This window comes from Odocoileus virginianus, chromosome 2 (genome assembly GCF_023699985.2).
Source record: "Odocoileus virginianus isolate 20LAN1187 ecotype Illinois chromosome 2, Ovbor_1.2, whole genome shotgun sequence".
In the NCBI taxonomy this organism is placed as follows: domain Eukaryota; kingdom Metazoa; phylum Chordata; class Mammalia; order Artiodactyla; family Cervidae; genus Odocoileus; species Odocoileus virginianus.
The window spans coordinates 27964113-28035853 of NC_069675.1; the positions used below are offsets into that span (position 1 = coordinate 27964113).

At 46.9% G+C, this 71741-nt stretch overlaps 1 protein-coding gene and 1 long non-coding RNA gene across 4 annotated transcripts in view; both read right to left on the reverse strand.

Moving 5' to 3' along the window:
• Positions 1-16691: 16691 nt before the first annotated feature.
• Positions 16692-38896, reverse strand: LOC110126491 (uncharacterized). The gene is made up of 3 exons (XR_011489905.1): positions 38535-38896; positions 37302-37378; positions 16692-16810 (listed from the first exon to the last, which is right to left on the reverse strand). It is a non-coding gene; the product is annotated as an uncharacterized lncRNA (long non-coding RNA).
• A 24966-nt stretch (positions 38897-63862) lies between these two features.
• MCFD2 (multiple coagulation factor deficiency 2, ER cargo receptor complex subunit) overlaps positions 63863-71741 on the reverse strand; it is a 9641-nt gene continuing 1762 nt past the window's right edge. For 2 of the 3 annotated variants that reach the window (XM_070477895.1, XM_070477894.1), the window contains exons 2-4: positions 67805-67965; positions 66688-66847; positions 63863-65349 (exon numbers count right to left, since the gene is read on the reverse strand). In XM_070477895.1, the coding sequence (XP_070333996.1) occupies positions 65221-65349; positions 66688-66847; positions 67805-67965 (450 nt within the window). In that variant the 3' untranslated portion in view covers positions 63863-65220. The remainder of the gene's footprint in view (positions 65350-66687; positions 66848-67804; positions 67966-71741) is intronic. The other variant, XM_020876174.2, reaches the window with a different exon arrangement.

The window sequence follows — 71741 nt, forward strand, 5'->3', positions numbered from 1 at the left end:
TTATAAAAGTTCACAGAGGCTTATGGTAAAAAAAAGAAAAAAAAATGCCTACAACAAAATGTTTAGTTTAAAAAGCCTGCTATAGAATCATAGCATCCACAATGTATAATTCATAGTATGACTATTTCTATGTATGCATACTGATATGAGACAAATAGGTCTGCCCCCAACATATTTCAGGGCTTGGGGCATGGGGTACAAATGAAGCCCAGATGCCAAATACCTAAATATTAAATTAATATTTATTAAATATGTATGCAATTGATTTAATAATTTATTGTAATATTAAATTAAATGTGATAGTTTAATGTACTAAAGTAAGTTAATAATTAGGTATTTAAATTACTATAAATTAAATATTTAAAGTGTTACTTATTACATATAAAATTATTAAATAATTCATGCAGGCAAATTGTCAAATATTCTCCTATTTTGTGATAAGTTAAGATGCCTGTGGTAATCCCTAAAGCAACCCTTAAGAAAATAATTCAACAGATACAGTTTTGAAAACAAAGAAATTAAAATGGTATGCTATAAGAATATTTAACACGAAAGAAGGCAGTAAATGAGGAACAGAGGAACAAAACAGACATGAGACATATCAAAAACAAACAGCAAAATAGTAGATGTAAATCCAATCATATCAATAATAATTTTTTAATAATAATTATTATGGACTGAAAATTTGTCTCCCCAAAAATTCATATGTTGGAGACCTAATCCCAATGGGTAAGGTATTTGGAGGTGATTAGGCTTTAAAAAGATCATGAGTATGGGGCTCCCATGATGGGATTAATGTCCTTATAAAAAGAGAAAGAGAAACCAGTCACTTTGTCTGCCATATGAGGAGGCAGGAAGAAGGCAGATGCCTACATGTCAAGAAGAGGCCCTTTACTAGGAACTGAATGTGTCAGCACCTGGAGATTGGACTTCTAGGCTCCTGAGCTATGAGAAATACCTATGTGTTGTTTAAGCCACCCAGTCTATGGTATTTGGTTATAGAAGCCCAAAGTAGGACTTCTGGTGGTTGAGTGGTTGAGAACCCACCTTCCAATGCAGGGAACATAGGCTCAATCCCTGATGGGAAACTAAGATTCCCACATGCCTTGGAGCAACAAAGCCAGGCACTGCACTAGAGAAGCTCAAATGCCTCAATGAAGACCCAGAACAGCCCCCCCCCCCCCAAAAGAAGCTGGAGCTAAGACAGTTACATTGAATCATAGCAGTGTTATTCATAATAGCTCCAAACTAAAGACCCAGAACAGCCCCCCAAAAAAGAAACCAGAGAGAGCAAAGACAATTACATTGAATCATAGCAGTGTTATTCATAATAGTTCCAAACTAAAAATAACTCAAATGTCCATCAACTAATAAATAGATAACAATGGAATACTAGTCAGCAATGAAAAAGTAATGAGCTACTGACACAAGTTATAACAGGGTAAGCCTCAAAATTTTTACGCTAAGTGAAAGAAGCCATACACAAAAGAACACATATTGTATGATTCCATTTATACCAACATATCCAAACAGGCAAATCTTTTGGCTAGCTGGGACTGGTAGTTTAACAGCAATTAACTGGAAATGGTCCAATAGCTTTCTAGGGGGTAATAGACACGTTCTAACACTAAATTATGATGATGGTTATAATGATGCACAACTCTGTAAATTTACTAAAAATCATTGAATTATGAGCTTAAAATTGGTGCAATTTGTGGTATATAAATCATACCTCAATAAAATTATTTTTGTAATATGCTAAAAAATTTTAACCTGTGCTGCAAATGATACCATCAAGAAAATGAAAAGACTACCCACAGAATAAGATAAAATATGCAGAAAGCATATATCTGACAAAGGGCTTGTATCCAGAATACATAAAGAACTCTTGCAATTCAACAATAAAAAGATAAAAGGCCCAACATAAAAATGGGCAAAGGATCAAAACAGATATTTCTCCAGAGAAGATATGCAAATATTGAATACATGAAAAGATGCCCAGCATCATTAGGCATTGCTGCTGCTGCTGCTAAGTTGCTTCAGTCGTGTCTGACTCTGTGCGACCCCATAGACGGCAGCCCACAGACTCCGCCGTCCCTGGGATTCTTCAGGCAAGAACACTGGAGTGGGTTGCCATTTCCTTCTCCAATGCATAAAAGTGAAAAGTGAAAGTGAAGTCGCTCAGTCGTATCCGACTCTTAGCGACCCCATGGACTACAGCATACCAGGCTCCTCTGACCATGGGATTTTCCAGGCAAGAGTACTGGAGTGGGGTGCCATTGCCTTCTCCTAACCAGCTATACCCCAATACAAAATAAAAAGTTTAAAATAAAAAAAATAAAAGCACAAAACCAGATGAGATACCCACTAGGAAGGGTATAATCAAAAAAATGGATAAATAAGTGTTAGCAAGGGTGTAGAATCCTCAAGTACAGCCAGAGGGAATGTAAAATGGTGCAGTCACTCTAGAACGGGGGTCCTCAACCTCCTGACTGTGGACTGGTACAGCTGGAGGTGAGCGGCCGGCAGGCAAGCAAGTGAAGCTTCATCCGCTGCTCCCTATCACTCCCCATCGCTTGCATTACCGCCTGAACCATTGGTCGCATTGTCTTCCACGAAACCGGTTCTTGGTGCCAAAAAGCTTAGGGACCACTGCTTTAGAAAACAGCTTGTCGGTTCCTCAAATTGTTAACATGAAGTTTCCTTATGACCCAGAAATTCCATCCAGGATAATGCTCAAGAGAAATGAAAACATGTGTCTAATAAAAATATCATAACTGCAGTATTTGTTACAGCCCCAAAATGGAAACAACCCAAATGTCCTTCAATGGCTAAAGGAATAAATTAAATGTGATATACCCATATATTTTATTCATCAATAAAAAGCAAGGAAGTACTGATATATGCTGCATCATGGATGAATCTTGAAAATTATGCTAAGTGCAAAGAACTAGTCACTAAGGACCAAATATTGATCAGGCAAATCTTTAGAGAGAGAATGTAGCTCTAGTGGTTACATAGGACTGGGAGGAAGGGCGTGGTTTGGAGGAAAATGGGGAATGAATACTAATAGGAACAGTGTTTCTTTTGAGGGTGACAAAAATGTTCTAAAATTGACTGCAGGGATGGTTGCAGAACTTTGTGGACATACTGAAACTTACTGAATTGTACACTTTAAATGGGTGAATTATATGGTATATGAATTATATCTCAGTAAAGGTGTAAAAGCAAAACAACAGTATATGTTGCTGTTGCCAATATCACTGCTATATTCCCAGAATCCTCACATCATTGTTTTCTTGATGTCTTCTCAGTTCTTCCCAGAACGGCCCTTTGGCCCTTTTCACAACCCTCCCATCGTGTATTGGAAGGATCAGTGGGCAGAGGGTCAGGAGACAGGTGCAAGACCCAGTCCTAGTAGCCTGGCTTGGGTAGCTCGCAGATCCTCTTTGGGGTCCAGTTTCCACGACTTTCCTTTCTGATTTGTTTTCTCATTCATTCAACAGGTATGTTTCAGTCACGCATCAGAACAAACACTTACTGAGAGCTCACTGTGTCCTGGTACTACTCTAGGTGGCAGGGATACAGCTGTGAATAGGACAGCTGCCTTCCTGGAGCAGGGGGAGGAGGAAACACAAACAAGAACATTACTTCTGTAAGCACACTGCAGAAAGCATGTGTGTCTGACTCCTTGTGGCTTTCAGGTGGTAAAAAATCCGCCTGCCAATGCAGGAGACACCAGTTCGATTCCTGGATCAGGAAGAACCCCTGGAAGAGGAAATGGCAACCCACTCCAGTATTCTTGCCAGAAAACCCCATGGACAGAGGAGCCTGGTGGGCTACAGTCCATGGGGTCACAAAGAGTTGGACATAAGTGAGCAACTGAACACTCAGCACTGGATCCTTGAGGTCAGAAGCATGCCAGGCTTCTCCTCCGGCTAAGGCTCATACAGAGAGGCACCTGTAGATCATGAATTCACTTGGTACTTAAACTGGATAATTCCTTGATAAATCCTTACAAATAATGCTGTGAGATTTTGATTCCCAAAGGAGTATTCCTATAGTAGAAGGGAAGAGACCTTAAGTCACCTACTCATTCGTTCATTCATACATACATACAAGTGCTTTGAGCATCTTATAATAGTTAAATCATTTTGTCTGCCAGTAATAGAAACTTAATTTAAACTGTCTTAAGCATAAAAAGGAATTTGTCGGTTAAAATAACTAAAAAGGTACAAGGGCCACTTGATCCAGGTGTGCACACGACATCATCAAGAACACCTCTCAACCCAGTCTTCCTCTGACTGGCTCCATTCCTGAGTGAGTGGTCCTTTCGTGGAGGCAAAATGGCTGTAGACTGTCCCAGAACCTCATCTTCCAGTTCAATACTGCATGAATAGTGAGCTCTTCATCCCCTAATTTCCCTTTCTTAGGCTCCCTCTGCCCTTTCCCCCCAAAGTCCTCCCTGGGCTTCTATTGAATTGAGTTCAGTCTTGAACTAATCACTGCAGTCAGAGAATGAAATGAGCTAATTCCTAATTCACAGGGCCTGGGCATTTGCCATGGGTGGGAGCAGTCAGCCCAGTCTGAAGCACAATGGCTGAAAGCACAGGAGAGGGTGGCTCTCAAAGGAAGAGTGCTGTTTCCAGAAACAGCAGAAACTGGAGAACAAATGCTTCATAAGCAAACAAAAATAACCCGTGTCCCCACACACTGATACCAGGCCCATCAATTACTGTGTTACTTATATTTGTCTTACTTATATCACTGTCTTACTTGTATTTGTCATGCATACAGGACATGAGAGAAAGATGACAGGGATTTAGAGAATATGCAGCAGCAATTCAGAACGTGGAGGGTTATCTTCCCATATGGAGAACCAAGGATCACCTCATGGAAGAGGTAGCATGTGAACTTGACTTTGAAGGATGAGTGAAGTTTTTCATATGTATCCATGAGAGGGGGCACTCCAAGCTGGGAGAACTGTGTGACCTAAGGCTTGGGGAAAGTCAGTGATTCAGTGTAGCCAGAACACAGGCCCAGGAAGAAGTGATGTAGCCTATGAGGAAGGAGGTGGAAGCAGGGATCAGATCTCAGGGGCCTCGGGTGCCAGGGTAAAGAGCTTAGGTGACAGTCTAGGGAAAGCAGGAAACCACTGAAGCCTGTGACCATGGCAGGGATATCACCTGGGACATTAACCTGCTCAGATCCCTTAAAAAGGGGAAAACACAAAGAGCAACCAGTTAAGAGACTGCAGACATGGTTTAAGCAAAAAGTAAGAGAATCTGAAAGTCCCTGGCACCTCCAACCCAGCGTGTCCAAGACAGAAGCCAGCCAGCTTGGCTTCCCCATGCCCCTTCTCTACCCAGGTTTTCTGCCTTAATGAATGGCATCATCATCCCCATGTGTCATCCAGGACTCCCCCCCTCTCTCATTTCCCCCTCAATGAACTCATCCACGAAGCCAGTACATTTTCCCTCCTAAACGTTTCTTAAAAGTACTTGTCTTGTTCCTCTGCACCACCTCACCCCTCAGGCCATCATCATTTGTCCCTTGCATGGCTCCAACGGCCTCCTAACTGACCTCCCAGCCTCCAGCCTTATGCCTTTTCAACTCTTGGTTCAGCAGCCAGTCATTGGTTTAAATTTCAGCCATCTGGGGACTCCCTGAGGACCAACCCCCTTCAGGATGTGGTTTCTAGCCTCACATCTTCGGCACCCCCCAGCCATTCTGAGCTGTATTCGACTCACCCAGTGGAGCTGATCTCTTTCCCCTCTGGACATGCACAGGCTGCTTCCTCTCTCCCCACACTAACCTCCCACCTCCTTTGTTCCTGGCGTAGGAGCTGGAGGGCTGTTCCTGGTGGGAATGTGTTTGGGAGGCTGGGAGACAGGAGCCAAGAGTGGGTGGAGAGCCGTAAGTTCCCTGTGGTGGACGTGTTCCGTGTCTGCCTGGTACTTGCCTTCTCCCAGGAGAAGCAGCGCCCCCACCCCTGCGTTTTGGAAACTGCTCCCCACACTCACCTGTGTGGTCCAATGGGAGCTGCCGTTTTACATGGTCTCGCCTCCCTGTCACAGGGGTTCATTGTGAGGTGGATGACCTAACTGACCCAGTCGTGTCCCTCTCCAAAAGTTTTCTAACTGGAGCTATGGGGAAATGGCCTCTTTCCTTTTCAGCTATGAGACTGGAAAGCTAGACTGTGGAGCTCCAAGCTGCGAGGTGCCCTGCCTTGTGGCAAAAGGTAACATTCAGAGAGAAATGAAAAAGACAGGCTGAGGGAGAGGTCCTGACCAGGTTCTGGCCACTTTTAAGATCCAGGGTGGTCGTTAACTTGCCATCTCATTGAGCAGTGCTTCCCAGACTCTCTGTGGGGAAGAGTCAGATTTTTTTTGCCCAGTCTTACTATAAATCATAACTTTGGTTAAACACAATACAAAACTTAAAAAAAAAAAATCCTGCACACACTAGAAACACGGTTTCTAGTATTATATTCAACTAACAATTTGTCAATTTGTTATAAAAATCTGTCAACACTTGATCCCAATTTCTGTACTCACCTTGTCATGGACTGTATCAAGCAGCCAGTCTGTGGCCCACACTTTGACTAGCCCTGCCCCAGAGAACATCGTGCACCCTTGCTGGCCCGAGCTCTGCGTTCCAGCTGGTAGCAAGGGGGAAACGAAGGAAGTGTAAGGCAAAAAAATTGTTTTTAAAGAAGTAATGCAGTCCAAGGGGGAGGAGAGGTCAGGGAAGGAAGGACTAGGAGTTTGGAATTAGCAGATGTAAACTAGTATATATAGGATGGATAAACAACAAAGTCCTACTGTTTAGCACAGGAAACCATATTCTATATCCTGTGATAAGCCATAATGAAAAAGATACACAAAAGAGTTATGTATGTGAATATATACACACACATATATATCTTGTACAACAGAATCATTTTGTTGTACAGCAGAAATTAACACATTATAAATAAACTGTACTTCAATTAAGAAAATAAAAAAAGAAGTAATGCCAAAATTGCACACATCCTTTTCATTCCATTCTACTGGTGAAAAATGTGGTCACTCTTGGTTGCAAGGAAGACCAGGAAAGATAGTTGCTAGTTGGGTGGACTTGTGCCGTTACTAAAAAATTCCATTACTAGAAAGATAAAGGGTGAGACGGTTGTGGGAGACCACAGCTTCTGCCACACACTCCTAAGAGTCACCAGGAGCCTGCCCTCAGGGGCTGATGCTGTGCTTGGGGGTGCGGGAGGCTTGGCTACATAGGGGCTGTATTTCAGGTATCTGCCATTCTCTGCAGCGAGCTACGCCAGATTTAGTCGCTTAAAATGACAACCATTTTCCAGGCTTATGATTTTGCTGGTTAACAATGTGGCTGGCTTCATAGGTGGCCCTGCCGGTGGTATTGCCTGGGGTCTCTCACTCAGCTGCAGTCATCTGGTGGTCTGATTCGGGCTGGATAGGCTAAGATGTCTTCACACATGCATCTAGCAGTTGTCAATCTTCAGGCTGGGATGCTTCGGTTTTCCATGTGGGCTCTTCAGGAGATGAGCTCAGGCTCACTCACATCCTCGTTTCCACTCCAACCACAACCAGAGAGAGGGCAAACCTCACACAAAAGAGGGTTTCAAACCTCTGCTTGCATCACATTTGCGAAAGGCCCACTGGCCAAAACAAGGCACATCTCCGAGCTGAGATTCAAGGAGAGGAGAGAGGACATGACTTCTTGATGAGAAGAGCGGTGACGTCACATCACTAAGGAGCATGAGAGGGATGCTCCATAACATCTTCACAAAGAGCCTTCCATGGGAACTTCAGCTTCCACCTACAGAACCAGGAATGTCCACCGTTGTTCAGGCTTTTGTGGTCCCAAGGGAAAATAATCCCACCAGTGCCCCAGGGAAAGAGTTCTCTTTTTCAGGCTTCACCCTGCATCTGAAAGGCTGCCAGGAGCCAAAGCAGTCCCCAGAAGCAAGTCTTCCTCTGTCTCTCCGCTGAGCTGCAAGGTCTCCTTCATGGCACATCTTCCCCCTCTGTGTCTGCTCCATCCTCCTCTCTGCTAATTGCCTTATTTCTCTTTACTTCTGGCACCTACTCCCTCACAATTTCCGCTGGCCCCAGGCATCAACCTATGGCACCCTTTCACCTTCTGGCCCAGCTGTTAACCAGCTCAACCTCTCCATGTTTCCCCTGTTCCAACTCCAGAAAGCATCACCTTGATTAGCTGGCTCACATCCTCAAACTGGACCACGCTGAGGTGGGCAGGCCAGACTATGGATTGGCTGTCTGGAGCTCAGGTGCCCACATCTCATCCAATTACCTGGGGAAGAGGGGAAGCACTACTGTAGGTCAATCTGTGAATCTGAAGAAAGATACAGCTGTGTCCTAATCATCAAAACTTGTGAATGTGACTATTTGGGGGGAAAAGGTCTTTGTATTAACAGATATGGTTGAGATAAAATTATCCTGGATTATTCAAATGGGTCCTAAATTTAAAAACATGTCCTTCTAAGAGATGTGTAGAAAGAAGACAGACACAGAGGAGGCTGTGGGAAGATGGAGGTGGAGGCTGGTATTATGCAACCACAGCCAAAAAATACCTGGCACCACTAGGAACTAGAGGAACCAAGAATTCTCCCTTAGTGCACCTGGAGGGAGTGTGGCCCTGACGACACCTTCATTTCAGACCTTGAGCCTCCACAATTAAATAAATTTGTTATTTCAAGCCACCAAATTTGTGGTAATTTGTTACAGCAACTCCAAGAAACTAATACAAGCACATTGCTCAAAATATAGGACCCAGGCAGCAGGACCCCTTGGCAAAACACTTTTCCTGTGCTGACATATAGGCCACGTAAGCATATACCTCATTCCCTGACCAGGGAGCGAACCCTTGCACCTTTTTCTTCTAAGACTTGGCTTGAGACCTGCAAGCCAAGACAGCTTGCACCCCAGTGTCCTATTATTCAGCATCAACACATGATGCTTTCAAGAGGTCTCAAGACTGAAAAGATGTGATAAATAGCATCTCTTGAGTCTCTTGCATTGGCAGGCAGTTCTTCACCACTGCACCACCTGGGAAGCCCAACAGAAAACTATTTGGTCATAAAAAAATGAAAGTGAAAGCCGCTCAGGTGTGTCCAACTCTTTGCGACCCCATGGACTATACAGTCCATGAAATTCTCCAGGCCAGAATACTGGAGTGGGTAGCCATTCCCTTCTCCAGGGGATCTTCCCAACCAATGGATCAAACCCAGGTTTCCCACATTGCAGGCATATTCTTTACTGTCTGAGCCTCCAGGGAAGCCCAAGAATACTGGAGTGTGTAGCCTATCCCTTCTCCCTGGGATCTTTCTGACCCAGGAATCGAATTGGGGTCTCTTGAATTGCAGGCAGATTCTTTATCACCTACCATGGAAGCCCACTTAATCATAAGAAAGAATGAAATCTTGCCATTTGTGACAACATAGATTGATCTAGAGGGTATTATGCTAAGTGAAATGAATCAGAGAAAGACAAATATCATATGATTTCACTTATATGTGAAATCTAAAAAATAAACCAAATGAACAAATGGAATGAAACAGAAACAGATTCACAGATACAGAGAACAAACAGGTGGTTGCCAGAGGGGAGAAGGAGTAGGGGAATGAGTGAAGTAGAGAGGGAGATTAAGAGGCACAAACTTCCAATTACAAAATAAATGAGTCACAGGGATGAGATGAAACATACAGCAGGGGAATATGGTCAACGATATTGTAATATCTTTCTATGGTGACAGATGGTAACTAGATTTATCATCATGATCATTTTGTTCTGTATAGAAATACTGAATTACTACAATGTGCACCTTGGAACTAACATAGTGTTGTAAGTCACCTTTACTTGAATTAAAATTTTATTCCCATTCCCTCCAAAAAAAAAAGGTATAAGTTAAGATCAAGATGGAACAGTATTTTAAGAGAATTAATGATAAGGTCATGGCAAGAGTTTCCTTTGGTTGTCTGTCTCCGAAGGACACAGAGTCCTGAGCATCCTTTCAGAGGAGGAGGGAAGAATCCAGGGGAGCAGGAGAGGAGATGGGAAGAGTCATGTCCTAATGCCAAGCACACCATATCTCTGTTCACACAAATTAACAAATCACAGCATCACAGAAGGTCAGGGTTTTGCTTTTAGCCCTCTCACTTAACAGATGAAGAAGCAGAGGACACAGAAATGAGTGACTTCCCCAGGGTCCCCTACAGCTGTTTGCTCCAGACATCCAATCCCCTCCTCTTCCCATGTGTCCAAGACTTCATAATGTGCCCTTGGCAAAGACAACTATTTTTTAACTGCCTTTATTCATGTCTCTACATGTTGTAAAATGCCTCTAGGACTTTTCTATTCTTGTGCCCTCTCTCCGCTTCCCTGGACATAGTGGCTCATGAACGCCTTGTCCCTGCCAAGTGCAGCCAAGGAAATAGGAGCGGCCACTTGGCTGAGCGGACAGGAAAGCATGCACTGAAGGGGCTCTGGTCCGCTAGCCTGGCCAGGACTGCAGCACCCCCACACGACTGCACGTTCCTCAGCCGCCAGCCGAGAGCCCTGGGGTCTCCTTCCTTGCAAGCACAGTTCTAAGTAAGTTCCTGGCAATAGAGTCACCTACACATGATTTCCTAGACCAAAGATAGGAGAGTCCACCTTCTATGAATTGGCCTGGATGGGCACGAGGTTGACGGTGGCCTCCAGGCAACCTCCTGCAAGCTGTCCAACAGTACTGCTGCAGACCGGGCGATCTCTGCAGACCTGGCACTTCCCAATTTTGTGGGGTCTGATGGTGGCTTCCCTGACCTTCCCTCATCCAGCCCTCTCACCTAAATCCCCTAATACACAGCTTTTAAATCCTGTGTATTTGGGATATCTGGAGTGGTTTCCATTTCTCTGACAGAATCCTGACTGGCACAGGTTATGAAGCTATGTAAAATGATGTGTGTGTCGGGTTGGCGTGGGGGGAATCCCTCTGGAATGTAAAAGTTTCCTCCTAGACAGTGAAATTTGTTTTTTTAAAATATAAAGTGACAAATTGACCCTTAGGTTTGTTTTTGTTAGTTTGGTAGAAGCCTTCTCAGGTGTGTGACCTTGAAACCACTAGATTAACATCAAAACTCTCCTTTGAGACTTCTTCCAGGCAGGAGAGTCCCTCTCCCCCACCTTCATCCTTCCTGAGATCCAAGAGAATCATGGCCAAGAGGGCCAGCTCCAGGGAAGAGTCTTCCTTCCCTCCAGGACTGCTAACACACAGGGGAAAAAACAGAAGCCACAAGGAAGTCTAGTCTGAGTATGGCCATTCCATTTGATAAGAGCAAGGAGCAAAACAAGTTTACACTACCTGATTTGTATGAACAATCAGAACAGAAGTTAATCAAGCACAAATACTCTTTGAAGACACATTGCAGTTGATATTTTGGGGAAATCATAGTATTTGCTGCCTTTTTGGACACTTTCCTATGTACTGCCTGAAGCTGTTTTATAGATTATCCTATTTAATGTTCCCAACAATGCCAAAGTGAGGATAGCATTCCCCCAGGTTCATAGCCTGAGGCTCAACCAGGTCAAAGCCACATGACTATTGAGCCATCCTCTTTCCAAGGAGTCATTTGGCTTCTTTTACTAGAAAGGAGGAAGGAAGAAACAAGAAGAAAAGAAAAAGGCAATAGGAAGAAGAAATCAGAGAGAGAAAGACAAAGGGAGAAGTGAGGCGGGACATCTGTAAGCAGAAAGTGGGGAGAGGAGAAGGCCCAGGGATTGTGTGAAGGTAGAGAAACTCACCTCCTCACCACTTCTACTCAGACCAGGTGTTCAGAATGTTACCCTTGCTCTTGGCTATATCGATTAGCCAAGCTATTCAACTGCTCCTTATTCTCTGGCTTTCTGAACCTCCAGTGTGAATAGGAAAAGCCACAACAATCCACTCAGTATCTTACTCCAGAAGGTAGATTCAATCATGCCGGGCAGCAGCCCCAGCCCTTGGACTAATGGGGAAGGGGTATTAGGTTTGCCCTTTTGCCATGGGGTAGCTGGTGAAGACTGTCTTAGATACTCTCAGCCCCTCCTTCCAGACCCTTCTCTAAACACCCTCAATCCCACCCTGGCCAAGGTCCCCCTCTGTGTATGTGGAAGGCCAGGCCAAGGCTGGGAAGCCGAGAGCTGGTCCATATCCCCTGAGATCTTAGATTCTCAGAGGTCCCGTGAGCCAATCCTTCCATTTTATGAATGAGGAAATGGAGGGCCAGAGAGGTGAGGGCAGAGGCCCGAGGCCACACCGTCAATACACTGCTAAGGGCCCCAACTCTTCCCTCTGGCAGCTATGCATCTCCCAGGGCCCCAGCGCCCAGCAAAAGCCTCACATATGATCATAATTACTGTGGGCTTGGCCGGAGCCCAGCCACACCGTGAGCACATCCAGGCCTGGTAGCTGGCCAAGTTTCCATCTCAGTAGAAAAATGAATAGGGTCAAGGGATACATGTTAATCCCAAACACACGAGTGGGAAGGAGTGGGGTGAGGGGGAGAGGCCAGCCAGGATTTCTCGGGGAATGTCAGTCCACCAATATCTCCTGAGATTCCCCCTTCCCCCTCCGCCCCAGGAAGCAGAGCGCCCCTGGCCAACAGACAAAAAACAGGCTGTGTGCTTGCCTGTTGGGCATTGTGGTTCCAGAGCCATCTTGAGACTGTGGTTATAAACCCTGCTGGATCCAAAGCCCAAGATGGAACTCAGCTGGTGAGACTTGGCCGGGGGCCCCAGAGCAGTCACCCCTCCTCTGTAGTCTCCTTTCTTGCACTAAGCATTTTCCACAGCCTTTGTGTTTCTATCTTTTCTTCAGCATCACCATCTCCTGCCATGGATAAGGAAACTGAGGCAAGGAGGATGGGCTGAAGCCGGGTAGCCGGAAGAGCTGGGATGGGCTAGAACATTGGCCAGTCTGGCCCACAGCCTCCCTCCTGATGCTACCTGGGGTGGCCTGGGCTGTGTCTAGGACTCTCTTGCTTTTCCCTGCCACCCCCACACCATGCCCAGCATCTGAAGACTAACTTCATGAGATGTCAGCTTCATCTGCCCCACACCTGCTGCGTGGTCCTGCTGGGGCCCCAAATTCCACCTGAGCTACCAACTCTTGCACCTCTAACAGTGACATCTCACATCCCTGAGGCTTCTACACTGTTTCTGCAGCCCTTGAGACAAAAGTTCCTTCTTCCCGCCCAGACTTGAAGCAGTCATGAGCAGCACACCACTCCCAGCTTACCTCAACTCCCAGAATACCCATCTGCAAGCTGTGCTTGGTTCTGGCTGCAGAAAAGGCAGGGAGTTTGAATTTTTGATCTGTGGTATATGTGCATCTACCCTCTGGGGGGCTTATAACAGGTTCATTGGGTATTAGGAGAGCCACCATTCTCTGCCCTGGGCACAAAGGAGTTAATACTTTGCTGGAACTCAACTAGTCCTCAGCCATGTCTGACTCTTTGTGACCCCATGAACTCTAGCCCGCCAGCCTCCTCTCTCCATGGAATTTTCCAGGCAAGAATACTGGAGTGGATGGCCATTTCCTTCCCAGGGGATCTTTTCAACCCAAGGATCTGTATCTCTTGCATCTCCAACATTGGCAGCTGGATTCTCTACTCCTGCACCACCTGGGAAGCCCAGAACTCTACTAATACCCTGTGACATGTTAAAAAAAACCCTGTGACATGTTAAAAAAACCCTGTGGAGGACAGCAGCCATCAGTTAAATATCAACTGTCTGGTGGGGAAGAGCTGTGGCCCCAAAGGGGACATTGGACTTTTTTGATTATTGATGCCTCTCAGGGGGTACGCATCCTCAGAAAATGAGCTCTGCCCCAGAGAAATGTGCTTATTTACACTGACTTCTAGACTGGCTGAGGACAGCTCAGGGCCTGCAGCCAGGCATATGAGCAAAGGGGCGAGCAGGCTCCAGAGTGCAGCTTCTTGTCGACTGGGGGATTTATGGGCGTCCTGGACAGGCCACGTAGCCTGGTTTTGAGGCCAGCGGCTGGGCCAAGAGGCTGGCCAAGGTTTTCTGAGTCTTTGTAAGCAGCTGGGCCCTTGGGGAATATGCTTCTGATACTGTGGGGGAGGGGGCGGGGGTAGTTACTTGGTCTCCCATCTCCTCCAGAAGCAAGACCTCAGCAGGGGTATTTCTCTTGATGAAGCAGGGGCAGGAGCCACGAGGGTGGGATGGGGAGATGGAGCAGGGGAAATGAAGCATTATTCTCAGAAGGCCAGCTCTCTCTTTTTTCTACTTTCCAAAAGACCCAGTGATCACTTTGTGTTTAAGCCAATCTTGCTTTTTCAAAGAAATGAAGAAAGAAAAAGATGTTTTTTCCAGGTCTGATTATAAGAATCATAAGACTAGAAAGATATGGAGGAAACATCAGTCTCCCAGTTCTGCCTCCGCCAGGTACCAAGCGAAGCCCATAGGAAGTCGCTGAGCTGTGAATAACTTGCTGGGGTGCGGGGAGCTCCATCAGCAGCTCCTGGGCTCCCAATCTCAAGACACCCCATTCCATTCTATTCATATTCCCATTGCTGGAGTTAAAGTCCATTTGTTCCTTTCAATTGTCGAGAACTGGACAATGACCAGGAGACTAGGAGCTGGTGATTTGGGTCATTCAAGGCTCTGAGAGAAAGCAAGTGGGGGAGCGGGGTCTCTATCACCCCAGGGCACCTAGTTTTTAAAATCTGTGCTGTCAGTGAAACGGCAAACCCCAGATCCAGGGCTGCCCCAGTAGGACCGCTGTCCGAATAGCACAGCCAGCGGGTCAACGTCCTAAACAGATGGCGTCAGTCTTCTGGTCTTCTCTGCCCAAGAAAAACAGAGTGGGTGTCCCTTGATTTCCTGTTTGAAAATGTGCTGGCGGGGGGGTGGAGGTAGTCGAGGGACAAAGAAAACATCTCATCTCTCCCTAATCTATCCAAACTATGAATCTCAGCTTCCCCGAGGTGTGGTAGAGGTGGGTTGGCGGGGCCCAGGGAGCGGGAATCTGGCAGCAGGGGCCGAGCTTGGGAGGCCCCTCCAACGCTGACAAGCTTTGAGCTCTGAGAGCAGGCCCCAGGGGAACCCATCACCTCACAGCAAGCCTCTCCTTGCCCCCACAGCTGCTCACAGCCCAGCCACTCAAGATGACACTTTCTAAACACTGCAGAGAAAGATAAGAAGCAGGTGGGAGGAGAAGCCTGGGAGCCGGAGAAGGCCCCAGGAGGAAAGTAGGCTCCTTGCTAAGAAAAGCGGAGGCACCGGACCCCAGCACGGGGGCCTGGACGGCCGAATGCAGCTCTCACCCCGGCTCCGACGGCACGCTGAGTCGGTCCACACAATGGCGGGAGCAGAGCCCTGGGCCTGGCCAGTACTTCTCTGGTCATAACTTGATCTGGGCACAGGCACTGCCCCCACACCCACATGCCCCAGGAGCTCGTGCAGAGCTGCCCCAGAAGGGGAGATGGGAGAGTTAACTTCCCCCCAGCGTGGTTTAATGAAGCACAGCTCCCTCTGTGTCACATTCGGGACCAGGTCTGGCTCGTGGCCTCGTGGCACTCAGGACGCACCTGGAGACAGAATGACTTGCTGTGTTACTCCACCTGGAGGGAACTGGCATTTCAGCTGGGACACATTCCCCAGGGATGGCGATTCAGGGGCAGAAAAGGGATGCCCAGGTGTCCCTTACAGCAGGCACACAGGGGCTTGGTTAAGTGCAGGTGGTCTGTGGGGGGGAATCTGGGTGACCTGAGCTCTTGACCCACCTGGGGAGTTTTTAGGAAAGTCATCCAACGGTAACAGCAATAGGAATAATGATGGCTGCTGTGGTGCAGAGGTGAGGGGGCGCTTCTTCTGGTGGGCTCCAGAGAGGAGTTTCAAGGTCACTCTGGTCCCTCCTTGAAGCCTTCAGAATGACTGGAGCACTCCAGCCTGCTGCCCACAACCAAAGAAACCCTGGGAAATGGGCTGTTCGGGGCTGGGGGCTGGCAGCTCATTGAATCCTTACCCCCTTGAACTCTCACTTCCAAAGACAGTCGCATAGCACACACTTTAAGGGAGACCTGCACACCTCACACATCCCATGGGTGATCTCTGGTTCCCCTCCAGTCCAGACAGGGCAAAATAGAGCCTTGGGCCGCTACCCAACTCAGCTCACTGCTGTCTCAGTGCAGAAACCTTGGGAGAAATCCCAGCTCCAGCCAAGGAAAACAAGAGTCTGGCCTGGCTAAGCCAGATGGCTTCTTTCTCCCCACCTTCTGTCCCCCCCGACTGCTACCCTCTGGAGCCAGTAGGCTGTTTGGATAACCCCAGGACCCCTCTCCCACACCGTCCACAGCCAGGTGTTCATGCAGCATTCCAGAGCCGTGGCCAGGCTGTGGGTCGCTGCCTTTGAAACAGTGAGAAGTGTGAGGCTCTGGCTCCTAGGAGAGAGACCCCTTCAACCGGCCTTCCCTGAGCAGGAACCCCTTTTGGGAGGGGTGGTTGTCCTCCAAGGAGTTCACCTCCGCTCTCACTCCCGACCAGGAGCAGCACAGAGTTCCCATTCTACAGGTAAAGAAGAAGCTCTCTGATTTCTCCTATCATCCCCTCCAAGCCCCTCCACACTCCCTCAGGCCTCACCTCATGCTGAAATGCTGACTTGCCTGCTGGGCTCTGTGAAAAAAGACCTTCCCACCTTTGCGGATTCTGGTTCCAAAGTTTCACCAACTTCCTCTTCTTCGGATGAAGAACCCCAGTGTCTCACACAGTGTTTCCTTCCCTCTGGAACACCGCTGTTCAATAGAAATAAGATGCAAGCCACAGATGAGAGTTGCATCTGTATTAATATTGTCTAATAGCCACCTTTTTAAAAAAAGAAAAATGACATTCATGTTAATGATACATTTTATTTAACCCAATCTATTTATATCAACACAAGTGAATATTATCATTTCAACTTTTAATCAACAGAAAAACATTATCGATGTGCCCTTTTACATTCTTTTTCTCATGTTAAGTGTATTTGTTTCCTGGGGCAGCTATAAAAAACTACCACAAACAGGGTGGCTTAACATAATAGAAATTTATTCTCTCACAATTCTGGAGGTTGGAAGCCTAAAATCAAGGTGTCAGCGGGAAGCCCAGTGGTTAAGACTCCATGCTTCCACTGTAAGGGGCAAAAGAACTAAGATACTACATGCCATGTGGTGAGGCAAAAAAAAAAAAATTAAAAAAATAAAGGTGCAGCAGGGCCACGCTCCCTCTGCAGGCTCTGGGAAGAATCCTTCCTTACTTCTTAACTTCTGTTGGTTAGTCCTTGGTAGGTCTGCCGCCTTCACCATACTGCCTTTTTTCTTTCTGTGTCTTGATTTTCACATTGTCTTCTTATAAGGGTACCAACCACTGAAATTTGGGTTCACTTTAACCCAGTTAAATCTCATTTTAAATTAACCAGTTACATCTGCAAAGATTCTATTTCAATAAAGTCACATTTAGAGGTTCCAGATGGGCATGAATTTTAGGGGGACACCATCCAACCCAGTGCAATGTTGGATTCAACGTTATCAGGCCAGTAAAGTCCATGCCCCCTTCCCCATCTGATTTTTTACTCCTAAGTAGTCACTGTTGTCTATTCCATTGTCTTTGTCCCTTTGTTTTCACTTTGGTGACGCTTGGGGCAGGACCCCAGGTAAAAAGAAACAGGAAGGGGACTTTCATGGCAGTCCAGTGGTTAAGGCTTCATCTTTCCATGCAGGGGGTGTGGGTTCAATCCCTGGTTGGGGACCTGGGATCCCACATGCCTCATGGCCAAAAAACCAAAGCATAAAACAGAAGCAACACTGTAACAAACTCAACAAAGACTTTAAAAATGTGCCACATCAAAAAGAAAGCAAAAAAGAAACAGAGATTAATTTTAATTAACTTTAACCCAATATATCCAAAATATTGTCATTTCAACATCTAATCAATACAGAAAAAGCTAAACAATATATATTCTTTTTTCATACTAAGTCTTCAAAATCCCATCTGTGTGTGATACTTACAGCACATCTCAAACTAGACAAGTCACATGTCAAGTGCTCCACAGCTGTAGGGAGCTAGTGGTACCCAACTGGACAGTGTGGCTCAAGAAATTATTTAAAAAAAAAAATTGAGTCCTATGGTGATGCAGAGGACTCCACTGAGGTTGAGGGGCTCCAGGAGTGGAATTTCCTTGATGGCTTCACCACCTCCAGGGTCTCCTGATTATCTTTCATCTGTGTCTCCTGAGAAATCTCTAAAGTTAATCCAGAGTTACTGCCAGTCTCTTAAAGCTGCAAATGACCTTTCTCTTTCTCACACACTCACCACACACATACACACACACACACACACACACACACACTCATCCACATATCTTGGGAGTCTTTCAATTGCCTTCTGCTATGCATGGACCTCACAAAAAGTGACTCAACCTTACATAAGAATCTGAGGGGGCCCAGGAGTGTGACTCACCGCCTTGAAATTTCCAGTGGGTTACACATGTCTTCTTAGAAGATTTTTTTTTTTTTACTGTATCTTTAATGGTTGTCAAAAAGAAAAAATTTGGTGTGGGAGGCAGATTGGGTGAGAATCCCGCCTTGGGGCAGGAAAGGATAGTTGTGATGGATGGGAGGGCTCTGGGGCTGAGGACAAGGCCCTTTCAGTGTCAGGCTTCAGAAGGTTCTGAGGTGAAAAGAGGTCGCTTCCTCTTAGGACCGCAGGGCATTTCAAGATACCTCGGGTTACAATCACCTCAAATAGCAAGAATCAGCCCTTGGAGTCTCCGGAAAGGACTTTGATTTGGGAAGGTTTTACCAACTTCAGTGTCACTGCTGCCTAAAAAAATCCGCAGAGCATTGCAGGTCAGGGATTCCCAGCTCTGGCCATAAAATTCCTATGTCCAGTCATACCCCAGACCACTCAGTCATGTCCTGTGGAGATGGGGCCCAGGCATCAGTACTTTCTGTAGGTTTCCCAGATGATTGCAACATGCAGCCAGTAAGAAAACCCTGCTGGTGGGAGGGCCTGGGACCCTTTTACACCTGGGGGATAACTCCAGTCCTTGATGCCGTGTTTAGTTGCTAAGCCATGTCTGACTCTTTTGTGACCCCATGGACTATAGCCTGCCAGGCTCCTCTGTCCATGGGATGTCCCAGGCAAGAATGCTGGAGTGGGTTGCCATTTCCTTCTCCAAGGGATCTTCCCGACCCAGGGATCAAACCCAAGTCTCCTGCACTTGCAGGTGGATTCTTTACCACTGAGTCGCCAGGGAACACCCATGAAGCTTTATGCAGAAGCAGAATTGTTAGTTTACAGTTGGTGGCAGAGTCCCCCAGAGAATGAGTGCTTCTGTTGGCGAGGACCAGGATGTGTCCTTGGGTGTGAAATGCGAAGTCCCCAAGGAATGGCCCGCTTGGGCTGAAAGTGTGGATGGGTGCTACAGAATTGCATCATGAAAAAGAAATAGTAGGGGAATCTGAGAGTTGGGGCTGGCAGCTGGAAGGGAAGGGCACTGCCAAGGAGAACATTCAGGTATTCAACAGGTATCTGTGTGAAGCAATGGCCAAGAGTCTTAGAAGAGTGTGACAGGGACTTTCCTGGCAGTCCGGTCGCTAGGACTCCACACTTCCACTGCAGGGAGCACGGGTTCTGTCCTTGGTGAGGGAACTAAGATCTCACAGGCTGTGCAGCGCCGACACCCCCACCCCACCCCTCGCCCCCCGCCAAAAAAAGTATATGACCTTCTGTTGTAAGGCATTTGCTGGGTCATGGCACAAGATACCTCACTTTCCATCTTCATGCCTTTAGTGAGCGACAGGGCAGAGTATTCCAACGCTGAGGAAACAAGACAGCTGAACCCAGCCGGCTCTCACCCCCCCACACAGACATTCTCAGAGCTGCCGGGAGCACTGTTGGGTCTGCCACCATACCTGGTATATCAGGCAGGGGCCCAGCAGGAAACAGATGGCATGCTCAAAACGGATCATGTGAGAGAGTTGAATGAAGGGACTATTTACAGAGGTGTGGGCAGCCTTGTGTGTGTGAAAACAGTGGAGCTGGTACCAGCCCAGCACCATTAACTCTACTAGGCCTGAGGGGACAGAAACAGAACAGGCTGCCTGACGAGAGTCGTGGCCTTCTGTTTGAGGGGCACAGACAGCTCAGTGACCCCGCAGGGAGGGGGTCAGAGGAAAGACGTTATGAGCTGAATTGTCTCCCCCACCAAATTCCTGTTGAAGCCCTAACGCGCAGAGTTTCAGAATGTGCCTGTACTTGGAGCTAGAGCCTTCACAGAAGTGATTAAGTTTAGATGAAGCCATTAGGATGGGCCCTCATCCAAGCTGGCTGGAAACCTAATGAGAAGAGGAAGTCTGGACAAAGTGACACCAGGAACAGGAGTGCAGAGAGGAAAGATGGAGAGAGAAGACAGTGGAAACACAAGCCAAGGAGAGAGGCCTCAGAAGACACCCAACCTGCTGACACCTTGATCTTGCACTTTCAGCCTCCAGAGCTGGCAGAAATATATTTATGTTGTTTAAGCCACTCAGCCCATAGCACTCTGTTATGGCAGTCCTAGCAAAGGAATATAGATGAACTTTACCCTCCTCCCTCTTTACAAGCTCTGGCTGGTGCCCTCCACATTGGCCAAACCCAACCAAAAGACAGAGGGCATGAGAGCAAGTATGCACAGTCCACATGGGTCAGACCCCAGGGCGGAGAAGGTGGAGCCTGGACCGGGAGCAGCCGAGAGGATGTCCGTCTACCTGGGGGGTGGTGGGGGGGGGGGGCGGTGGGTGCTGAGCCAATTTAATGTGGTAGGACACAGGATGGTGTGGTGAAAGTAAGCCATCACTTGAACCAAGATTGGAAGAAAATAGAAAAAAACGATGATGTTTGTCAAGACAGTGGCTAATTTTTTTTTCAAAATTTCCTTTACTCATATAGTTAGGTTGTTTTCCAATAAAAACAGACAATCCAGAGGAGATTTTTCAGAAAAAACCGCTTGAACTTAAGAGTCTTTTTTTTTTTAATCCATTCAGCCAGTCTGTCTTTTGATTGGAACATTTAGTGCAATTACATTTTTAAAAATTATTGATAGGTTTGTACCTATTGGGGCTTCCATGGTGGCTCAAGTGGTAAAGATTCTGGATCCCCTGGAGAAGGAAATGGCAATCTACCCCAGTATTTTTGCCTGGAGAATCTCATGGACAGAGAAGCCTGGTGGGTTACAGTCCATGGGGTTGCAAAGAGTCGAACAGGACTGAGTGACTAACACTTTCACTTTTTTCTTGTACTAATTGCCATTTTGATAATTGTTTTCTGGTAGTTTTTGTAGAGTTTTTTTTGTTGTTGTTGTTGTCACTTTCTTCTTTTATTGCTCTCTTGTTATCTGATGACTATTTTTAGTATTTTGTTTGGATTCCCTCCTCTTTTTCTATGTGTATCTATTATAGGTTTTTGTCTTGTGGTTACCATGAGGTTCATATTAATATATATGTGTTTAAGTTGATTATTTCTTAAGTTCAAACCCATTCTAGAAATCTTACATTTTTCCTCCCCCACCCCTACTTTTAATGTTTTTGGCATCATATTTTATATCTTTTGTTTTATGTATGCCTTAACCTCTTATTATAGATGATTTTACTACTTTTGTCTTTTAACCTTCCTACTAGCTTTAGAAGTGTTTACTGTATATTTGTTTTCTCCTTTCATAATTTTCCTATTTCAAGTTGTGGATTTTTCTTTTCCACCTAGATAAGGCCCTTTAACATCTCGTATAAGGCTGATTTAATGATGCTAAACTCTTGTAGCGTTTGTTTGTCTGTAAAACTCTCTACTGTCCTTCAATTCTGAACATTCTCGTAAACATTTGGCTGGGTGGACAGCTGTTAGAGGGCAGGGATATAGTGGATGAGGGCAGGTAACTCCCTTGAAATATTACAAGCACCATTGGAAGTAAGGTGTCCAGGTGAACTGTGCAAGAGAGGCCCCTTCTTGCATATGACAAGTGATTCCCTAACCCTGGACTCCATCTCCACATGGGCACACTCAGGACACAATTCAGAGAGGAGCTGCCCTAAATGCCCCTCACTTGTGCTCCCAGAGCCCCTGGGGAGCTGCCATTCTAGACCCAGCCTGGTGCCCCCACTTTGGTCTCTGAGTGCCAGGCATGCCCTCCCCACTGGCTGCTAGCTGCCCTCCCCAGCCTTTCTCCCTCTCACGCTGATGCCCTCAGGCCAGTGCTTACCAGCCTGGCCCCTGCCCACCCCTTCCCTTGCTCAGCCTTTGGCCCCACAACCTGGGTTTTCCAGATTAGGAGGTGCAGATTGTTCTCATGGGTTCTCCTCTGGGGACCTCAGGCTGGGCCAGGTGGAGGGGTTCTGAGAAGGTATGTGTCTTTCTCACACAGAGCTGACATGTGTTCAGCTATTCCCCAAGCCTCCTTAACTTATAGGAATCAATAAGAGGAAACCAATACCATAGGACCACCTACCTCACCAAGTCATTGTGAGGGCTGCATGACAATCAAGACTGGGGTTCAGAACACATGGCATATAGACATGTCCAACAATGGGGAGATTACAACCAGATGCAAAAGCTAAAAGAGAATGACACCACAGGGACCAAGTAACCCAGCTATGGGACCCTCCAATGTGGGGAAGAGAACACACTTGCATTTTTTTGTGAAACAAGAAGTGATAAAAACCCCTTAGCAGAAAACCTAACTCAAAGCGGCTTAAGCAACCTTACATAACAAAAAATCACAAGGTAGGCTGGCTCCAGCAAGAGTTAATTAGCAGTTCAGTGACATCACCAAAGACCCAGGTTCTTTCCAGCTTTCTGCCTGGCTATCCTTGGTGCTATTGTCAGCCTTGGGCTGGTAAGTAGATGGTTAGAATGGTTCCAGGCACAATATCCAGAGGTGTAAGAGAGATCTCTTTGGAGAACGAGAAATCTTCTTCTGAAGCATCCCAAATAGATTTTCTCCTTGTATCTCATTGGCCAGAATTGGGTCACATGTCCAGGCCTCACCGGCAAGAGGAATGGAACCATCGTGATTGACTTGAACCAATCAGGACCCAACACATAAAGCTAAAGATAGGCCCAGCTGGGCTGAGGCATGTGGCCGGCTGGGGGAAAGTGGATGCTTGAATTAAGTCAGGTTCTATTACTGAGGAAGATGCTACACTCCAGCTGAGGCCAATTCCAGGAGCTGACACCTAGCAGGCACCAAACACTTAGAGTCATTTCCCTTTAAGCATCTTGCCGAAGGGCACAGAGCTATAAGTAGCCTGGCCGGAACTCACATCCACAGAGAGAACAAAAGGGCTAAAGATAAGCGGAGCTTATTCACAGTTGTCTCCCAGGGCAGCCCCTAGGAGGAAAAGCCTCCTTCTCTGGGTAACTGGCTATTTCGTCATCCTGCAAGTGAGGGCGACAGTAATAGCTTTGTGGAGCAGGGGTCCCCCTCCATTCCATGATGACCCCATGCATCCCGCCTCTGCCAACATCCAGTCAGCCCAGCTCTCACACCACAGCTGCATTTTTCCATCTCTTCTGTACAAAATAACTCCCCAAAGTTTGACAGTTTTTCCTCTGTGTTTGATTTATAGCTACAATTACAAGCCTTCCTTCACATGGCCCGCATGCCAACAGAGATCTTCTGCAAGTCAGCAGTGCTGCCATCCCAGCTTCTGGCTCTCATCCCCAGCATAAGTGCTGCAGACGACCCTTCCCTCCATATCCTGAGTCCCAGACCCTACTCACCACCCCACCCCCCACACCCAGATGCCTGGGTCTGGGCTGTATCAGAACTGGGCAACAAGTTAGGTGATCTCTTTTAACAGAGACCCTGAAAGACCGGAAAGGCTGCTCTCCCCACACAGCACCCACCTGGCAGGGCTCAGAGAGCATTGTCTGCAGTCAAGGGGGTGGGCTACCTCCCTAGTGAGATCTGTACCATATGCAGGGGGTTCCCATCCTGAAGGACAAAAAAGCCTCCAGGCTGTGTTTGATTAGTACCCCAGCTTAACTTCTGGCCCTTTTTAATGCTTCCTAAAGTAACCACTCTGAAGTCCAGGTCTCTGGTTCGAATCTTGGCTCTGCTTCTTCAACAAATTACTTACTTCTCTGTACCCCAAGTTCCTTCTGTAAAATGGGAATAAGGATAGTACCTTCCCTATAGAGCTATTCTTGGATTAAATAGAATTAGGTTTTGCATGTAGTATGTGTTCTCAATGTTCATTTTTATCATTATCATTATGGATGCCTAGTTTCTAATCCAGAGTGACTCTTGGGTACCACTCACTGAGCATCTGATGCTGCCAGGCACCCTGAGGATTGTGTGGGATCCCAGTCACCTTGGAAGACAGCACCCCTGTCCTGAAGATACCCAAACCCAGGCCTGAGAAGCTAGGAACTTGTCCAAGTTCTCAGTCAGGAAGTGGGAAAGCAGAGATTGCATCCCAGATCTGGCTGGGTCCACTTTTTCACTCCACCAACTGTCTTGCCACCCTATTTTATCTGAGCGATGTTTTTGGAGGACTTGGGGGCAACTAGAGAAAACTGAGATGTGGTAGAGGGACGCTGCCCAGTGAGAACACAATGCCACAATCCCAGGGCTCACCAGGCATCCTGGGACTCCTGAGAAAAGAAGGCGAGGTCTGCAGAACCCTCACCACCTCCTGCGTCTGTTGCTTTTGTTGTCTGGCACCTGATGCTCCACAGCGATCCTGGGAAACTTGGTAGGAGAACGGCCTCTGGGGTCACTGCAGGGAAGCAGGCTGTGGAATGAAACTCCAAGCATGTCAGGGCAGGGAGGTGCGGGTGTGGCCCTCAGCCGGGAGAGGAAAAAAGTTCTCTGTGTCCCTTCCCACCACACTTCTGGGCCAACTGGAGGATATAGATGGGGTCCGTATGCTAGCAGGCGGGGTCACTGAGCAGTAGGGTGTGGCCCCTTGCAGGTCAAGCCAGCGCAGTGCCCAGCAGGTAGGGGCTGAGTCTGGAGAGGAAAGGCCTAGGGGTTGCTCTTCCTTAGAAGAGGTGTCTCTCCACGTGTCTCCCTCTCCCCACTTGTTACAAGTAGCCCCAGGCAGCAATTCTCCCCCATCCCAAGTCTGCTCCATCCAGACAAGGTGAGCCTGAGTCTGATGCCAGGAAGGCCACCTAGGCCATGAAGCCTACATGTTACAACTGCTGCTTCTGGGCCGGCCTCTGCTTCCCTGACAGCTAGCTGCGGCCATGCCAGCATGGGGAGGCCCTTTGGTCCAGGTTCTGGGCCCTGATTCTGAGGGAAAAGGTGGTTCTGCATTGGTTCCTAGGTTTAGGGTCAAGGCTCCAGCCAGCAACAAAGTGCCCCAGAAATGGTGAAGGACAGGGGAGCCTGGAGCGCTGCAGTCCATGGGGTTGCAAAGCTACTACTTAATGACTGAACAATTTTGCTTGACCTTTTCCTGTGAGGCCTGGGAGGGGCGGGAGAGATTTGAACCCTTCTGGGTCCTCTGACCTGATATCCATCCTATGGCCACCTCAGTCTCCCTGTGACACTGAGAGTGGGTGGTGGCAGCTATACTAGAAAAAGGAAAGAAGAAAGAAAAAGGAAGATGGGTTATATCCTTGAGCCTCTGGAGATAGCAGGTTTTGTCTCTGGCCCCTGGGAGTTTGCACGCAAAAAGCCCATGCAATTCTTTGACATGCGACTCCCCCTACCCCCTGCCCGGGCCCCAAACCCAATGGCATTTAACTTAGCAAGGGAGACAAGTGCAAAAAAAAGAGACACTGGGGTAAGAGGAGAGGCTATGGGGACATGGAGAGCAGCAGCGATGGAGAGGTGGCGAGGGCACATGTGTCCCTAGCCCCGTGACACTAACAAAGCACCTGGCCTTAGGTCAGGCCTTTCCCGTCCTGTGACACAAGCTCTTATGACACCGAGGCAGCTCCGACAAACTGCCCTGTGTCACTCAGGAGGTCAGAGCAGGCTTCAGGACTTTTGGGGTGAGGATGTGACAGCCAAGGCCAAGGTCCAACCTTGGTGGGGGCTGGGGGGGTGCGGCTCCTCAGCAGCGACGTTGCAGGTTTGGAGGCCGAGGCTGAACCTGCAGTAATGGGTGACTATGCAGGGTGGGTGGGGCGGTCGCGGCTCTGGAGGGAAGGCCTCTGGGAACACAGCATTCTCAGGAAACAGCAGTTCCTGTTGTAAATCCTGGCTTGTCGCCTCCGACAGACTTCCTGACTGAGCTGCCAGGCCCCGGTGCTGGCACCTTCCCGGCATAAAGCAGGAGTGAGGACTGGCCCCCGTGAAGATCTGCTAAGTGGGCACTTGCCACAGGACCCCCACCCTGACTCCCTTGGGAATCTGTTCCTGCTGTGCTGGGGTACTCAGGGCTACTCCTGGGGGGCCAGGGTCATAGCCCCCAAACTGGTACTTCAGGAGCTGCGTTCTCATCCCAGTTGACATGCTGGGCAGGGCACACCACTTCTCAGCCTCGGTTTCCCTGTCGATAAACAAGATGCTGGATCTCAGAGCCCCTTTGGAGGTTCTGTTGTTTTTATTCAGTTGCTCAGTCGTGTCCGACTCTTTGTGACCCTCTGGGCTGCAGCACACCAGGCTTCTCTGTCCTTCACCATCTCCTGGAGCTTGCTCACATTCATGTCCACTGAGTCAATGATGCCATCCAACCATCTTGTCCTCTGTCACCCCTTTCTCCTCCTGTTCTAGATTCCTCTTTTGGAACCAGCGGTGCCACTTTAATAACTTGCCATGTATTCCTATGTTGGTTTATGTTTGGGTGTCCTCAAAGCTCCCATGGTAAGAAAGGCAGCCTTTCTCTCTCAGCAGGTCACAACTTCCTTGGGGAGAGGCCTCTGCCTTGATAACAGGGGCCGAAGCTCTTTCTGCCTCCGAATTATATTCAACTCAACAAGCACTGGCTGGGCCATGCCATGTGCCTGACTCTGGGCTGGGCATCACTGAGCTCAAGGACCTTCCCTCCAGGAGTTCTTAGTCTAGTATGGGAGACAAGCAATAAAACCTCCCTGAGATAAGGGTAAGAGAGTGGGTCAGGGAAGGAAACAAACGGCTCGGTCAGGGAGGTCAGGGAAAGTTTCACAGTGGAGGTTTCCTAAACTGGGTCTTGAAGGGTGAATAGGAGTTCAGTAAACTAAAGCACAGGCAGAGGAATAGAAAGTGCAGAGGCACAGAAGTATGAAAGAGTGTCACAGGGGAGACCTGCAAGAGTCTGAAATGGGATGACAGTAAGGGGGAGAGAAACACCAGGGATGAGGCTGAGGCTGTAGGGAGGGCAAAACAAGAAGGCCTGGTGAGTGGGCAGCCTAAGGGAATAGAGCTTCATCCTGAGGGCCACAGGAAGCCATAGAAGGGTTTAGGCAGATGATGTGAAGATCTGTTTCTCAGACAAAACCTCTGTAATATGGAGAGCAGGGCTTTCCTGATAGCTCAGCTGGTGAAGAATCCGCCTGCAAAGCAGGAGACCTGGGTTCGATCGATCCCTGGGTTGGGAAGATCCTCTGGAGAAGGGAAAGGCTACCCACTGTGGTATTCTGGCCTAGAGAATTCCATGGGCTGTATAGTCCATGGGGTCACAAAGAGTCGGACACAACTGAGCACCTTTTTTTCTTCATGGAAAGCAGATCAGGGGAGAGGGTGGATGTGGGAGCGAGTGGAAGCTGAAGGCTACTGGGAGCTATTGCAGGAGCCCAGGAAGAAGCAAGGAGGACTGGACACAGCCTTAGCACTGGTGGGTGTGGAACCAGCAGTCGCCCAGGGGACAGAGGCAGCAGGAGCGGACGCCATCACAAGTGGTTGGGAGAAAGAAGGTCCCCAAGGCACCAGCAACCAGTTAGATGTGCTTCGTGTCATGGGCAGGCATGATTTCTGCATACCCAGTGAAGCTGCTCTCAAAGGTAACACACCTGGGTTCCCCGCCACCTTCTCTGACCACACAGTTCACTCCTTGTGCTCTCCTGGGGGGACAGCCTGTGACCCCAGCCTACCCAACCCAACTTAAAACAGCTTTCTGGGTCTCCAACAGCTTCCTGCCTTCTTCTGTCTTGTGGCCCAGAGTTCTGGTTCCCCTGACAAGAGGCAGAAATTCGAGGAGCTGGGGAGAGATCAAGGGATCCACCCACAGTCCCACCAGTCCAGCAACTTCCAGTCCCAGGGCTCCTCCACACCCGAGCCCACCCCTTAGGCCTGTGCTTCTCAATGGGGACAATTTGTCAAGTCCTGAGACATTTAGGGCTGCAGGGACAGGAGATGCAACTGGCATCTAATGGGTAGAAGGCGGGTGTGCTGCAGTACCTCCTGAAATGCACAGGGTGGGCTTTACCACAAAGAATTATCCAACCCCCAAAGTCAACAGTGCTAAGGCTGAGAAACCCTGCCTCAGATGGGGTGTCAGGGTGCCCCAGCCCACAGAAGCCAGCAGGAGCCCAGATGCTTGAGCAGGGCTCCCAAGAAGGTGTCCCAGTGATAAGCACAATCCCACCAAGAGCAAAAGTTGGCGTCTGTGTTCCCAGGGCCCTGATGCGGCTCGAGGGGCAACCAGCCCCGGGTCCCCCAGGGGTAGAGGCACGGCCAGGCCTGGACCCCACCTCTCGGGCCTCCTCGGCCAAGTTCCAGAAGAGCCCCTGAGTCCTCTCTGATGTTCAGTACCTGCCCAAGTTTGAGGGGCTCCTCCCCGCCACCAGCAGCCCCACTCCAGTGAGCTAGGGGAATTTGCTTTCTTCTTTGGAGTTTATGGCATGTTCAGCTGTCTCTGATACTGTGGGCCACAGGGACCCGAGTCAGCACAGGTCAGGTGCAGCCGAGTCCATCTCCACTGGCAGGGTTTGGAGTGTTTTGGCAACTTGCTCAAAACACACACGCACACACACACAATGAAAGCAGGGCTGTCTCCAGGACATGTGTCTGCCTCACTGTGGCTCACTTTTGTTTGTTTATAGACCAAACTAGCCTGCCTTTGCTGTTGGTTTAGTCTAACCCCCACTCAACTTTGACCCCCACCCCAGCCCTGGGGCCTCTGAGGCCCCTCTGCCTGGCTGGTCTCTCCCGTCCTGAGCCCGGGACGCAGATTCTAGAGCCCCCAGGGTGCCCGGCCTGAGCCTGGCAGAATCTGCTGCACGTTAAGCCACTTGAAGAGGAAATGTGCCATCAGACCGGTTGGGGTTGGAGAACAGGCCTCAGAGAGCAGACAGCAGGACTGTCAGGCTTGGAGTCCAGCTGTACCCCTTCTGCTCTGGGACCTCAGGCAAGTGCGTTCCATCACCTCTCTGTGCCTGCCTTCGAGTCTGGAAAAGGGGTTGGAATAGCAGGGCTGAGATGAGAACGCCCAGCTGCAAAGTACTTAGAGTGGCCAAGCGCTAGATCACAGGAAGAGCTCTCATGATTAACACGTGCCTTGGTGCTCCTCTGTGAAATGTGAGCACTAGAGTCCTGGCCTTTGGTCCACCCCAGTCCACGTGGGGGTGAAGACCAGCCCCCTTTCTGACCAGATCCAAGATCAGCCTCCCCCACTCACCTCCCAGGGCACTGACCAGGCAAGAAAAGGGAGAGGGCAGTTTTTCCGGCAGAGGCTGTTGTATTCCTTCTTCTTCGACGGGTACTGCTCTGAGGAAGAGTCAAACACCTCTTTGCTATAAATGCATTGTTCATTGGTGGGGGTAGGAGGTGGGGCTGGGACAGTAAAGCCTGGCTCTTATGTCTGGTCCACAGAAAGACTGTGGGCCTCACTTTCAGAGCCTGGATCCCCCTCTCTGTTCTTCAGGTCAGCCCCTCTCCACACGCTAGCCCCACCTTCCCAATCACCCCATCCACAGCCCCCAAGACATCTGTGAGCCTATCTCTGGGCAGAGGGGAAGGGGCATCCCCCACCGCCCCTTCTGAGGTTGAGGAGGTCAGACTTCTTTCTTTTCCAGGTTTTCACGATCTCTATTTCATTTCTGTCTGTCCTTGTCTATCTGAAATGTACACATTTCTACACAAGTTCAGTCTTCTGCCACAGTCCTCATGGGTCAACACACAAGATTTCTATTCCCCATACCATAACTTTGTCTTAGCACTTCCAACCCTAGGACACAATACTGGGACCCCATCAACTTCACCCCAGAAGACAATGTACCTTTTCTCTTTCCCAATTCCCAAGCTTCCTCTCCATCCTCTCCCTGCCCTCCCCAACCCCAGCACAACAGTCCCACTGCCTTTTTTTTTTATTCCTCACCTTCGCCCTATGGTTCTATTTCCTCCCCCAAGCTGGCCCTACAGGAAACTGCCTGTTCCCTGGGTGAAGGAATGGTCCAGTCTTTAGAACATCCTTATAGCTTTAATAATACTAGACAGCATATTAAAAAGTAGAGACATCACTTTGTTGACAAAGGTTTGTATAGTTAAAGCTATGATTTTTCCAGTAGTCACATACAGATGTGAGAGTTGGCTCATAAAAAAGGCTGAGTGCTGAAGAATTGATGCTTTCAAACTGTGGTGCTGGATAAGACTCTTGAGAGTCCCTTGGACTGCAAGGAGATCAAACCAGTCAATCCTAAAGAAATCAACCCTGCATATTCACTGGAAGGACTGATGCTGAAGCTGAAGCTCCAGTACTTTGGCCACCTGATATGAAAAACTGACTCATTGGAAAAGACCTGATGCTGAGAAAGATTGAGCACAAAAGAAGAAGGGGATGGCAGAGGATGAGATGGTTAGATAGCATCACTGACTCAATGGACATGAGTTTGAGCAAACTTCAAGAGATAGTGGAGAACAGAGGAGCCTAGTGTACTATAGTTCATGGAGTGGCAAAGTCGTACACGACTGACTGACCGAACAACGATAATACAGCCTTGATATCCAGTCAACCAATCTGTGACCAATCACCCTCATCAAGAGGACTCTTTAGTTCCTCTTCACTTTCTGTCATTAGAGTAGTGTCATCTGCATATCTGAGGTTGTTGATATTTCTCCCAGCAATCTTGACTCCAACTTGTAATTCATCCAGCCCAGCATTTCACTTGATGTACTCTGCATAGAAGTTAAATAAGCAGGGTGACAATATATAGCCTTGATGTACTCCTTTCCCAATTTGGAACCAGTCTGTTGTTCCATGTCCAGTTCTAACTGTTGTTTCTTGTCCTGCATACAAGTTTCTCAGGAGGCAGGGAAGGTGGTCTGGTATACCCATCTCTTTAAGAATTTTTCAGTTTTTGTGATCTGCACAAAGGCGTTAGCATAGGAAATAAATTTTTATTTATTTATTTCTTTGAGTGTGCCAGGTCTTGGTTGCAGCCCATGGGATATTAGATCTTCATTGCGGCATGCAAGACCCTTTAGTTGAGGCTTGCAAATTTAGTTGCAGCATGTGGGATATAGTTCCCTGACCAGGGATCGAACCCAGGTCCCCTGCTCTGGGAGCTTGGAGTCTTAGCCACTGGACCACCAGGGAAGTCCCCCTGGTCTTTTAAATGATCTATAATTAATAATGTTGTTTTTGTTATTTAGCACTTTCTCATCAAAGGACTCATTTATTCCTTGCAATCATCTGACAAATAAGGCCACGTTTAAGGCGTCTCATGAGTGGCCCCAGTGAGATTAGCAGAAACCTTGGATTCCTCTGCCCACTTTGGGTTCCCATTGCCAATGTTAATTAATTGTTATGAAGGATGGGAACAGGAAGGGGAGAAATTCCATTTTCCTTCTTAGACCAGGGATGCCCTGAAAATATTGCCTATGGCTATCTCAAAGGCAAAGCCCCCTTCTCCTCCAATCTGGGACATTCCCAAGCTACTGACATAAGGGTCTGAATATCCGGTTGCCCAGAACAGTGGAAGCCTGCTCTAGAATGCAGCGACATCTTCTCTGAACTGAAGCCTGGCCCCCAAATGGCAGCCTTTCTGTATACCTCCACCCCATGATGAGAATTTAAAACCACCCTTTCCTAGGCACACCACATGAGACCTTTGGCTCCTGGTTGAATGTCTGGCCTCTCGCATTCCCCCACCCTCATTTCATTACCCTAGAACATGGCAGAGCCACAGTGAATGCCTGATAAAAATACTGGCAGCAGAAGAAGGAATCGGCTTCTCTGGCACAGTGTTCTCAGGAGTAGCTGAAGGGAATCAAGCTGCCAGCAGGGACCAGAGCAGCCTCTCCCCTCAGTCTCCAGCCCTGAGCTCAGGGCCAGATGAGGAGGAAGGAGCGGGGAGCCAGAGGAGAGTAAAGGTGATGACAGGGGGTCAAGGTGGTGGGAGGAAATGACCCCAAAGGTCCAAAGCCCACTCTGACTTTTCAACGGGGAGTTTCTTCTGCTCCCCCAACCATTCCTCACTCCAACCTCACTTTGCACAATCGATGGATTCCTGAGAAGATGCCAGGAAATGATTTTTTTTTGGGAAATCATACCCTATTCTGAATGCCCAGTGGGGAATGCAGTGTTGAAATACATCTTCCGTAAATCCTTTTGTAATGTAACACCCCCTCCCGTCACCCGCATTGCCCAGAAGTTTCTCTTGGATGCTCCCCCACGTCCTACACTAATGAGCTGCCCCCCTCCAGGATCACCTGGTTTGGAGGTAGAGGCCAGGCTGGGGGGGGGGGGGGTCGTCCATCTCAGAAGACAGAAAGGACAGCTAGTGAGATGTCCGCCCCTTGCCGACAGGACCTTAGCCCTGCAGTGCTGAGTCACAAGCTATGAGTCACCCAGCATTGTTTGTGCGGATGAGCCTGAAGGGATCAGACTGTGGGGAAGTGGACTTTTCTCATCTCCCTTTGGGGTTATGAGTTTGTGTGTGTGTGTGTGTGTCTGTGTGTGCATCTGTGTGTGTGCACACACGGGGCAGCGTGTACACAGAAAGTCACTTTCCTAACACATCTGGGGTAAAAATGACTATCCTTCAGTCACAAGCCTGTGTCTTAAGATAACAGGGTCAAGGCTTTACAACATTAGCCTCTGGGACCATCCCTTAGGGATGCTATAGGGAACTGCTCTCCCAGCTCTCCCAAGCAGGGCTCCCCTCCTCCTCTGGGTCACCCCCTCCCCTCTTACCAGTCACTGAGTTCCTTAAGGGAAGCAGCTGTGCCTCATTCATCTTTGTTCACCTGGCAGAGTGCATTGCATACAATCAGTTCAGTTGCTCAGTCGTGTCTGACTCTGCGACCCCATGGACCGCAGCACGCCAGGCCTCCCTGTCCATCACCAACTCCCAGAGCCTACTCAAACTCATGTCCATTGAGTCGCTGATGCCATCCAACCATCTCATCCTCTGTCATCCTCTTCTCCTCCTGCTGGTCCTTTAATGGACCAGAACCTGGTGGTCCGGAGTCAATGATAAGAAAGTAAGAGAAAGAGGCTGATATCCCCTGGTTTACGCGGAAAGCCAGTGGAGTTCTGTTCTCAGGGCTCGCGCCGCTGCACGTAGGCACCAGGCGCCCTCTCGAGTGGGTGAAGGCGCAGTGTGCCTTCTCGAGAGGGTCTTAGAAGCCCGGGCAAGAAAGTGAGTTCAGCGGGCTTCCGCGCTCCAAGGAATTAGCCAGAAATAAGAGAGATAGAACAGAAAGAATAGAAAGAAAGAAAGACACGGGGACCCAAGCTCTGATGGAGCAAAGGTGTTTTAATCAACATGGTGTGTGCATATATACTGTCTTACAAGGTGGTTATTCTCAGCAAAGATAAAAATTCCAGACTTACAAAACATAAGACATCCCTATCAAAGAGAGAGTTGCAATCACCTTTTATCGTATGGTTCATAAGAAGGAAGAGGGTACTTATCACCGTAATGAGAAATGCCAGGATTCTTCAGCCCTGGGAAAGGCATGCCTCTCCTCTTAATTCCTGAATATTCAGGAATTAATAAGGGCCAGAGGGTTCCTGACAGATCCAAAACAACACACAGGAAGCCTCTTGTTAAATGCTTCCTGACATCCTCCCACCTTCAATCTTTCTCAGCATCAGGGTCTTTTCAAATGAGTCAGTTCTTCACACCAGTTGGCCAAAGTATTGGAGTTTCAGCTTCAGCATCAGTTGCATACAATGGATGCTCCCTGAGTACTTTTAGGCCAATGTCCCAAGGCCAGTGCTGACCTTTTCCCCTGCTGTTCCCTACAGTTAATGTGCAGAGCTTGCCTCTGTGGAAACCTGAGCTCCCCTTAGCGGACAGGGCCGAGAGCAGTGGCTCTCCACATGCCTCCCCGACCCAATTGGGAAAACCAAGACTGGAGGTGTGTGTTTTATGATCCAGGGAGCATTCTGAAGAACACAAACCCTACAAGCAGAAGAGCTTGTTTCTGAATTGATTGGGATGTGTTTGGCTACTCACACCGCCCACTAGAGTTGGCCTCAGAGAATTCACTTTAAGGAATAGAGGGCATCTTAAACCAACGATGAAAGTGAAAGTGTTAGTTGTCAGTCGTGTGTGTGTGTGTGTGTGTGTGTGTGTGTGAGAGAGAGAGAGAGAGAGAGAGAGAGAGAGAGACTCTTTGTGACCCCATGGGATGTAGTCCACCAGGCTCCTTTGTCCATGGAGTTCTCCAGACAGGAATACTGGAGTGGTTGCCATTCCCTTCTCCAGGGGATCTTCCAAACCCAGGGCTCAAACTTGGGTCTCTTGGATTACAGGCAGGTTCTTTACCATCTGAGCCACCAGGGAAGCCCCAAACCAAGGATAAGAGCCTTAGAAATTACCCAAAACATTTTTCTATACAAATGTGGGTACAAGTACAAGTTTTTACAAATAAGAAATCAAACTGTACATTCACTCTTTTTTTCATTCAACAATATATTACATTCTTTTGTGTTAATAAACTTAGACTTAAAACTTCATTCATTACCGGTAGTGCTTCCATTGTAAGGACAAGTCAGGGTTAGATGCACGTGCTTTGTTGTATGACAGCTTATTTGTCACTTTAACATGGAAAAGAACACTAAGAAAGAACACTTATATACACATCTTGAGTGATCATCTCCATCAGATGGTTATTGACAGTAGCATTGCTGGACTATGGGGTAGACATTGGGGTTTTCAAGTGTTTTTAAGCATGTCACCTACTTCTCCCCAAGTAAAAATTGTACCAATGAAACCCTCTCTCCGGCAGCCATGAGAGTGTACATTCCCTCAGGCCTCACTGACATTGGGTCCTATGAGCCTGCAAATGATTTTCAAAGAATCAATCAGTCATAAATAAATTTTTGCCTCCCTTGCTTGGAATACACTTCACAGGCAATGATCCAGACTCCTGGGGAGGGACTGATGTGACTGAACAGCTTCTACCACGTGTCAGCCATGAGACACATTTGCTGTCATTTAATCCCATGAGGTAGATACTATTGTTCCCATCTTACAGATGAGCAAGTAAAGGTTCAGAGAAGTTGAGTGACTTATCCAAGGTCACACAACTGGGAAATAGACAGAACCAGGCTTTGACCTCAGGTCTGAGAACAAGGCCCGTGACCTCTCTCCGGATGGCTCCTGGGGACACAAAATAATTTGGCCTTAATCCACACCTTCCAGCCACACTTTAGCCACACCAGTCCCCTTCAAAGGGTGGACCCCCTGTGTTAACATGGCCACTGCTAGATGGTGGAGTCAGAAGTGATTTTTTTTATTGTTTATCTGTACTTTCCATCACAGCAATGTTTTACTTATTTACTAAAGAAACAGAAGGAAGATTTAATTTCTTAAAAACATCATTGTCAAGATTCTCTTGGAGAAAAGAGAGTCCCCTCAGCAGTGTTTCCCAGTGTTCCTAGAAACACACCACACTCACATACATGCTATGATAACCTGTCTGTAGGTAGGAAGGAGCAGAGCACCTCAAAAACATTTGTAACCTTCCAACGCCATGAAGGAAGACTGGGGCCAAGCTCACACACAGTCAATTCTCCTACAACAGTCCACTGGCCTTTGAGGATGTCCTAGAGCTACTGCTGGCCTCTTTCTCCCCCAGGGTCCTGACTTCCCTTGACTCAGGCAAGCTGTCTCTGGCATAGACCCCCAACCAGCCAGCCTCTAGGGAAACTGCTGGAACCAAACGACTCCAGCAGCTGCAGTTAAATGACCAGACCTTCCAAAATAAGCAAAGGGAAGCTGAGGGAGTCAGGACTGCCAGCATCAATGAAGGAGTCAGCTGAGGGAAGCAGAAGGGTGGGGTGGGGTGGGAGTGGAGGCAGAGCCTGGGAACCTATCGCTCAGGGGACCCAGGGGGCAACAGGGGTTGGTCTAAGAAAAGGGTAGCAACTAGGAGACAGGATGGAGGGCGGGGCAGGAACTTCCCCCACTATATCCACATCCATATGCATCTACCAGAATACATGCTGGTTTGGGATTTCTGCAATATATTTAAAATTTACAGGACATGTGGTATACATTGGATGGATGGATGGAAGGGTGAATGGATGGGTGGATGGATGGATGAATGGAGAACTGACTAAACAAAACAAAGAATGCATACATTGATGGATAACTAATAAAAAGGTTTGGTTCCTTTGAAGGTCAATAATACCAAGGTGAATCAAGAGTCGTAAAAATGCTCATTGAGTCCCTAATCCAATTCTTGTGAATTCACTCTAAGGAAATAATTCAGAGCAGAAAATTTCTCTGGCCCCAAAAGGCTGTAGTAGCATTGCTTCTAACATAGCAACACCAGAATGGCCTAAATGAGAGATGATCTGGCGCTGATGAGTAAATTACAGTAAAATGTTGTATTATGCAGTCATTCAAATGATAACCAGAATAACAGTGTTAAATAAGGTAACCTTATTTCTGAAATAATAGTAAGTAATAAAAGGAATTTAAAATGTGTAAGTTTGTAGAGCTTTGTTACAAATTGGTGGAAAGGTATTTAATGGAAAGAACATTATAGGCTCCAACATTGGAAGATCCATATTAAGGCCCACTTGCATCTCAGATGTGGTGCTTCATACCTTTAGCCTCACTTCCCACAACCCTGAAGTGGGGATGATGCACACGTCATTTCCTTGTTGGGAGGCCTTAGTGATTATATGACAGTGCTTTGTAAGCTCTACAGTGCAAGTCACACACTAGTCAATTTCTGGATTGAGATTAGAAGGAAGAAAAATAAATACAGTGATGGGGTTAGAACTGGTGTTCAGAAACATGCAAATTAAAACAAATATAATACAATATTTCACCCATATCAGATTGCCAAATGCCACCAAACAAAGAAACAAAAAGCACACAGAGAATGTCTTCAAGTCTCAAGTAAATGGAACCCGAACCCCAGCTTGGGCTACCCACCTTGGCCAGGCAGTGCTGGGTCAGAGAAGTACAAAGTGGTTCCATGGAGGGGCATCCAAAGACAGAGAACTCGCTCTCTGAGAAAATAAACCAACAAGTTCAGATTCACTGAGCTTGGCGCACCTGCAGTGTCTCACTGCCTTCGTGGATTTAGGGTGATAGCAAATACAAACCTAGTGTTTGCCCTGGCCCAGTAACTTTACAAGAGCTTTCTTATGTGTTAATTAATCTTTCTAACAGTCCATTGGGGGCTTTCCTGGTGGCTCAGTGGTAAAGAATTCACCTGACAGTGTGGGAGATGCAGGTTCGATCCCTGGGTTGGGAAGATCCTGGAGAAGGAAATGGCAACCCACTTGAGTATCCTTGCCTGGAAAATCCCATGGACAGAGGACCCCAGCGGGCTACAGTCCACGGGGTCGCAAAGAGTTGAATATGGCTTAGAGACTAAATAACAACATCCCATTGAAACAGATACTATTATCCACATTTTGGGGGAGTTTAGCTGGTCCCAAGACCACCCACTTGTGACCAGGAAAACCAGGATTAGGAACCCTCGCCACCTCTCACACACTCTCTCCAACATGCCTACTTCAATCTCCTGAGATCACCAGTCTAATAGCTGCAGACCTGAAGCCACAGCGCAGGCAACTCTGGCCCCACTGCAGCACTCTGGCTGGAGGACAAACCAACTGGTCAGTCAGCAGTTGGCCATTTTTTGCGGTGAGTAGGTATCTTTGCTGCGCTGGAGCAGAGGACCAAGCCTGGATGAAGCCCAGATCTTCACACCCTATCCGCCCTCTTCCCGGGTACCCTGCGTCCCCACCACCAGTTCTTGGATTTCTCAGTGCAGCACCTTGATCCTGGGGAGGGAGCTCCCGATGCCAGGTTTTCTCCCTCCTGCCGGCGGGTGGACACGAGTTTGAGCAAGCTCCGGGAGTTGGTGAAGGACAGGGAGGCCTGGCATGCTGCAGCTCATGGGGTCGCCAACAGTCCGACAAAACTGAGCGACTGAACTGAGACTGCACTCCCAGGAGAGGCCTCCAGGGGGCGCCCTCATCCCCCAAGTCCGGAGGGCCTAGGGTGCGGAGTCCGCGCTGGGCACCAAGCCTGGGGTGATGGTTGGAACACAGGAACTAGCTCTGTGACCCAGAGAAATAGCTTGGCTTCTCCTAGCCTGTCTCCTCATGTGTCAGGAGGAAGAATGATAGCTATTTTGTACCCGGGTCTACTTACCACATCGGGTTGCAGGGGCGGAGTAATGGAGGCCCTTGAGCCTGCCACTGGGCTTTCCCTTGTGGCTCAGCGGGTAAAGAATCCGCCTGCAATGCGGAGGCCTGGGTTCGATCCCTGGGTTGGAAAGATCGTCTGGAGAAGGGAACAGCTATCCACTCAGTATTCTGGCCCGGGGAATCCATGGACTGTATAGTCCATGGGGGTGGCAAAGAGTCGGAAGGGACCGAGTGACTTTCACTTTCTTTCTCTTTTCAGCCTGCGGCTAGGCGGCTCGGTCTCAGGGAGGAGCCCTGCGTCTGGGCTGTAGGCGCTAAGAGGACAGGGCTTCTTGGCAGGGAAAGGGAAAGGGCCTGAAATCCCCCCAACAGTATGATCGCTGGCCCTGACCCCAGCTGTTTGGAATTGAGCTCACAAGGATTTCTCGGCTCCCGCTGCAAGTAAAACGGTGTTGGTGTGTTTGGGGCCCTGTTGGGGCCGGGGGGGGGGGGGGGGGGGGGGGGGGGGTGGGGGTGGGGGGGATGAGGCAAAGGGGAGCAGCAGTCAGGTTAAATGAACCCTCACCCGCTAGGCACCGGCTTTTTCACGCTCACTGCCTCCTTTAACCCTCACAGTCACCCCCGAGAAATAAACACGGTCACCTCCTTTTTACAGACGAGGAAGCAGAAGCCGTGCCAGATTTTCCCGCCTCCACCCCCACCCCGCACGCCCCCTCCCAGGAGTCTGCGTGAACTGAGGGTCTGGATACACGAAGAGAAGCTCTCCAGGGACTTGGGTCCCGGCCGAGTCACCTGCCTGGGTGTCCGTTTCATATGGCCTCTCGGTTATTCACTGACCAAGAACATGACTTAATTCCCCGTGGGCGATCCACCAGGCACGTAATGAAATGGGTGGTGACTGTGACACAGAAGCTAAAAGCCTCAATTACCCTTCGTGACAGGAACTTGGGACTTTTTTATGAAGAGAGAAATTTTTGCCTCATAAACTGCACTTGTGAGGGGTCAGCCCGCACTGCTGGTGACCCTGTTACATCCTTCACAGCCAGAGGCAGCCTCACAGATAGATGGCAGGGATCACCCCAGCCTCACCCCTGCTCATTAAGCCCCAGATTCGTGGTTTGAGAGAGCTCTGAGGGGTCAGAGCGGGGGCCAAGGTTAGGCCAGGAGAGGCAGCCAGAATGTAGGTATATTCCCGGCTCTCATCTTGGCTCTGCTTATGGGTATCAGTTGTAGGGGGTGGGCAAAGGGAAGGTCTTTAAAAGGTTTTCTTGGTGCTCCCACCCCCAGAAATTCTGATGTAATGGGTCCAGGTTGGAGCCTGGGCATTGGGATCTTTAATAGCAGCTCAGGTAATTCTGATGTACAGCCAAATGGAGAGCTAAATAGACCTTACCCGACCCTGCCAATTGATGAATTGAACAGAAAATTTTTAGCAAGTGCGGGCTGGTGGGGGGCAGGACCAGGAATAAAACACAGTTTCTACTCAGGCTTCTATACATGAAGCCATATTTCTGACTCCGCATATCCCATGGGCAACAGGGACCCTGTGAGGGGGCCTATGTGCAGGATGTGGTCCCTTCGGGAGAAGCAAGCCGAAGCTTGAGGTGAGCCCAGAAGATGATCTGATCTGTTTGGGAGCTCCCACCAATGCACACAGCCACTGCTCCCCTCCCAAAGCTGTCATTCCCGGGGGGCATTCACCCCTTCATTTCTGCTGTCTTGTTCCTCTGACCCTCCCCAGGTATCCTGAATGCCCTGCACCCAGCTGCCTGAGGATCCCCTTTCACTCCACTTACAAACGTTTGCTGACTGCCTCAGGGTCGTACTGAGCACCAGGACAACCAGAGGCAGCGGCTTGGTAGAAACAGGGACATGGGGGGCTTCTTCAAGGACATAGCGGTTCTTATCCCCAACAGGTGGAATCCATCTGTTAGGTAGTTAGAATAGGGAAAAAAGAGTCCAAAATGGCGGTGGCTAAAAGACCTGGAAGGGAAAGGCCGCGAAAATAGAACAAAGGAAGGTCCGAGGACCGGAGTGAGAGCCTCAGGTAAAACAACACTCCTGGCTGGCCCAATTTACGTAAGACAGGCCCAGGGACAGAGAAACATATAAAGAGAGAAGCCAAAGCCCTCTTCTCTCCTTTTGCTCTCTCTCTCCCGCGCGATGGGGCGATCTTCTCTTCGCGTCTTTAAACCGACCTGCCCTCTTGCCTCGAAGATGGATTTTCCTGCTATTATCTAAATAAATAGAGCTGTAACACTGAGCTGTAACACTGATTTATTTAAGAGCTGTAACACGGTCCGTTCGAGACCTGAGAGCTGTAACACGGTCTGACCTCCGATAGCTGTGACCCGCCGAGGGGCTTTAATGTCCGTCACTCCAAATCTTTGTTGTGACGAGACAAAGAACCGAGGAGCATACACTCGCGTGGCACATCCATTTGATACGTTACCACAGGGGGAGCAAGCTGAGGTTCAGAAGATTCTCTAACATCTCGTATAGTTCACAGGAAGGTTCCATAGCTTTCCACTTACTCTTGTGGATTAAAAAAAAAAAAAAAAAAAAAAAGCCCCATTTTCTATAATAAAAAGCCAGTTCACTTGAATATCAAAGCCCCAAACCCTCACCCAGTTTTGCTCTCTCCCCTTCCCTCAGCCCAGAGGTGGCTTGGGGGGTCTCAGGATCCATGCTGACATTATAGTGGAGACTGTGTGCTCTTTAGGGGCTTTCCAGGGCGGGGGTGCGGGTTCCTTGGACTTGACAATATCTCCTCCCAAAGCTGAAAGGACAGCAGAAGCCCTGTTTAACAAGGCTGTTTACTTCCCCGATATTAAAACTTCTGTGTGTTGTTGATTTATTTTTTTACTTTTTAAAATTTATTTCTTTTTTTAATTGAAGTGTAGTTGATTTACAATGTTGTACTAATTTCTGCTACAGAGTGAAGTGATTCAGTTATAAATATATATTCTTTTTCATATTTTTTCCATTGTGGTTTATTGAAGCTGTTTTTTTTTTTTCATTTATTTTTATTAGTTGGAGGCTAATTACTTTACAATATTGTAGTGGGTTTTGTCATACATTGACATGAATCAGCCATGGAGTTACATGTATTCCCCATCCCTATCCCCCCTCCCACCTCCCTCTCTACCCAATCCCTCTGAGTCTTCCCAGTGCACCAGCCCCGAGCACTTGTCTCATGCATCCAACCTGGGCTGGTGATCTGTTTCACTATAGATAATATACATGTTTCAATGCTGTTCTCTCGAAACATCCCACCCTCGCCTTCTCCCACAGAGTCCAAAAGTCTGTTCTATACATCTGAGTCTCTTTTTCTGTTTTGCATATAGGGTTATCGTTACCATCTTTCTAAATTCCATATATATGTGTTAGTATGCTGTAATGTTCTTTATCTTTCTGGCTTACTTCACTCTGTATAATAGGCTCCAGTTTCATCCATCTCATTAGAACTGATTCAAATGAATTCTTTTTAATGGCTGAGTAATATTCCATGGTGTATATGTATCACAGTGAAGTTGTTGTTCGTTTTTTAATGAAGACAGTTAAGAAAATGAATTTTCTTATTTTTGTACATTATCATTGATTGCTCCCCCACTCTTCAATAATAAATAAAAGTATTATATGTCCATTGCTCAATTTCTACCACCCAGAAAAGCACTCATTCATTCATTCAACAAATATTTAGCCTAGTGGTTCCCATATCACTAAAATGGCTCTTGCCTCTATGAACACATCAAGAAATATATTAGCATAGATCCTGCATTCGGAGAGCTGACTGTTCACCCAGAACTTAGAAACTAATAATTATGATGCAATCTGCTGCAGAAAGAGAAAAAACACATCCCCCTTCATTTCAAAGACCAGAGATTTCCAGAGTTCACATCTCAGTACGTGACTTTCTAGTACCGATATTATTATTGTTACACTCAACACTACATTGAGAATATTTTCCCCACATCAACAAATATTTTCAACAAAGTGATTTTAGTATTTCAAGATGTGAGGAGATCATGAAGATCTCACTCATGGAATCTTTAAAGCTGAAAGAGTCCTTATTCTGTGGGTGTGTGAAGTGGGTTAAAAATCAGGAAATGGTTAGAAGAGTGAATTGTAGAGGCATTTCCTTCCTAATGGCACACACATTTTGGGAAAGGAAGGGAAGAAAAGTTAAAACACTGTGTTGGCCAAATACATCATGTGGAAGATTTAGCTCCAGCCCCTAAGAAGCCACTCCCTTCACTGAGCCACAGATGAGGGCTCAGAGACCCAGGAGTCTGTGTGCCCAGGGGGCCCTGGGGTGACATGATCAGGACAGCTGATAGTCACTATCATGTTGCACCATGTCCACAAACTAGACAGCCGGGTTCCCCCTTCTCCCTCTGGATCCTGAATTTTCTTAACAACTGTCTCTATCTTCTCAGCAAAGCCCAAGGTGGAGGCAACCAATGTTGCAAACAAACTTTTTCCCTTTCTAAGGGAAGACATTGTGCTCCTGGGAGCTACAGGGCTGGACCCTTGAACACCTTCTGAATACGAAGGCTGAACTTGGCTGAAATTCCCTTTCCTCAACCGCAGCCAAACTGCTGCTGAATTTCAACTTTATTTAAACTTTGGAAAGGTCTGGTGCGTGTCTTTAGTTGGGAGAGGTTTTTTCCTGCCTTTTAATCAGCTCATAAGTCAATAAGCAGCTCAGGCCATAAAGTTCATACTTGGAGAAACCAAAGACTAAATCACCATCCGCATTCACACCCAGGGTGGACAGGCTCAGCTTTCAAGAATTTAGTGTTTGTCTTGGAGAAAACCAAGAGCCTGACTGCAACCAAGGGAAAGAGAAAGGCTGCCTCAGCCCCAAGCTCGGCTTCCCCTGCAAACACCGGAGCGAAGGTAGTAGTAGAACCATAGCATGGTTGAGAAACTGTCCAGGGGAACATCTGAGTGGATTTGTTCATTTGAAAGTTCTGAGATGGTCTGGTCTTGCATTGATCACCTCTCCATGTTTTTGAGGAAGTGAATTCACTAAATCATCTGCTGATGATGCTCTTTGTGACTCTGCTTGGTCATCGTTCCCAAGTGATTCCCCTTGCGGATATTTTAAACTTTCCAACTAAATTTTAAGCTTTGGGCAGGAAATTTGTGGGGTTTGTGAGTTTGGTTTGTTTTTACCACCACCCACCTACCTGTTCACCCACGACTCTTCACACAGGCTCTGTTGCGATGAGATGGGAAAGAAGCAAAGTACGTCAAAAGTTGTGGTTGCTGCTTCACTTACTAGCTGACACAGAATAAGTCCCTTCTCTGAGGCTTGATTTCCTCATCTGAAGAGTGAGGGAAGCAGTGTCTGCCCTGGGAGGTTGTACCACATTAAATACAGGTGATTAAACTGTAAAAGGTCATATAAAGTTGCTTACTATTTATCCTTACTGTTGGGCTTCCCTGGTAGTTCTGACCGTAAAGAATCTGCCTGCAATGTGGGAGACCCAGGTTTGATCCCTGGGTTGGGAAGACCCCCTGGTGAAGGGAATGGCAATCCACTCCAGTAGTCTTGCCTGGAGAATTCCATGGACAGAGGAGCCTGGTGGGCTGCAGCCTATGGGGTCACAAAGAGTCGGACACAACTGAGTGATAACACACACACATCCTTGCTGTTAAATGCTAGTTATCCACGTGGAGATTTAAACTGTCTCATGAAGAACGTTCATTTTATTTTGTTCTCTCCTTACTATTGGGTTGGCTAAAAAGTTTGTTCAGGTTTTTCCATAACATCTTACAGAAAAACCCAAATGAACTTTTAGGCTGACCCAATATGTGTTCAACACGCTTCTGGGGGAGCAGAGGGCAATTACTAATAGCTCCAGAAAGAATAAAGCTGCTAGGCCAAAGCGGAAACGATGCTCAGTTGTGGATGTGTCTGATAGTGAAAATAATGTCTGATGTTGTAAAGAACAATATTGCATAGGAACTTGGAGATAGTGGAAGACAAGGGAAGCTTGGTATGCTGCAGTCCATGGGATCACAAAGAGTTGGATACGACTTAGTGACTCAACAGCCACGATATGTTCCCAAGGAGGAAACATTATAGGAAACTTCTGAAGCAAGAGAATAAACTGCAAAGTGATGGAGCCTGGCCCTGGGCTTGATGCTTTCTCATGAACTCATTTATTCCCTCCACAACCCCATGAGGTGAGAAATATAATTATCCCCATTCAGATGGAAAGACAGACTCATACAGAGTGGTTTTCCATAACCTCCTTACTCAAGGTCATCCAGCTTAGGAGAAGTCACAAAGTGTACTGGTAAACTGACTCTCTGAAGGGAAAAAAAGTCTGGTGTGTTGGCCCATTGCTCTGGTTTAAGTGCTTCCTCCTTGGCTGATTTCACACTAACTAGCACTCGCCTGGCAGTCGAGTGGCAGTGTCAGCACACTCTGGATGAGCAGCATCTGGAAACAAACTCAGGTTTCTTGGTGAAGATCCTTTCCTGGGCCAGGACCAGCTAAGCCACCTGGGGCTCCACCCCCACATCTACGCAACCAGATCCCCCCGGGCAGGACCGGAGGGCTTGCATTCTAAACACAGACTTGTACGTGCACTGGAGTTTGGGTACTGCCCAGCCCTCAACCTCCAAGAAGGTGATAAGTCCAGTCACCCAAAGGCCCCTCCCACTCCTGTCCCCCAAAGGCAGCAGGGGAACTGACACATTGGAAAAGAGAAAAAGACAGCATCCTGTGTCACCTGTGGCTCAGACAGTAAAGAATCTGCCTGCAACCTATGGATGTCTTATCTTTGACAAAGGAGGCAAGAATATACAATGGAGAAAAGACAATCTCTTTAATAAGTGGTGCTGGGAAAACTGGTCACTTGTAAAAGAATGAAACTAGAACACTTTCTAACACCATATACAAAAATAAACTCAAAATGGATTAAAGAACTAAATGTAAGACCAGAAACTATAAAACTCCTAGAGGAAAACATAGGCAAAACACTCTCTGATGTAAATCATAGCAAGATCCTCTATGACCCACCTCCCAGAGTAATGGAAATAAAAGCAAAAATAAACAAATGGGACCTAATTAAACTTAAAAGCTTTTGCACAACAAAGGAAACTATAAGCAAGGTGAAAACACAGCCTTCAGAATGGGAGACAATAATAGCAAATGAAGCAACTGACAAAGAATTAATCTCAAAAATATACAAGCAGCTCCTACAGTTCAGTTCCAGAAAAATAAGCGACCCTATCAAAAAATGGGCCAAAGACCTAAACAGACATTTTTCCAAATAAGACGTACAGAAGGCTAACAAACACATGAAAAGATGCTCAACATCACTCATTATCAGAGAAATGCAAATCAAAACCACGACGAGGTACCATTCAATGCCAGTCAGAATGGCTGCCATCTAAAACTCTACAAATAATAAATGCTGGAGAGGGTGCAGAGAAAAAGGAACCCTCTCACACTGTTGGTGGAAATGCAAACTAGTACAGCCACTATGGAGAATGGTGTGGAGATTCCTTAAAAAACTAGAAATAGAACTGCCACATGACCCAGCAATCCCACTGCTGAGCATACACACCAAGGAAACCAGATCTGAAAGAGACACGTGTACCCCAACATTCATCGCAGCACTGTTTACAATAGCCAGGACATGGAAGCAACCTAGATGTCCATGGGCAGATGAATAGATAGGAAAGCTGTGGTACATATACATGATGGAATATTACTCAGCTGTTAAAAGGAATGCATTTGAATCAGTTCTAATGAGGCGGATGAAACTGGAGCCTATTATACAGAGTGAAGTAAGTCAGAAAGAAAAACACCAATACAGTATATTAACACATATATATGGAATTTAGAAAGATGCTAACGATGACCCTATATGCGAGACAGTGAAAGAGACACAGATGTAAAGGACAGACTTTTGGACTCTGTAGGAGAAGGCGAGAGTGGGATGATTTTATCATATGTGAAACAGATCACCAGTCCAGGTTTGATGCATGAGACAAGTGCTCGGGGCTGGTGCACTGGGATGACCCAGAGGGATGGGATGGGGAGGGAGGTGGGAGGGGGGTTCAGGATGGGGAACACATGTACACCCATGGCTGACTCATGTGAATGTATGGCAAAAACCACCACAATATTGTAAAGTAATTAGCTTCCAATTAAAATTAAAAAAAAAAAAAAAAAAAGAATCAGCCTGCAAGTCAGGAGACCTGGGTTTGATCCCTGGGTTGGGAAGATCCCCACTCCAGTACTCTTGCCTGGAGAATTCCATGGACAGAGGAGCCTGGTGGGCTGCAGCCTATGGGGTTGCAAAGAATTGAGCACAACTGAGTGACCACCACATTTCTTTCTGTGTCACCTGTACTGGGATTCTGGTTCTGGGTGTCCATTAGGGGCTGGATCATGTTGATGAGCTGGTGGCTCTGTCTCTTGATTATTACTGTTTTTCACCAACTCTAAGATGTAGTCACACCATTATTTCATTTTAATTTACCACCAACAAAGAAAGTAGCATAGCTTAACATATCATAGTAGCACAGTGTGTGTGCTCAATTGTGTCTGACTCTTTGCAACCCCATAAACTGTAGCCCACCAGACTCCTCTGTCCATGGAATTTTCCAGGCAAGAATATTGAAGCGGGTTGCCATTTCCTTCTCCAGGAGATCTTCCCAACCTAGTGTTGAACTGGAGTCTTTTGTGTCTCCTGCATCAGCAGGTGGATTCTTTAGCCCTTGCAACACCTGGGGGAAAGTGTTGCCAAATTCAAAGACGTGAACATACAAAACAGTACATTTTAGAATCCAGGTGTATACATGTGGGTGTATACACATTCATGGGGTCTCACTCTATTTATGTTCTCAGAGATCCATCAGATTTGGTCGAATATATCCATGCCTAGGAGCACATTGATCTATACTATTTATCCATCAGTTATCAATAAATGCTACAGGCATTGACACAATTTCCACAACAAGCCTATGAAATAGGCACTAAATTATCCACACTTTCAGAGGACATAACTGAGGCTCTGAGAGGCCACCTCACCCCAGAATCCTAACCCCATTCAATCCTGGCCCTCGAGAGAGATGTTCAAAAATGCTAAGTGGACTTGTAGAACCCTGTTCCTCCAGGCTTGACCGTAAATAAACCAGTTTGAGTCCTCTATGGTGCTTGTGTTGCTAAAGGATGAATAACATTTCTAAAAGCAAAGTGTTCTCACCTCTGTTGAGCTCAGCTTTCTTAGACTTCTTGAAGAGAAGTGTGGCTTTGGAAACGTTTGAGGAGCTTGCTGGAATCAAACCTTAGGGATTAAGGTTAGGATGTAAACTCCATTGTGTAGGGCCAGGACAGAGCTCCCTCATGCCCGCCGCTCCCTCGGGGCTTGGCTCTTTCAGTCTACCTTATTTTCCAAATCCAAGTTGTTGTTGTTCGGTCACTAAGTCGTGTCCTACTCTTTGCAGCCCCATGGACTGCAGCACGCCAGGCCCTCCAGGCCTCCCTTTCTCAGGTTAATCTGCATCAATTCCCATGCCTCTCCACCCCCATCCCCACACTGCGGTAACCTCTTGGTGGACTTGCTCCCCTGGAGAGCAATATTGATGGGAGTAGGGGGGAAATCCCTTTTCTCTGTGGCTGAACTGCTATAGGGTGGAGATTTTTCAGAAGGCATTTGTATTAGGAAAAGAAAGCACAGTAACACAAAGGTTGATTACACCTGGACTTCAGACACTTCTTTGGCTTCCTTTGTGGCTCAGCTGGTAAAGAATTTGCCTGCAATGAGGGAGACCTAGGTTCAATCCCTGGGTTGGGAAAATCCTCTGGAGAAGGGAAAGGCTCCCACTTCGGTGTTCTGGCCTGGAGAATTCCATGGACTGTATAGCCCATGGGGTCACAAAGAGTCGGACTGGGCGACTTTCAGTTTCACTTTGGCGCACTCAGAGTTTACTGAGTCCACAGTAACACCAGTGCCTCTGCCCATCCAGGTCATCATTTCCATTGTTTGAGGAAAGGTTAATAATGCCTTTCCCCAAAGTAGTTCAATCTGAGCAATTTTCAAGTTCATATTCATTTTTGAATGGTTTGTTGTGGCCATTTTGTATGTGTGTGTGTAGGAACGTGGCCGTTTGATGCAGGCAGATTTGAAGAGGAGTCAGCTTATCCTCTTGCCCTTGTAAATAATCGTGTGGAAGGGAGGGTACCTCCAATTAAAAAGACGCTGGGATTCAGCTCTGCCCACACAGGAATACATGGACGCATCTGATGTCAGAAAGCCTGGCTCTTGAATTTGGAGATTAAAAGGCTTTTGTTCCACCTTGAAGCAAATAAAGCCGCCGACTGCACAAGGAAACATTCATTCTGTTTTCCTGTCTAGCTTAGTGACCCAAACACCATCTACTGTAAGTTTTCTCACCAAACCTGATTCATGTGTGAAGAATTCATACATGTCATGTGTGATAGTTTCGGGGTTAGCCTAAGGTCTACTTCTTACTAAGATCATCAGTTATGTGTTCTTTAATGTTTTTATTTCTTTAATTAAATAATGGCAATGTTACAGAGTCCTTTGTATAGAGAACATTTCATATAGACCATCATTCTTTAATCACATCCTAATTACTGACTTCGTGTTTGCATGTCACCTTCGAGACTTCGTCCACATACGTATTTTGGCTTCGCTGCAGTCAGAGTCTGTTGTAATTTACGTTTTCCAACTGGAGTGAACAGCTCAGGGAGAGCAGTACTGCTCAGATCAGCACCAGTTCCACTACAACTCTAAACCATCCCCCCAAAGACCACAACTACTCTTTCCTTTCATTCTCAGGATGTGACCACACATCTGTGACAGGGACAGTGTACCCTGTAAATGAAGCATAGCTGTAAGTCTAACACATAGTCGGTGCCCAGAAAATGCTGGGAGGCACTGAATTCTCCATTCAGACCAGTCAGATCATTTTGTACTGACCTTAGACTGTCTACTTACTTACCCACAGTCTTCCACTTTTTCCCACTGCCTTCCCCGTGGAGGAGCAAAATAATGCAGTGATGACTCTGTCTGGGAAATCCGCATGGGTTGGGGGAGGGACTTGGATTTTCCAAGAGAGAAATAGAACTGACTTAAAAAATAAAGAGCCCTTGGATGCGATACCAAGTCTGGGAAAGGAGATTCTGCGAGACGCTGCTGCCATCTAGTGGTGCAAATGCAAATGACAAATTTTATATCAAGAGACCTGAAAGGGAAGTCGCTCAGTCTTGTCTGACTCTTTGCGACCCCGTGGACTGTAGCCCACCAGGCTCCTCCGACCATGGGATTCTCCAGGCAAAGAATACTGGAGTGGGTTGCCATTTCCTTCTCCAGGGGATCAAACCCGGGTCTCCCGCATTGGAGGCAGACACTTTAACCTCTGAGCCACCAGGGAAGCAGGGATCAGTGAAAACAATCTGTCTGCAATGCAGGAGACCGGGATTCCATCCCTGGGTTGGGAAAAGCCCCTGGAGGAGGGCATGACAACCCACTCCAGTATTCTTGCCTGGAGAATCCAAATGGACAGAGGAGCCTGGTGGGCTACAGTCCATGGGATCGCAAAGAGTCAGACCAGACTGAACCGCTAAGCACAGCACAGAGGGGATCAATAGATGACAAAAATCTCAGGATCTTAAGATACAGACATTCAACAAGTCATCACAGGCAGAGTCAACACATGCTGATTAAGGGGTCCTTCCTGGCCTAGTCTCTGCCGTGCATTTAAGTCTGGGTGGTGGTCCAGCAGGTAAGAGAAGACAGATTCAGGTCCTCTGAACTTAGGACCCTGCCAAGACAACACCAATTAGGAGAGGACCAGACCTGGGTCGGGGGCAGGCAGGCAGAGGAGTGATGGGGCTTGGAATCTTACTGTAATACATATCCATTTTGCATTTAAAAATACATTATTTCTAAGGTTATAAATAATTTATTACATGTTACAGACTATATATTCTCTAGCGCAAGGGTTCTAAACCTCAGGCCCACCAACTGTCGTCCCTAGATATACTTCAGGGGTTCCATGAACTTGGGCAGGAAAAAAAGGACATCTTTATTTTCAGGAAACTTAAGCTGAAATTTAGCATTTTCTATAACTATGAATTAGGCATCAAACTATGGTGGTATAAGCAGAAACAGTGACTTCATCATTCACAGAAAATTTTAACATATTTTCCTATCATTTGTAGTCATTGCAAATGTCTCAAATCACTTACTTATCACGACTTTGAAATTACAGTGATTGTTTTAAGTGCTGGTAGATGTTATTAATGTGAATTAAGAGGCATTTATATTATTAAATGGCTCACCTCTTAAAATGTTTTGGAATCTGTATTTCAATGTAATTGACTTCTTTGAAATCTTTTCTTTTACACATTTGAAGGCATTATTCTGTGAAGGGATCCATGGCACACAAGAGGTCAAGGCATACTGTTCTAGAAGCTCAGGAGAGGGACTGGTGACCACAGGCTGGACTAGTCAGAGAAGGGGTGAAGGGCTTCTTTGCACTTCATTAAAAGCGGCCTCACAGAGAAGTTTCAATACAAGCCTTTCCTGAAGAAGCAGAGCCAGGCTTTGCTAAAATGTAAATATGGGAAGGTCTCTATGATTTCTTCTGTGTCCAGTCCAGCAAATGGTCCCTCTGAAAAGAATCTGAGAAGATAACTTGGTCCTAAAGGAAGAATGGTTTAAATAGTTTTCATTTTGGGAGCATTTTCATTATATGTGACTTAAAGCCTCTATGAAAACAGAGGATTGACTGACTGGTGATGGAACTGGATTGATACGGCAAACGGGGTCAGCCTGTCCTTGAGTTACACTGTTCCCAAGGCCTTGTCTGTGTGCATTGGCAAGATTCTCTCGGTCATAAACAATATAGAAACCAAGTTGGCCAGAGTTAGAAAAAAGGCAATTCAGTGGAAGCCATTGGAATCCAAGCGAGAGTGGAACTGCCCTTCTCAGAGCAGCTGCTCAGGCCTCCTCGCAAGAGGTGTCTGGAGACCTTCTCCCTAGAGCAGTTTCTCCAATTTAAATGAGCGTACGAATCATGGGATCTGTTAAAGAGCAGATTCCAACTCAGTTGACCTGGGATGGGCATTTATAAACACCACCACCCCGGGCGATGCTGCTGATCCATGGACCACACATTGAGTAGCAAGGGCCCCACACACCTGCCTCCACCACCATGCCTGCCTGCTGATTGTCCCTCAGTCCAAAACATCAAATCCCTGGGAGAGAAAAGGCATTGGCCTGAATTGCATGGGTATCCAGGCCTATCTCTGAAACTATGGTCAGTATAGCCTTACAGCTTGGGCATATCCACCTTCAAGGAGGGGAGAAAAGAGCTATTGGCTGGAGGCCCCACCCTGAGGCAGAGGGAAGACTTGTAGCCCTCACTGTCTGCTCCCTGCCTGCCCCATCTACACCATCTTCTTCCCACCCAGTGACTTTTTCCAACAACCCAAGGACAGTTTTGATGAGGTTGTTGTTCACGGGCTCCCATAGCCCACAAGAATGGGTACTTTCAAAACCCTTAACCCTTCAGATATGGTCACTCTACTCTCAAAATCACACCCCACAGAGCTCATAGAATTTAGCTTATGACTGCCAGAGTCTGCCCTGTGGATGACCCCCTACTATTTCCAACACTCCAATTCCGCAGTATCTGTGGGGCTCAAAGTCTCTCCCTAAAATCTAGATGTGGACACCCGTTGGGTCTCTCCTCTCAGGGTCACCCACCACATCCACCCCTGCCCCCATTCCTGTCCTCTTTGACTATATCCACAGCCAGGGGCAAGGGACACTCAGCCTCTTCTGCCCTGTGCCACTCCGGCAAGCCCCACGCACTTCCCTCCACAGAGATGCGGTGACTTCCTCACCTTCCTCTCCCCTCCCTGGGCCTCTTGGCCTTGGCAGGAGTGATGTGTACGTCCTTCCCCAGCCACCCAGCGGGAAGCAATTAAAAATTCATGGACAGAAAATGCCCAAAATGCAATGTTTCTGGCAGAGCAAATCGAATTCTCTGAAAGCCTCTGAAAGAAGGCTCTAATTGTGAGGACCGCCCATACAGCCCCTGGGGCACTATCACCAAGCAACCGGCCTCTTGCAACACTGGCTAGGAGGTCCCACATTTCAAATTGCCACGGTGGGGTTGAAAAGACTACATTTTTCAACACTTTTTGCTTTTCTTACCTTTTTTTTGAGGCTATTTTCTCTCTGTTTTCCTCCCTGCTGTTCTGTTTCCTTCTTTTATTGTTGCCTTTGTGTTCAAAGAACTCCGTTTTAGCCATTCTTTTAGAGTAGATCTGCTGGTGAAAAAGTCCCTTTATTTTCCATGGTCTGAGAATGTCTTGGTTTCCCTGCGAGGATATTCTCACTAGATATAGGATTCTGGATTGAGGGATCTTTTTTGACACTTGAAAACTGTGTGCCAGTTCCTTCTGGCTTCCATAGTTTCTGATGAGAATGGGCTGCTGTTATTCAAGTTGTTTTTCCCTTATAGGTAAGGTTTTGTTTCTGTCTCCACACCTTTGAGATTTTTTTCTTTGCCTTTAGATCTCAGAAGTTTGACTGTGATAAGTCTCAGTATAGATTTCTTTGCACTTATTATTCTATTTGGGGGTTTTCACACTCTGGGAAATTTTATTAGCCAGAGAGTAGTTTGGCCAGAAATTTAAAAAATTTTCATTTTATATTGGAATAAATGATTGGGCTTCCCAGGTGGCATTAGTGGTCAAGAATCTGCCTGCCAATGCAGGAGACACAAGAGATGTGAGTTCAATTCCTGCATCGGGAAGATCCCCTGGAGTAGAAAGTGGCAAACCACTCCAGCATTCTTTCCTAGGAAATTCTATGGACAGAGAAGCCTGGCGGGCTACAGTCCACGAGGCCACAAAGAGTCAGACATGACTTAGCAACTGAGCAGTGTTCCCTGTGTTATACAGTAGGTTCTTGTTGGTTATCTATCTTAAATAGAGCATTGTGGACATGTCAATCCTAAACTCCCAATCTATTCCTGCCGCATCCTGCCCACCCCCACCATCACCCAGTAACCATAAGTTTGTTCTCTAAGTCTGTTTTGGTTTTATAAATAAGTTCACTTGTGTCATTTTAAAAAAATAATTTTATTTATGTATTTATTGGCTGTGCTGAGTCTTCACTGCCACGCAGGTTTTTCTCTGGCTGCAGTAGGCAGGGACGACTCTCTAGTTGCAGTGTATGGACTTCTCATTGTGGTGGCTTCTCTTGTTGCAGGTCGTGGGGTCTAGGCACTGGGGCTTCAGTAGTTGTGACTCCAGGGTTCTAAAGCACAGGCTCAATAGTTATGGCACACAGGCTTAGTTGCTCCATGGCACATGAGATCTTCCTGGACTAGGGAACAAACCCTGTCTCCTGCATTGGCAGGCAGACTATCATTGAACCACCAGGGAAGACCCCATTTGTGTCTTTTTTTTTATTCCACACATAAGCAATTTCATATGATATTTGTCTTTCTCTGTCTGACTTCACTTAGTATGATAATCTCCAGGTCTATTCATGTTGCTGCAAATGGCATTATTTCATTCTTTTCGATGGCTGAATAATAATTCCATTTTATATATGCACCATGTCTTCTTTATCCACTCATCTTTCCATTCTTCTTTGTAACTTCTATTTCTTTGCAGAGACTTGTTTTTTTTGTGCTTGTTTGTGATTGTTGAAATATTCTTTTTATCACAACTGGTTTAAAATCCTCATCAGATACTTCTAACCCATCTAATTCTCTAACAACTAATACAGATATCTAACAGAGAGCATCTGTACCTCAGTGTCAGCATCTTTTTTCCTTCAGTTTGATGTCTTCCTTGTTCTTAGTATGAGGAAGGATTTTTTAATTGACACCTGGACATTTTCCTGTTATGTAATGAGACTGGATCTTATTTAAACCTCATTATCTGGTTTTCTATGACATCAGTCCAGCAGGGAGCAGGTAGGGTTCTGTCTTATCACTAATGGAGGGAGAAGTACAGAGTCTCCATTAGTCCCGTGTTGATAACCAAAGCCAGGAACTCCTCATTCCTGCTGGGTGGGGATGGGAGTTTGGAAACGATGTGGTCTCCACTGACATTGCGGTGCCGGTGACCTTGTTATCACTGTGTTTTTGTCTTTTTCGTGCGTGTTCATTTGTGGCCAACTCTTCGCGCCCTGTGGACTGTAGCCTGCCAGGCTCCTCTGGAGTAGGTTGCCATTTTCTTCTCCAAGGGATCTTCCCCACTCAGGGATTGAACCCGCATCTTCTGGGTCTCCCACTTTGGCAGGTGGATTTTATTTTTACCACTGAGCCACCCTGAAAGCCCTTGTTGTCACTGAGCAGTGGAGAAATCCTAACCCTCTATTGGGCCTCCTCTGATCCATCCAGCAGGAAGTGGGAGGGAACCCAGGTGGAGGCAGAATTTCAGGCTTGGTACTGCCTAGCAGGTGGGAGGAATAAAAGTCCAAGCTCTTGGCTTCCTCCGGCAGGAAAGAGGAGGGAACCCTCATCACAGCCTGGCAAGGGGGAAAGTCTGGTCCTCGCTCAGCCTCTGCTGGAAGGGCCACTTTTCCCCAGTGTCTGGCAGGAGCAGAGCAGTCATTGTCTAAATGTTTTCTGCCTTGTTAGGCTGCTCTTGTCTTCATCCTTGGCTAGAGACAGCAGGTTTTCATGGGGGCTTTTTTGTGTCTGTGCCTTTTGGCATTTCTGGGTTGTGGGCTTCGTTAGCTCCAAGTCTGGGGTACATAAGGTTAAAAAAATGAAAACAGGTAAGGGAACTCACCACCATGTGTTTGCTCAGACCCCAAAGCCCCTGGCCAGCCTGTCTTGTCTCCACCTTTCAGAGTCTTTCTATGTCTGTTTTGTGTATAGTGTCCCAGGGTATTGTGCTTAGAAGAACAGGGAGAAGCATGTCTGCTTGCTCTTCCCAGAAGCAAAAGTCCTGTAGTTTTTTTTTAACATCCCAAAAGTTCAGATATAATGTTCATGGGTTCTGCAACAAATTCCCTATTGAAATGCTAGCTATTTGGTTCAGTCCTTGATATAATGGATTCCCTCTTGTGGTAGAAATGTGATTTAGCTTTTGTTTTATTGGAGATGCTATTCAAGAATATTTTTCTGTTCACCTCAGCACCTTCTAGGGAAACCTGGTCAGTGACAAAAAGCCTTTTTCAGGGTGGGTGGTGGGGCAGGGTAAGGAAAATAAAGAAAAGCCTCTTTTTTCTTTTTATCTTCTCCAGGAGGTACTCAAATCTAGATACTGGAACAGAGAGGTTACATAGTAAACACATAATAAATATCCAATAAGTAGATGAACAAATGGTATCATTTGCATATAGCATTGGTGTAGATTGTACTATTTTGAGCAAAATGTAAAAAGCACTGATGTTTGGTCACTCTATACTTAGGGAAACTTGTTGGGATATACTATGGGTCTAGCTAAAGGAAATGGGCTCTTTATATACAATAGAGATGAGTATTAATTAGTCTGACTCTTCTGGACCACAATTTAGCAGTGCCTATCAAGGCTTAAAATTATTCAGCCCTCAGTAACTCTATTTCTTCAAGCAATAATAGTAAAGATAGACACGGTTTTAGGCACAAAGAGAGACATCACAATGAAAATTTAACACCACTGATGAGAACATTCTCACGTGTTATCTAGTTCCTCAGTGGACGAATGGATTGACATCATGGTCTATCTGTTCAACAGAACAACCTGCAGCTGTTAAAAATGAAGTTTACAAGGACTACATCAGAGGACAGGAGCATGTCTTTGATAAAAACACACACAAAGTGTATAAATACCATGATTAAAATAATGCTAAAAAAACAGAAAAAAAAAGACTATGAGGAAATACATCATCATATATAACTGTTGAATGAGGCCATTTTTTCCCTTTCTTTACTATTCTGGATTTTCATATTATTATTATTATGCTCTTCACTCTCACTGAAGAGGCCTTATTTAGGCTCTTATTTTAAATTTTTATTTATTTACTTTTATTTTTGTTTTATTGTTTATTAATTTTTATTTGATTATATTTATTTTTGGCTGTGCTGGGGCTTCACTGCTGCAAGGGTTGGAGGCGTTCTCTAGTTGCGGTGCGTGGGCTGCTCATTGCCATGGCTTCTCTTGTTGCAGAGCATTCTGGAGCACAAGCTCAGTACTTGTGGCACGCGGACTCAGCTCCTTCACGGCATGCGGGATCTTTCCTAATCAGGGATCGAACCCATGTCTCCTGCTTTGCAGGCAGATTCTTTACCACTGAGCCACCAGGGAAGCCCTGCTATTATTATTTTTTTAATGATTTTGTTTATTTATTTTTGGCTCTACTGGGTCTTTGTTTCTGCTTGGGCTTTTCTCCCCTTGGCAAATAGGGGCAACTCCAGTTGTGGCGCTCGGTTTTTCAATGTGGTGGCTTCTCTTGTTTTAGAGCACGGGCTTCAGAAGCTCTGGCACTTGGGTTCAGTAGTTGCGGCTCCCAGGCTCTGGAGCCCTTCATGTTATTTTTAAGGAAAATGTAGTACATTCTTCTAATGAAATCCCAGCGTTTTGTTCCTATTGTGCCAAGAGGGAGAGAGTAAACTGTGGTTGTGTACATAGTCAAGCACAAAGCAGGAAAATAAAGCTGACACATTAATACATTTTTTTGTTTTGTTTTGTTTTTTAAAATTGGTTTATTTATTTCAATTGAAGGATAATTACTTTACACTACTGTGGTGGTTTTTGCCATACATCAACATAAAGCAGGCGTGGGTGCACAGGTGTCCCCCCACCCTGAACCCCCTCCCACCCCCTCCCCACCCCATCTCTCGGGGTTGTCCCGGACCACTGGCTTTGATTGCCCTGCTTCATGCATCGAGCTTGCACTGGTTGCTCAAGTAGCGGAATTTGTACAGATTTAGATGTGTGATGCAGTTTCACTACATAGTCACAGGCTACAGAACTCACTTTGTCTTAACTCCCTGTTGAATCCTATTCAGGGTTTTGTGGTAGACACTAACCTTTCAGCAAATTGCAAATAAGAATGGCAGGGAATAAGACAGGGAACAGATTTGATCTGAAAATGTGCTAAAGCTGTGTTAAGAACCCTCTTCATGGTAATCCTGATTATTGAAAGACATGGCTAAATTTCTAGGCTTCCTACCTTCTCCTCTAATTCCAAATACAAGATTGGTGTTCCTCCTTATCCAGGGCTCTTAGGGGCTGTGAACAGCTTGCATCTCTCATTGGTGTCACGTGGATGCCCTCTTACCACTGCTATTGGTCCCAGCTGCCTATGGGAATATGGCCTTCCTTGTCTGGGGCACAGGGGTGGAGCCTCCTGCATAAGCACTGCAGGGACCTCAGGTGACCACTGCACTGTGTCCGTCATTCTTTACTTATTCACCTGTGGCTACAAGTCACTAAAATCTGTAGCTAGTCCCCTACTCTTTCTCCTGTAATTGGATTTATAATGAATCCAATCTTCCTGGGTTTGGTTTCTTTAAAACACAGGCTAAACAACTGTATAGAATCCCTTTAAACAGTGCTCACCCTGGATATGTTTGTGAGGACAATGTTTTTATTATCACAGTAAGCTCAAGACCTTTATAATAGGGATGTTGTCTTTTCTACCTAGATCTAGAACTCTACACATTAATACATTTTAAAACACATTATTATGAACATCAATTACATTTGACATCCAAATACCCCTGAGTTCCCCAGCTGCAGGCTCATCCTCTCAGAGCATCCCACGGACTCTCCCCACCCTACTTTTGTCCTCAATTCAGTTCTCTGGTGCCCTCCAAGTCCTGACCATGGACTGGAGTGTTGCCAACCTTCCTATCAGCCCTCTGTCTCATTTCTCTAGTCTTTCTCTTGTGTGTGCTTAACATGTTTCCATTCTCTCCTCCCAGCTCTGGGACTCTGTTACTTTACTTAGGTAGGCAGATCTTTCCCCTTTTTCAGGCCAATGCTCCCAGGCACCTCTGTCAATCTCCCCGCAGCAAGGCAAACACTCATGGTACTTAGAGAACACCTTGGACTGGAGGAAGTAACCCCACTGAAGATCCAGGTGTTGAGGAGCGTAACTTGGTTCAAAGAGCCATCCTGTGTACTCTTGTACAGATGCAGACATTTTTCCTAAATGGTGACAGACTGGACCATGTTTGACCATGATTATTTACTCCTGAGAAGTGAGTGTGAGTGATTCCAGGCAGTTTGGGTCTGAGTTGGATGATGAGAGGCTGACAGAAAGAGAACAGAACACGGCTTCCCCTTATGCTGATGATGGAGGCCCAGGTGGGAAGAGGCAGGAAGCTGGGCCTTCGAGTATAGTATTTATCTGTCTCAGCAGCCCTGGATGGTGAGGAGTGAGGAGATTTCCTTGGAAGAATGGACTATTTCACTGCCAACCATCCTAGGGCAGGACATGCAGAGCTTCCCACCTCCCTTTTCTAAAAATTGTACCCTGATTTACTTTGCAGAAATGCCTCCTCATCACCATCAGTCATTTTATGCTACTGGGGCTCCAGCCCCTCCCCAGAAATGCAGCTCTAGCCAAGGCCTGAGCCCCCCAGTCTGTGTGGCATGGCCTTGGCCTCAGTGATGGGTTGAGGGCTCAGAATATTAATGGTTCTGACTGACACAAAGTGCTCCCTCTCTGCAGGCTCCGTCCTTAGGGTTTTGCAAATGTTACCTGTGTTTCCTCAGTCACTCCACACAAGAGCCTCATGAGGTGAATCTCATTCCTGTTGTAAGATGAGGAAACTGAGCTACAGAAGCACTAAGTAACAAGCCCAAGTGACACAACTCAGGTCAGTTCAGTCGCTCAGTCATGTCTGACTCCTTGTGACCCCATGGACTGCAGCACGCCAGGCCTCCCTGTCCATCACCAACTCCCTGAGTTTACTCAAACTCATGTCCATTGAGTCGGTGATGCCATTCAGCCATCTCATCCTCTGTCGTCCCCTTCTCCTCCTGCCCTCAATCTTTCCCAGCATCAGGGTCTTTTCCAATGAGTCAACTCTTCGCATCAGGTGGCCAAAGTACTGGAGCTTCAGCTTCAGCATCAGTCCTTCCAATGAACACCTAGGACCGATCTCCTTTAGGATGGACTGGTTGGATCTCCTTGCAGACCAAGGGACTCTCAAGAGTCTTCTCCAACACCACAGTTCAAAAGCATCAATTCTTTGGCACTCAGCTTTCTTTATAGTCCAACTCTCACATCCATACATGACTACTGGAAAAACCATAGCCTTGACTAGATGGACCTTTGTTGGCAAAGTAGTGTCTCTGCTTTTTAATACGCTGTCTAGATTGGTCATAACTTTCCTTCCAAGGAGCACCCATCTTTTAATTTCATGGCTGCAGTCACCATCTGCAGTGATTTTGGAGCCCAGAAAAATAAAGTCAGCCACTGTTTCCACTGTTTCCCCATCTATTTGCCATGAAGTGATGGGACCAGATGCCATGATCTTAGTTTTCTGAATGTTGCGCTTTAAGCCAACTTTTTCACTCTCCTCTTTTACTTTCATCAAGAGGCTCTGGCCCCAAGGCATGTGGGATCTAAGCTCCCCAACCAGGGATCAAATCTACACCCCCTGCATTGGAAGGCAAAGTCTCAGCCACTGGGCTGCCAGGAAGTCCTTGGGAGTCTTGGTTTTGCCACTGAATAGCTGTATCACTGAACAGTGACACAAAACCAAGACTCCCAAGGACTTCCAGGCGGCTCAGTGGCTGAGACTTCACCTTCCAATGCAGGGGGTGTAGATTTGATCCCTGGTTGGGGAGCTTAGATCAAACATGCCTTGGGGCCAAAATACCAAAACATAAAATGGAGGCAACATTGTAACAAATTCAATAAAGACTTTAAAAAATAGTCTACATTAAAAAAAAAAAACAACCTTAAAAAAAAAAGACTCATAGCTAGGTAGTCTGAAACCAGAGTTCACACTCTTCACACCATGCCATATGGCTTTCTCCGGCACGATCAGGGCACAGGTGTGTGCTGCGGAGTCAGGCTTTCTTCTCTGCTGAGCTGGAAGCCAAGGGGAGGAGGGTGGTGGTTGGGGTGGGGGAGGGGGGTGAGGAAGAGGAGGAGGGGCAGGGGGAGGAGAGGGAGAGGGAGGAGGACGCCCTGGGTCTGCTGTCTGGGAGCTGCAGGTGAAGCGCACTCCGCAGGGGGTGGGGCTGAAGACCAGCAGAGAGAGGGTGCTGGTGGTGGAGGGAGCCCAGGGGTCGGCCACACCTGAAGTCAGTTTAGTAATGTGGCCGACACATCCTCACTCATATTTTCCTCTTATTCTAGTTTGAGTTGACTTTTGATTACTCGCTGTCATACTTTCTGTTCTCCCTTTCTAAGAGCTCCTATTAATTGGATGTTGGATCTCCTCAGTAAATCCTCTTACTTTCTTTTCTCATCCAACTATTTGCCTTTTTGTTCTGTTTCCTGGGAGATTTCCTTGACCTTACTTTTCATCCATGGAAAACATAATGGGGGTGGGGTAGGGCATTTTTTTTTTTATTTCCAGATTCTATAGTATCACATTTTTTGTTTCTAGATGCTATTTCCAATTTTTCCTTTCTTATGGCATCCTAATTATGTTTCCTGGATGTGATCAAGTCTCACATCTCAGAAGATACTGATCACAATTGCTTTAATTGTCTGCTCACCCCTGTATTAGTTCAGTGTCCTCAGCGTTCCTTTTCTCAGCTTGTTTTGGTTACTGTCTCTCTCATGTTGAAGGTTTCCCCTGAACTGACGTACAATCTTAAGTAACCCATTCATATTTAAGTGTGACAATAACAGGTTGATTGGTAGCCATGGGTGTCTGGACGGGCTCCATTTGGTAGTTATCTGCGTCGGGGCAGGTGGCCAGCCTGGTTTTTCATTGGGAACCCCAACATGTCAGTAATTGAAGGTCTTTACACAGGGGCACTTCAGTGTCTCCAGAGAATGGACTTTTCATTCACGAGGAACACAAGCCTGGCTTCTGGCTGTCTGAAGCTTTGTGATCATGTGCAGAAGAGCCTTTCACTTCTGCTTTTATCATGGTCCCCTCATCCCCACACATCGCTTGGCATTCCCAAGCCAAGAGTATCTCTGGCTCACCTCCTCAGAGCCAGTCTGCTGTACTCTGAGGAGGATGAGGGGGCTAGCTGGCTGCAACAGACGGGGCCTGGCTGGGTCTATGCCCTCCTCTCACAGGGCTGGAACAATCCCTGCTTTTGGCTCCTGCTTCGTGCCTCCCCGGGGCCTTGTTCCTTCAGTCCCCAAGTCTTCCTAGAATTCTAGGGGACAAAGGAGCTGCTTCCCTTAGCGCCACCCTCGTTCTTTCCCTGTCGGTCCACCGCCGGTCTCCCCGCCGGCTTTCCACCCTCAGGCCTGGCAAACCCAGGTCACTGAAGGTGGAATTTGTTTTTTTTTTTTTTTTTTTTAATTCTTGATTTGGGACTAATTACTTGAGATGGAGATACAGGTGCTTTTATTCTGTCATCTTGCAGTTGCCATTTATTAAAAAAAAAAAAACAACCCTCTTCTAGTGCTTTCTCAAACTGCACACCTCCGAAACGCCCCGGGGGTACCACAGCCAGGTGAAAAAGCAGGCTTGAGGCAGTTGTCCTCTGTGGTCTCCATCTCCACAGCCCTGGACACTGCTGGCGCCTCTCTTCTCTTTTCTAGATATTTCTAAGGAAGGAGGCACAGCTAACAGCTTGGGTGCCTTTCGTATGCCGACTAAGGAGGTCTGGGAAGTGGTCTGTTTTCCCCTCTCTAAGGGGGATTAACTGAGGACCAGTGAAATCATGGGAGCCCAGGTGAGTAGAAAACTCCTTTGATTTCCACGCTTTTGTGTCCTTCACCATTGCATTCAGTATGACCCTTCATTTCTTCCCTGAAAATTCATTTCACTCACTCACTCACTCATTCATTCAGCACTTTGATTGAGGAATATAATCAACAGAGAAGAGAGAGTTTCCTGGTGGTCTAGTGGTTAGGATTCAGTGCTTTCACTGATGTGACCCAGGTCCAATCTCTGGTTGGGAAACAGACCCCACAAGCTGCACAGTGGGCCAAAACTTTTTAAAAATTAAAAAATTCAGGTTAAAAAAAAAAAAAGCAGCCGAAGACATTTGATGTCTGCCCCTAAGGAGCCACCCACTTCTTCCCAGCCTCTCCAGACCTGACTCTTCAGGGAGACGCGGTCCAGATACTTCAGCCAGGCTAAGGAACAGGGAGGGGACTGATGCTGTTTAGCTCATACTCTGTGCCGGCCATTTGCTTGATGTTTTATATATATTTTCCCTCACTTTGATACTTCTAACCACTCTGTGGATAAATTTCACCATGTCTTTAGATGAGAAAGTTAGAGAACTTTAAGAGCATAGCAGGCCTGGGGTTTCAACTCAGCTCTGAGTTCAAAGCTTGTGTTATAAGGCGGCCTCTCTCAGGTGTATTTGTCTCCATTTTAGAGATAAAGAAATTAAGGAGCAGAGATGTTCCTTATACAATCTGAGAAATCGAGGCGGGCTGAGACGGCCAACATCTCACGTAGGGGAAAGGAGATAAAGGGGCCGTGATGGGGAAGTATGGACCAGTCAGTGATTGGGGTTGGGGGGGGGGGGGTGCTCCCACAGGGAATTTCCTATAAGGAAAGGCAGGCTAACCATCAAGGCCAGTGTGGAATAATTTCAAAGTGAAGCCAGGTCTGTTTAACCGGGTGACTCTACCTTGTAGGAATCTGCCTCTTCCTCTCCAGCTGCCTCACTTCCTAGCTGCCAACAGTACAAGGTTCTTTCAACCGTGGGTCTGCTCACTAGATCCATCCAGAAGGGCAGCTCTGGATGAAGAGGGGCAAGACCCAGGGGTCTCGGGCAGGGGATGGGAGTCAGGGAGGCAATGGTAACTAACTTCTTCCTTTGCTCTCCTTTCAACTGGCAGAACAAAGTGCCATTTCCAAAAATCCAGGGGAGACTGCGCTTCCTGCTTGGGCCAAGGGTGCTTTCAATAACGCTATCTAATTTAAATTTTCTGGCTAAGAAAAAAGTCACTGAGAAGCAAGGAGAAAACATTGTATTTTCCTAGACAATGTCGTCATAATCTGAACTTGGCCAGAGAAGGAAGGTCCAAAAAGCGATTTCATACAGAGGAAAAAAATGCCTACAGAAGGAAAGTGACTGTGAATCCTAGATCTACCCCTGCAGAAAGGACCAAGGTAGTACCAGGGAGGGCAAACATGGGCATTAAACCAACCAACCCTTTGGGTGGTAGGAGAAGAGGCCTATGTGGACAAAATCAACTGCTCTTTCATTTCATCAGTTTTATTGGTCATATATCCAGAATTCATTATATAAATCTTTCAAAATAACCAGTTATTACAAGAATAGTTTACAATTCAGCTCTGATTGCACAAATACCTGACACAAGAGACCATTTTTACAAATACTTATTTTTCTTATAAGAATACTTTGGTACAGAAAATAAGTCTATATATCTTACAGAAAATTTTATGCAGTTTTTTTTTTAACCCATTCAACCATCATTTCAGGTTTCCTATCACAGCATATCCATCACATTCCATAAACCAACTTATAATCTGCAGCCACTTCTGATTGTGAATTACAATTGAGATTCACACTGTTAAGAGTTTTTAGGCTTCTTTTTCTACTGATCTGAAAGAATTCACGTACTCAGGCAGAAGAGGTAATTTAAACAATATTCCTTCTATATCTCATGTGTGTTAGGTTAATCACTGTGCTTGGGGAAGAATCTTTTCACTTTTCACTTAGGCTAGACTGGCTGGTAGCTCACCTCTGCTGTATCAAGCAGAAGGGATAAAGTCCTTACATTCTTAAGAGTTTCTAAACTGCAAAAACAAAACCCTAGAAACAAGAGTTAAATACAAATACCTAGAAAGCTAAAATGTTTGCTAATGATGAGAAGTAGGGAACACTTTTAGAATTGAGGTCTCTCCTTGGTTGAAAAAGACATAAAAGATAGTGTAAGGATGTGGCAGTAGTATTATAAAATATTGAAAAACTGAAAAAGGTGAATCACTTAGGTCAGTGGTGTGTTGTTCCCAAAGTGTCAGGAGATACAGAATCTTAGACTCTAGCTAGCTCAACTATTTGACATTCTTCTGATCTGTGGCTTTGAATAGCCTAATAAATACTCCCTTGACCAGAACAAGTAATCATTTAGGCCAGGGGAACTTTACAGAATACTGACCACGTTCCTCTGAAGAGACAGGATGCCCTCAGGGGAAACATTTGGCATTCATTCCATTCCTTCAGTTACTGAAAAGTGTGTCCAGTTAGCAAAAGCTTGTCTTACTTTTCAGGTAGCATGAATTAAAACCAAGAGCCTGGCAGCATTCTCCATCCAAGTTCCTGAGTGCTCAGCTCCAATCATCCAATTTTTTTTTTATCAAGCCCTGTCCAATAAGATATTTAACAGTACTTGGGGACTACAGTAGGTCCCATTCCTCTGCTTTTTTATTTCTCTTGATTTCTCTTTCTTACCCCAGTGTAACAAGTTGCTACAGGTTTTTGCCAAAATACCAAAGCAGTATTTTGGAAATGAGTTATTTTGCATTACGGAAAGTGTCCGATCACATTATAATGGGTCAGATTTGCATTTAACTGGGAGATGGCCACATCGGGTCTACTGCAGGGATTTTGCAAATTCGGCATAGTCGATGTATCCATCATTGTTCTTGTCATCGTCTCTCAGAACACCATCTATTAAGTTGATCAACTCATCTTCGTTCATTGGTGTCTGCTCATTTCCCTCCTACAAGGTACAAATGACACCATGATGAGCTGCATCTTTTACTGAAAGCACCTGGTTAATGTCCAAAATAAAATGTCCATAGACTCCTTCAAATGTAGTACTTCTGCTTCTAGTAAATCCATAAGCCACATGTTAGATCCAGAGTCAATTCACATCAACCCAATTTAAAAATGATATTTGGCAGTTAGAAGGACAATGCAATCAAAGTAGGCCCTTGCTGATTTGTTTTAAAAAATACTTTTCATTCTTTTTTCATTACCAAAGTCATACATGTTCATTGTAGAAAGCTGGGTCTGGCTTACAGAGAACTCGGAGTTTCATAGATTCCAGGACCCACAAATCAATCCTAAAGAAAAGCTCGCAGCCCAGGCCCTCCCACAGGTCAGCTCTGCTAAAGTGGCGAGAGCCCACACTAGACATGTGGGGGTCAGGACAAGAGGAAGAAGGCACTGCAGACCAGTAGACCCCATTACAGTCTCTGAGGTGAAGGCACTTCTGCTCCAGAAGCGGGTGTGGCAGGGCTCACGTTGCCAAGGGCTGAGCTGATGCTGCTCGTATCTGTGGCCAATTCGTCCTCTGTCACCTCTCCCACGTCCCGACCCTCTCCTCTCCTGCCCACCACCATCCTCGCCTGCCAGGGCAGCTGGACCCCGATTCCTCTATCAAAGCCAGTCTCTGCTAGCATCCATCAGTCTGCCTCCCACAGCCAACACTGCATTAGCCACGCTTGTCTCCTGCGGGAAGCCGCTGGTGCTCCCCGCTACCTTCAGAGCAAACACAGCCCCGCTCAGCTGGCAGCCGGTGTGAGCACACACCCCTCCCAACTTTGCCTCTCCTCCTCTCTTGAGATTACGGTGTGGTCAAATGCAACAGACATTAGATCTGGAGGCATAAGATCTGAGTTTCAGTTTCCTCACCTCAAGTTAGAGATAACAAGGACATGACCACATACTGTATCACCCAAACCCCCACTTATCATCACATCCCTCGATCCCTTGGCCCAGACTGGCCATTCTTCCCAAATGATATAACTTCTCTCCAGTTCTGCCTTTTGAATGTGGTATGCCTTTCAGCTAGTTCTCAGACCCTGGCACATGGTGGAAATGCCAGTGGCACTTGCTAAAGATCCAAGGCAGGCTCTGGGACTTCTGCCTCAGCTGGTCACCCTTTGTGAGAAGGCCCTCTGAACAGGAAAAGAGGCAGAGCTGAAGGTGAGCAGAAAAAGGAGAAGCAGTAATAGTGTTGCACAAGGATAGGGGAAGTCGTCAAGAGCAGGGACTGAGTCACCAGAGGGAGGCCCCTCCAAGATGCTGCCCCCTGGGCCACCGCCCGACCTACCTCCTTATGGACATGAGTGATGGCCGTGGAGAGTTCTAGGCCGTCAAGCAGATTATTGCCATCATAATCATGCATTTTGAAATAATGGAGCTGCAGCTCTTGTGGGGACATCTCCGCCTCTGGTTTGTTGATGACACCTTCGAGATGCTCCATGATATGCCTAAAGACCAACATTGAAGCTCAGACCACTTGGCAGTGATGCTGGGCTGGGATCCTGCTGAAATCTTAAGGACTCTGAAAAGTTCAAGATCTTCAAGTACATCCATCCCAAAAAAACTAACAGAAACAGTGGCAGACCACTCTCCAAGAAGATAGACATAGGCAAGGCCATGAAAGGAGTAGGGGGAAAAAAAAATCAAACAGTTCATCTGTTATGCTGGCAAGATTATGGGTGCTTTTTCCTTTTTATTATTAGAATACGGTTATAACATTTGGGTGTGTGTGTGCATGTTCAGTCGTATCCGACTCTTTGCGACCCCTTGGACTATAACCCGTCAGGCTCCTCTGTCCATGGAATTTTCCGGGCAAGAATATTAAAGTGGGTTGCCATTTCCTACTCCAGGGGATCTTCCGGACCTTGGGACTGAACCCATGTCTCCTGGGTCTTCTGCAATGGCAGGCAGGTTCTTTACCTAACATTGTTGGGGGAGCTATTAATTTTTTTTTTCTTAAAGTAATTTAAGAATAATAGACCAGGAATTGTAGGCAGGAATGTGTGAGGCTAACTGGCCCAGGGTAAAAGTTCCAACAAATGATGCAATGTTTGAACATGCCAAGAAAAAAGAAAAAGATCTTGTCATAAGCAAGAAACCTTAGCTCTGTTTTGGACTCTGCCACTACTGCTGGTGTCTGTGTCTATCTGCCTGTCTGTGCTGAAAGAGAGAGACAGAGTGAATTCAGGAAAGCCATTCATCCTCTTTGGGTCTCATCTGTGATATCATGGCAAAAAAAGAACACCTGGACTTACAGGGGGCTACAAGGAATAAACACCACGCTTGGGAAAATGTCAAGGGGTTGTACAAATAGTAGAAGGCAAAGGGGACAGCATGTGCCTTTGTAACTGGCTGCAGCTGCAGACGGGGAGGCCCCTGGACCACAGCCCTGGCTGAATACGTACTCTTGGTCATGCACTGTGTTCTTATCCAGGCCCATGCTGCCGTGATGGGAGGAGCTGGCCCCGGGCTCCTCGGCCCTGGCCCCCGGGGCACCAAAGGCCCAGAGCAAGCCACACAGGAAGGGAATTCTGAGCAGTCGCAGAGATCTCATGGTCACCGGTACCTGGGAGGTGGGGAACAAGAAGGTGAAGACGAGAACACCATAACTGAGGCTCTTTCAAGATTTGACACAGCACACTCCGGGGAACTGGGTGAAGGAGCAGGGCTGGGGGAAGAGAACTGGCCAGCTCTGCCACTAGACCGCAGGATGGCGGTCCCCGTCACTCAAATGGGCTGGTGGGTCCATGAGCTTTCCTGAAGCCCCTTCAGAATGCCAAGCAGCTCAATGAGAGCTTACCGGGATCTGGAGAGCACTCCTGCCTACGAGCAGCTTACAGTCTGGTGAGAGAAATACTTCCTGCCGAGAGCATGAATCAAGGCAGAAAGTGAGGTGTACTAAAGAAAGATGAAACCCCCTGAGAGTTCAGAGGACGAAGTGTCCTTTGGACTAGAGAAGGCCAGAGGTTAACAGACATGGGGACACTTCAGCAGGTCCAGACAGAGGGGTGTGCAGTGGACGTGCAGGAACTGAAGGATGAATGGAAGGTGTGAGTAAAAGGGTGGGTGCAGACAAGTGGGAGAGATACTCCAAGTGAGCTTAGAGGGTATGAAGTGGATGGAACAGTGGGCAACAGGCTGCAGAGGCTAACCAGGCCATGCTGGAGGCAGCTCTGCATGCTAGGCCAAAGAGGCTGACATTGCCTGGGGATGAATGGGAGCCGCTGAGGGAGATGAGGGCACAGATGGTTTCAGAATGGCTCATCTGGCAGTGCAGTGGGGAAGGTATTAGGCAGAGTGAGACCAGAGACAGGGGTTGAGGGAAACGACGGGTGGGTTAGATCAAGGCCCACGGCAGTGGACATTAACCCCTGCCTCATCCACCTCCCAGGGCTGTGAGGGAGGCAAGTAATTGAGCCACGTGGAAGAGCACTAGGGAGGAGAGCTCCACAGGGATTAGGTTCCATCAAGCACTTCCGGGGTTTGGCTGGACTTGGAGTCAAAGTCAACATGCAGACACAGCTGGCTACACAGCAAGCTCCCCGAAGGCAGGGCCGCCTTGTTCCCACCTGCACCCCCAAAGGCTCAGGCAGCCTTACCCAACTGCTATTATACTGAAAGTCCTGATCCTTCCAGGGCTTACAGACTGACCTCTGTAAAAAAAAAGCTGAAGGACAGCCAGGAGACCTCTACTCAGAGGTGTTCTGGCCCCTCTCACCTACCCCAAGAGGCTCTGGAGGGCGGGACCCTAGGAAAATGCCATCTCCACAATATTTAGGAAAGTTTCCCAGACCTGCTTTGCTGGATATCAGCAGTATACCCTCCTTTAAGGAGACAATGGTCCCTGGGATATATAACCTCTAGGTGTAAAAAGAAGCATCGAGTCTCATGACTGAATAGGGACATCAAAATGCAATTGTCATATTTCATAGCAGAAAAAGACGTTCAATACACACCAAATGAAAAAGAGCAGGCTACAAAAGTCTGTAAAGAACAATTCATTTGGGGGAAATTCCCTGATGGTCCAGTGGCTAAGACTCGGTGCTTTCACTGCTGTGGGTCTGAGTTCAGTCCCTGGTTGGGGAACTAAGATCCCACAAGCTGCGTGGTGCAGCCAAAAAAAAAAATTCATTTTTGTAAAAAACAAAACAATGTACGTATATTTCTCATACACAGAAAAAAGACTAAAAACTATTAACAAAGATTACTTTCTGAATTATGAGATTAGGAGTGACTTATATTTTTCTTCTCTTTACTTTTCCATTGCTTCTAAAATTTCTACTATAAACACGTTTTTCCTTTACAAATATATATTTAATGCAATTCATCCCATAATTTTGTTCCAGTTCTATATGGATGGAATAAAAAGGGGGATTCTGGTTGACTCTCATCTCTAGAAAATAATTTAGGAACAGCCAGAAACTACATCCCAATTTTACCAAATAGAAGTGTCCAGACACTGATGAGGCCACTGCCATTCTACCTGGTACCTGAAATCAAGGTCTCAGGTTACTCTCCACAAAGACTGCCCCAACCAGAGAAGAACAGCTTGTTCTGACCACACACTGGTGAGTTCTGGGACAGGAGGGACCAGAGGGGGGAGCCTTTAAGATTCATAATGCATTAGATGTCTCTTTCTCCAGCAACCTTATTCAATTCCAAGTCTGGCTTAGACAGTCTTCCCATATGCTCCTAAGTGCTTCCCTTCAGAAGGGTCCTGTCTGTTGCTGACAACAGCTGTGCGTGGGCCCGTGAACATGTCTGAGGACCTCTCGGTGCCCTCTGTTGGCCTGGGCTCTGTGAGGCTGGGGGCGGGATTCACATTCACAGCACTGGGCACAGTTCCTGCAGAGAGGCTGGTGGTTCTCAGCCTTCGTGCCATAGTCCTTGGGAGCTGGGGGGTTACCATCCTCACCCATACACTGCCAGGTTCTGATGTCAATGTAACTGAGGATGAAACTTGGTCTTGGCGCTATCTATCAGATAATAGAGCTCAGTGATCAACAGACCCATGGCACCATCTCCTATAACCATGTGGTTGGATACTTAGTATACCAGGTAGGGGTAGGGTGAGGGGGAGAGGTTCTATTGGCATAACACCAAAAGCAACCAAGTGCTTGGTAATAGAGTAACTTTGAGTCCAAATTATCCCCTCTTCAAAGGAGACAGGATAAAGGCCAAGAACCATCCATTTGGGGCTTATCCCATTTTGGTTTGCTGTGCCAGATTTCTAACCTCGAGACCATAACAAAAGCCAAATTTGCAAACACAGAAGAGAAACTCCCCCTAGCAAGTGCTACAAGAAGATCAGGGAATCTGACTGCCACCTGACAAACCATACTGCTCACACTGAAAAGGAAATACTAGCAACCCCTTCCGCCAAAAGAACAAGTTGCATCATCCACACTGTAACTACTTAGCTCAAGGCCATAAGCAAAGAGCTTGGCAGATAAACCCCAGGAGTTCCTGGGTTCACTGGCCTTTCAGAAAGTGTAAAGGTTAGGCCAGAGAAAAATCCAAAGGAGGAGAGATTTCTGAATTTGAGACATCCTTCGCAGGAGTTCTGGGGAGAAGCGCTAGACCACTGATGGCTGGCTCGCACAGGGTCTTGACTCTAACAGGGCTTTCCTCCCGGCTCCAGCAGCCTCTTCCAGTCCTAGGGCATTTGTTCCCACTGGTTCCACCTGTCCATCCTCCCTCTTCCTTCCAGGCCCAATTCAAATGTCATCTCTGTGTTCTCTCAGCCAAAACCAACTGTTCCCTCCTCTGACCTGTCTGCGGTCTCTCATACTCACTTGGCCTTAACATATGGTCACATACTGTTCTCCGTAATTTTTCTCTTTCCCTCCCTCTGTGAAGACGGGGAAGCTATTTTCTCTGTCTCTCCTTTACCCTAGTGAATTTATAACACAAAACTGAGCTCACCCGGCGTAGCATGCCCTCACTCTGTATCAGGGCTCTGGGCCCTGGAACCCAGGTGTGTTGTTCGCTATCACAGAGGATCTGACCTAAGCTAGAAAAATAACTTCCCCCACGAGTCCTCCCAGCAGTGGTTTGACCTGGCCCACTCTTTTTGTGTCCTTAAGTCTTATCAGCACCGAAGAATTTGGAGCCAGCCTTCTTCCCAGCAGTTGTAGGCAACTCTTCTCTCATGCTACCACCCTCAGTTAAGAATCAGACTCAAAGTAGCCACACAACCTGTACCCAGAGTTGATGCCAAGGAAAAACTCTGACTGGTACTTTCCCATTTAAAACTGCCATGGTCCTGGACTGAAAGTAAGGGAAGAACCAAGTTCCTAGACAAAGAAACCTCTACATGGGCTGCGGGTTAAGAACTGGTTC